Below are 72089 nucleotides of genomic sequence, written 5' to 3' on the forward strand. Positions count from 1 at the left end.
AGTACAGACAGGTCAGACAAGATACAGGAACGGGTCTAGGTAATCGGCCCCTAGAAGGCAGGAGGAACAGGCTAGGAGCGTGTTCAGACAGGACAGACAAGAGAACACAGAAAGGACTCAGTTCAGACACGGGAGCTGATACCGCAAAGCAGGAGACATACAGGACTCAGTTCAGACACGGGAACTGATACAAAAAGCAGGAGACAAGAGACGGGACCTGGCACCTTCAGAGTGCAAGCACACACTGAAGGAAACACTATGCTCAGGCAGGGATAGAAGGGAGCTGCTGAGCTATATACCAAGTGTCAGACAGCAATAGGCTGAGGACGCACAAGGGGTGTGACCCACAGCAGGTACAAAAAGCAGGAAGTGATCGGGCGCCGCCCTTAAGCAGCAGAGACAGACACAAACAGACAGCATGGAGGGAAGCCAGAGAGACATTCTGGACAGGAGATCAAGTGCGCGCTCCTGCACAGTGGGAGATGGACCACTATGCAAGGACGCCGCCAGGTATGTTACAGTACCTCCCCCCTTACGCCCCCTCTTCTTCAGGCCTGCCAGAATCTTCCGCAGGGAATTCGAGGACCAGTCGTTCACTGGGTTGGAGGGGGACAGAGACTTGAGGGTAATCTCTGCTTCGAGGTACATCTTGTCAAGCTCACAGGAAAAAATAGACGGGTTATCAGGTACATAATGAGGAAAAGTCACTGTCTCTTTGTTATCTGGTGGTACCCCGGAGGATTCAGGAAACAACTGGAGGTCCTCCGCCGGGTCAGAAGAGTGCAGAGGCTCAGAGAAAACAACTGCTTCAGAGTACACTAGGTCGGACTCACTGGAGGAAGCAGGCGAGATATCGGGTACCGAGTATAGGAAAGTCTCTGTCCATTCACCACCAGGTGGCACCCCGAAGGGTTCTGAACACAACTGGAGGTCCTCCGCCTGGTCGGAGGGGTGTAGAGACTCGGGAGTAACCTCTGCTTCGGAGTACACTAGGTTGGACTCACTGGAGGAAGCAGGCGAGGTATCGGGTACCGAGTATAGGAAAGTCTCTGTCCATTCACCACCAGGTGGCACCCCGAAGGGTTCTGAACACAACTGGAGGTCCTCTGCCTGGTCGGAGGGGTGTAGAGACTCGGGAGTAACTACCACTTTGGGGTACCCATTGTCAGGCTCACAGGACGAAGCGGACAAAGTATTGAGTACCTGGTGTAGAGAAGTCTCTCTCCATTTGTCATCGAGAGGTATCCCGGAGGATTCAGGAGGCAACAGGGGATCCTCCGCCAGGTAGTAGAGGTGCACAGACTCAGAGGTAACCACAGCTTTGGAGCATCCTTGGACATGCACACCGGTTAAAGAGAGAGAAGCATCTGATGCCGGGTGCAGGAAGTTCTCCTGTGTGGAGTCTGGATGGGCAGAAGTCTCTTCGGGCAGGAGAACTGGTGCACTACCCACGCACATTACCCATTGGGGTTTCTCCGGGATACAGGGAGATGAAGCTTCAGTAGGGACTTCAAGGTTGGGGTCAGGAGGTCTCAGGGAGGACAGACCCTGGCGTGACGGCTTGCCTCTAAGTCTAGCACGTCTGGACTGCCTCTTGAGGTTGAGAGAAGTATTCCGGAAAGCGTAGTCACCCTGTGAGGATTCTGGGTGGGCAGTAGTCTCATTGGGCTGGAGGACTATTGCGCTACCCACACACATTACCCATCGGGGCTGCTCCGGGATATTGGGAGGTGAAGCTTCAGCAGGAGCCTCCGGGTTAGGATCATCGAAGACCATTAGAAAGGCCACCAGGAAGGCCATTAGGTCCCGGAGGATCGGATCCTGTGTTTCATATAGGGGGTTGATCCATTCCAAGGCATCACCCGCCAGGTAAGACATAATAAAGGCCACTTTAGCCCAATCGGAAGGAAAATAGAGAGGGTAGGCCTTAAAGTGTAGCATGCATTGCTCCACAAATGCACGACACTGTCTTGGATCCCCATAGTAACGTGGCGGATGCGCAGGAACGAGAGCTGATAGATCCATCTGGACGGTGCGTAATTTCGCCTGGAACTCAGCTAAAGGGGGGAAAAAATTTATTTATTTATTTTAATGCATGTATTCGCTGGAAAAACTTCTCAAAGAGCGAAGGCCGTGGGGCTCAACGGGAACCATGGCCTGAGCATGCTGTTATGCACACGCCCGGGCTAAGCGGCGTGTGCGTGTGATTGGTAGTGATTCCACTGGACCGTGCCGGAGAGTGAATGCCTGGAGGGGCGTGACTAGGTATTCACCCGATCCGACCAGGGTCGCACGACGGCATACGACGCCAGTGCACCAAGGAGGAACCGAGCAGAGGGACCAGGTGCTACTCCAGGACAGACCCCGGACACGGCTGTTGACCCACACAGGGGAATACAGGAACAGGCTGGTAGGCTGGCACACAGACTGGTGGGTATAGGCAGGCACGACTGGTATGCAGGCAGGCGGGTATGCAGGCAGGGGGGTAAAGACAAGCACAGCTAGAGTGCAGACAGGGAGGCACTAGCAGGTAGGAACACAGGCGGGATAGGACCCAGTACACACCGGGACTCAGGAACAATACAGGCAGAGGGTTACAGGCAAGCACAGCTAGAGTGCAGACAAGGCTGAGCAGGGAGGACAGGGCTCCGTTCACACGGAACAGACAGGAAGGGAAAGACAGAGCCAGACACCCACACAGTACTTGCAGAGACAACAAGCAGGAGCTAGGCACGAGCCCAGACTCCGCAGAAAAAGGAAGGGAACGGACATAGAGGCAAAACAGGTAAAGGACAGGAGAGAGTTCAGACTGGAACTGAGTGTACGGAGGAGACCGACACTGCAGAGGGATACAGGAGCGGGTCTGGGAATACGGCCCCCAGAGAGGCGGAACGAACAGGCAAGGAGCGCGTTCAGACAGGACAGACCAGACACAGGAGCGGGTCTAGGAAATCGGCCACTAGAAGGCGGAACGAACAGGCAAGGAGCGTGTTCAGACAGGACAGACCAGACACAGGAGCGGGTCTAGGAAATCGGCCACTAGAAGGCGAGAGGAACAGGCTAGGAGCGAGTACAGACAGGTCAGACAAGATACAGGAACGGGTCTAGGTAATCGGCCCCTAGAAGGCAGGAGGAACAGGCTAGGAGCGTGTTCAGACAGGACAGACAAGAGAACACAGAAAGGACTCAGTTCAGACACGGGAGCTGATACCGCAAAGCAGGAGACATACAGGACTCAGTTCAGACACGGGAACTGATACAAAAAGCAGGAGACAAGAGACGGGACCTGGCACCTTCAGAGTGCAAGCACACACTGAAGGAAACACTATGCTCAGGCAGGGATAGAAGGGAGCTGCTGAGCTATATACCAAGTGTCAGACAGCAATAGGCTGAGGACGCACAAGGGGTGTGACCCACAGCAGGTACAAAAAGCAGGAAGTGATCGGGCGCCGCCCTTAAGCAGCAGAGACAGACACAAACAGACAGCATGGAGGGAAGCCAGAGAGACATTCTGGACAGGAGATCAAGTGCGCGCTCCTGCACAGTGGGAGATGGACCACTATGCAAGGACGCCGCCAGGTATGTTACAGACGCCACCGTCCTGTGCAGGGAGACGACACCACCATCCTGTGCAGGGAGAAGACACCACCATCCTGTGCAGGGAGAGGACACCACCGTCCTGTGCAAGGAGACGACACCGCCATCCTGTGCAGGGAGAAGACACCACCATCCTGTGCAGGGAGAGGACACCACCGTCCTGTGCAAGGAGACGACACCACCGTCCTGTGCAGGGAGAAGACACTACCGTCCTGTGCAGGGCGATGACGCCACTGTCTTGTGCGGGATGATGATACCACGTTCCTGTGCAGGGAGACGATACCACCGTCCTGTACAGGGAGATGACGACACCGTCCTGTGCAAGGAGACAATGCCACCATCCTGTACAGGGAGACGACACCACCGTCCTTTGCAGGGAGACGATGCCACCATCCTGTACAGGTAGACGACGCCACCGTCCTGTGCGGGGAAACGATGCCACCATCCTGTGCAAGGAGGCGATGTCACGGTTCTGTGCCGGGAGATGACACCACCGTCCTGTGCGAGGAGATGACGCCACCATCCTGTGTGGGGAAACAACACCACTGTCCTGTGCTGGGAGATGACGCCACGGTCCTGTGCAGGGAGACGACGTCACCGTCCTATGCGAGGAGACGACGGGGCCGCCCTGTGCCAGGAGACAACACCATTGTCCTGTACAGGGAGATGATGCCATCGTCCTGCGCAGGGAGACGATGCCACCGTCCTGTGCAGGTGTAAGGTGTCTCAGCGAGGTAGTCATGGGCAAACGGTAACCCTGCTTGCTCTGGCACCCTACAGACAATACGTGTCCTCCCTCTGATGTGTGGCTGTGTATGTCGTGCTCTCCACTTACTTCAGACCATCTGATCGCGGCTGTCTCCAGGCATTTCTCTTCTGGGACAAGGGCAGCAATAAATTCAGAGGACATGAGGTTCTTAACCATAACTGAGACTTTACTTGGGGAAGAGGAGTATATACAGTATTTACAGGCAGATATAATGGATAAGGCCCGACAGGTTGTCATCTCCCTCACAGGCACTAGAAACATATTCAGCCCTGGTTCCCTCTTTAAGTGAAGCATCTATATAACTCTATTCTCTAGCCCAAGAGAAACTTCCTCACCAGCGACAGTATATCCGGATCCTATATCTCCTTCGCGTCTTATCCTTGAGTCCTATCTTCCTCTGCTGCTTGCAGACTAAAAGTGCCCCGGGTCCTCAATACCTCCGTTGGGTTTCTCCGGCCGGCTAACAGGACTCTTGCATAGGGAGATCTTCATACTGATGATCCTACTGCCTGAGGGTACGGAGCTCCCGTCTACCCTAGCAGCCACTATATTAGGCTGTCCATAAGGTTCACTGTCCAAACTCTCACTGAATCTTTCTGGAAACTCACTACTGTTGCCTAGAGTGCCCACCCTCTATGGGCTGTCCTTTTACCCAACTATCTCTTCACTGTCACCCTGCTAGTAGACTCTCACTAACAGCTGTACCCGACAGTGGTATCTTGTGGCTGGTTACAAGTACTGCAGCTCACAAAGAATTATGTTAAACTAGGCTCCAGACACACTCACTGTCTGATCATGGCACTAAGTTCCCCCCCTTCTCTGCTGACTTGACTACTGCAGCTAACCCCTTAGCTTGGCCTAACAACAGTTCAGAGAGGTCTAACTCTGGGAACATTCTCTTTTAACTACATCAGTGCCAAAGAAAGGCTACGTTCTTCCCCACTATTACATTCCCCCACACTTTAATGATGGTTGTCTTCGACCATACCAGGCAACAAACCACATATTAACACTTATAGCATATATCAGTTTTGCATTTTAGTACACGACTGGTCCTGAAGTCTTCTTCTTGTGTGGAGACCGGCCCTTCTCGGTTAAGGGCCCCAGAACAGTATCTCAGACAGTCCATTTTTCATAACCTTCAACATTTCTCAAGAGTACCGGTCCTTCTTGGAAAGGACCCCGGAAACACAGTGTCCATGTCCATCTTGTTAAGACAGGTCAAACACACCAATAGCCCTCAATCTCCTTCAAGGGCTGCATTCTGAGGCACACGGTCACAGGGAACACCCCATGAGTCTCTTTCTTCTTGGCCCTAGCGGGGGTCACCAGTTCTTCCCGCTAGGTCGCAAGTCTCTTAGGATTAGAGGATATCCATCCTCAAGGTGTGCCTCAATGCTGCAAGTTCCAACAGAAAAAGGTGCGAACCAACCTTCAGCTGTCTGCTGCTACTACAGGGCCCCCTTGCCTCGAGGATATCTCAAACAGGCTCTCTGATTCATTTTCAGGAAAAAAAAAACACACAGGCCTTCCGGTCATGAAGGTATCAACAGTCCTTCCTAGAATAACAAAGGCGAGGCGTCTTAAACTTAATTTCCTGAGACTCGACTGCTCTTCAGCCTTTAAATAGGGGTTCCTCAGAACTCAACCCCTCAAAATAGCCTGCTGTACGATTGAGTAACTGCAACTGCGCAGAGTGTACCTTGGTCACTGCTCAGGTGTCTCCTGGAATTTCTCCATCTTATTCCAGACTCCTCTCAGGCAGAACCAAGCCACTTCCAGCTGAAGTTATCACTGGAACTACCTGCAGATCTGCATCAGGCTCCCAGAGAGAAGTCAAGGCCCAAAGTCCTTCCTGAAGCTCCTCTACCATCTTTCTCCCCTTGGAATACCACCACTCTATGCTTCTGAGGAATCCAGCGCAGCTTCTTTGGGTTGGCAACTGAGCAGCATGCAATAGTTGTTGGCCTGCCTCCGGGCCTTACTGATCGGTATGGAGCTGAGGCTTGCATACCTTCTGCAGTGGGCTCCACCTCTTCTTGGTATTCTAGAGTGGTCACGGACTCTCCAGTCCCTGGAGCGGTGTACACTGAGTGCCTCCCTTAAGGCTGAGCCACAATAACTGGGGATGGTAGTAACTCTGGAACTACTTGATCGCGGTGATCAGGTCACCAGGGCAAACAAAAGACTCCAAGTCCCCGCCAGTACTCGTCCACTGTATACGGGTCCCTATATTGACTCTCACCGCTCATGTCTTCCATCGCTTCGTCATCACCGCCAATGCTCATTCGCAATACAGGCTGGGCTCTTGCCTCGCGATCACGGTGTGTCATCACAACTGATATCTTCCTCAGCTCCTTACCTCTCATGTGCTGGGACAAAAATGGCGCCGGTCGCTCTCTGACTATGTGCTTCCTGCATGTCTGGCTCTGCCTCTTCCTAGGCCAAATGCCTGACTCGGCCACCGCGTCACACTTCACTCTCGGCGGCTCCACCTTCAGCCGCGCCTCCTTTTCTGACGAGCTGGTACTCACTGGGCCGGACTTTTCTCTGCGTCGCGCCCTCTTCTTCACTGGACGTGTCATCCTGGGATGCATCTTCACTGCTGGGCCAATCCTCCACTGAGCCGGAACTCGTAGGGGCAGGACATCTTTTCGCGCTCTCCGGCGCCGTCCACTCCCACGATAGGCGGTTCTTTTCCTATACTTTACAGCCATTGTCGCCATATTGGAATCCATGCTTCTGCCCGCCATCTTGAGCCACATGTCTTCCAACACTTTCTCCTCAGTGTTCTGGGTCGGCTCTTCCCCACTTTCTTCATGCGAGGAGCTCGCATCCTGCCGACTATGCCAAATGTAAGGTGCCTCAGCGAGGTAGTCGTGAGCAAGCTGTAACCCCTGCTCTCTCTGGCACCCTACAGACAATACGTGTCCTCCCTCTGATGTGTGGCTGTGTATGTGGTGCTCTCCACTTACTTCAGATCATCCGATCGCGGCTGTCTTCAGGCATTTCTCTTCTGGGACCAGGGCAGCAATAAATTCAGAGGACACGAGGTTCTTAACCATAACTGAGACTTTACTTGGGGAAGAGGAGTATATACAGTATTTACAGGCAGATATAATGGATAAGGCCCGACAGGTTGTCATCTCCCTCACAGGCGCTGGAAACATCTTCAGCCCTAGTTCCCTCTTTAAGTGAAGCATCTCTATGACTCTATTCTCTAGCCCAAGAGAATCTTCCTCACCAGTGACCTTATATCCGGATCCTATATCTCCCCCACGTCTTAGCCTGGAGTCCTATCTTCCTCTGCTACCTGCAGACTGAAAGTGCCCCGGGTCCTCAATACCTCCGTTGAGTTTCTCCGGCTGGCTAACAGGACTCTTGCGTTGGGAGATCTTCACATTGATGATCCTACTGCCTGAGGGTAAGGAGCTCCCGTCTACCCTAGCAGCCACTATATTAGGTTCACTGTCCAAACTCTCACTTAATCTTTCTGGAAACTCACTACTGTTGCCTAGAGTGCCCACACTCTATGGGCTATCCTTTTACCCAATTAACTCTTCACTGTCATCCTTCTAGTAGACTCTCACTAACAGCTGTACCCGACAGTCGCATCTTGTGGCTGGTTACAAGTACTGCAGCCCAAAAGGAATTATGTTAAACTAAGCTCCAGACACACACACTGTCTGATCATGGCACTAAGTTCCCCCCCTACTCTACTGACTGGACCACTGCAGCTAACCCCTTAGCTTGGCCTAATAACAGTTCAGAGAGGTCTAACTCCGGGAACATTCTCTTTTAACTACATCAGTGCCAAAGGATGGCTACGTCCTTCCCCATTATTACACATGGAGACGACGCCACCGTCCTGCGCAAGGAGACGACGCCACCATCCTGTGCGGTCAGATGATGCCACAGTCCTGTGCGATGACCCAAAAAAGGGCAATCCATACTCAATAACTGGTACATGGGCAGACATCTCATTTATTATAGACCCCAGAAGTCTTCCCAAATCCCAATGGATGAGGTTCATATTATTTTTGCCCTTTCACTAACAAGAAAAATGGACAAAAAACTAATTATCAGCCATTGCCAGTGGCCTGTTAATATGGAGCCATCCACACATTCAGGCACAGTTACAACTTGCAACAATTCTTTATGATGAAATCTAAAAGATAAACTAATAGTTTAAGCATGGCTTATTATTTACAGTCTGGAGCAGCACTCACCATTCTGTTGGATGTAATTGCCATCAACAGGTTTTCTCCTCATGCACATTACCAGCTTAGTAGGGAAGTATCTTACTCTGAAGCAAGGGTTTAACTTCCCAGGATGCAAAAAAGAAAGATTCTGTAAAGAAAGTAAACTTCGGATGACACTGATAAAGCAGGGAATGGTCAGAGATTTCAGCTCTGAAGTACAGGAAATACTATTAGCTTTTCTGGGCTGCTAGAATGAAAGCAAGACTGAAATGCAAAATGCTAACCCTAAATTTGTGCAGATGCAAATCAGACAGTGAATACAGGGTGAACGTAGCTTTAAAATCAATTAAATTGTGAATACAAAATAGGAGCTGAGCTAAATTATTAGGGAGGTATCTGCAGACAAGATGTAGACACATTGCAGAAACGACCAACTGTGAATGTAGCTCTGGAGTATAATACAGGATGTAACTCAGGATCAGTAATGTAATGTATGTACACAGTGACTGCACCAGCAGAATAGTGAGTGCAGCTCTGGAGTATAATACAGGTGGTAACTCAGGATCAGTAATGTAATGTATGTACACAGTGACTGCACCAGCAGAACAGTGAGTGCAGCTCTGGAATATACAATGTGTTTACAAAGTTGCTTAACTACTGGAGATGTTGAATGTCCAAACTATCAGATTGGCGCTGTCCATTTTATAGAGGAGGTTACTCTCCTTGATTTTTATGAATGATTGTTGCAGTTTTTGTCTGCACCTATTTTCATGCATGAGGCTCAAAAATCTCCAGACTTTTTCTTATACTACAAACTTCTCTTCAGAATGATAAAGGACACACAATGAACATTAGCTGCTCAGCCACATAATCATTATCCATTCCAATCTGACAGTAAAAAGACTGACATTCGTGGGAAAAGTAGATTTCAGAGATGTCCTTTTATGTTTTTGTAATAATGTAAGTCGCATACTGAGACAAGCTTTGGCATTTGGGCAGCCAGAGTGATTTTGACAGTGTTCTTGTACATACAGAACTGAAAAAGAATCATAAAGTTGCAAAAGTGAAGCAATATCCTCCACTGTGAAAGTATTACTTATCCTGTACTGGTCCTGAGTTACATCCTGCATTATACTCCGGAGCTGCACTCACTATTCTGCTGGTGCAGTCACTGTGTACATACATTACATTACTGATCCTGAGTTACATCCTGCATTATACTCCAGAGCTGCACTCACTATTCTGCTGCTGCAGTCACTGTGTACATACATTACATTACTGATCCTGAGTTACATCCTGTATTATACTCCAGAGCTGCACTCACTATTCTACTGGTGCAGTCACTGTGTACAGACATTACATTACTTATCCTGTACTGATCCTGAGTTGCATCCTGTATTATACTCCATAGCTGCACTCACTATTCTACTGGTGCAGTCACAGTGTGCATACATTACATTACTTATCCTGTACTGATCCTGAGTTACATCCTCTATTATACTCCAGAGCTGCACTCACTATTCCGCTGGTGCAGTCACTGTGTACATACATTACATTACTGATCCGGTACTGATCCTGAGTTACATCCTGTATTATACTCCAGAGCTGCACTCACTATTCTGCTGGTGCAGTCACTGTGTACATACATTACATTACTGATCCTGAGTTACATCCTGTATTATACTCCAGAGCTGCACTCACTATTCTGCTGATGTGGTCACTGTGTACATACATTACATTACTGATCCTGTACTGATCCTTAGTTACATCCTGCATTATACTCCAGAGCTGCACTCACTATTCTGCTGGTGCAGTCACTGTGTACATACATTACATTACTGATCCTGTACTGATCCTGAGTTACATCCTGCATTATACTCCAGAGCTGCACTCACTATTCTGCTGGTGCAGTCACTGTGTACATACATTACATTACTGATCCTGTACTGATCCTTAGTTACATCCTGCATTATACTCCAGAGCTGCACTCACTATTCTGCTGGTGCAGTCACTGTGTACATACATTACATTACTGATCCTGTACTGATCCTGAGTTACATCCTGCATTATACTCCAGAGCTGCACTCACTATTCTGCTGGTGCAGTCACTGTGTACATACATTACATTACTGATCCTGTACTGATCCTTAGTTACATCCTGTATTATACTCCAGAGCTGCACTCACTATTCTGCTGCTACAGTCACTGTGTACATACATTACATTACTGATCCTGTACTGATCCTGAGTTACATCCTGTATTATACTCCAGAGCTGCACTCACTATTCTGCTGGTGCAGTCACTGTGTACATACATTACATTACTTATCCTGTACTGATCCTGAGTTACATTCTGTATTATACTCCAGAGCTGCACTCACTATTCTGCTGGTGCAGTCAATATGTACATACATTACATTACTGATCCTGCACTGACCATGAGTTACCTCCTGTATTATACTCCAGAGCTGCACTCACTATTCTACTGGTGCAGTCACAGTGTACATACATTACGTTACTTATCCTGTACTGATTCTGAGTTACCTTCTGTATTATACTCCAGAGCTGCACTCACTATTCTGCTGGTGCAGTCACTATGTACATACATTACATTACTGATCCTGTACTGATCCTGAGTTACATTCTGTATTATACTCCAGAGCTGCACTCTCTATTTTGCTGGTGTAGTCACTGTGTACATACATTACATTACTGATCCTGAGTTACATCCTGTATTATACTCCAGAGCTGCACTCACTATTCTGCTGGTGCAGTCACTGTGCACATACATTACATTACTGATCCTGAGTTACATCCTGTATTATACTCCAGAGCTGAACTCACTATTCTGCTGGTGCAGTCACTGTGTACATACATTACATTACTGATCCTGAGTTACATCCTGTATTATACCCCACAGCTCTCACTATTCCGCTGGTGGAGTCACTGTGTACATACATTATATTACTGATCCTGAGTTACCTCCTGTATTTTACTCCAGAGCTGCACTCACTATTCTGCTGGTGCAGTCACTGTGTACATACATTACTGATCCTGAGTTACATCCTGTATTATACTTTTTACGCTCACGCCCAGACTGACTGGCGTGAGCGTGGTTAGTGATCCCAAGGTCGCACGGCGGCTCAGTCAACTCCGTGAGCCAGGGAGGAACCGAGCAGAGGGACCAGGTGCTACTCCAGGTCAGACCCCGTCACAGCTGTTGACCCACACCAGGGAATGCAGGAACAGGCAGGTTAGCTGGTATGCAGACAGGTGGGTACTGGCAGGCACGGCTGGTATGACAGCAAGTGGGTACTTAACAGGCACGGCTGGTATGAAGGCAGGCAGATACTGGCAGGTATGAATGCAGGCTGGATAGGGACCAGTACAGAGTTGGATACACCGCACACCTTCTCATTTAAAGATTTTTCTGTATTTTCATGACTATGAAAATTGTACATTCACACTGAAGGCATCAAAACTATGAATTAACACATGTGGAATTATATACTTAACAAAAAAGTGTGAAACAACTGAAAATATGTCTTATATTCTAGGTTCTTCAAAGTAGCCACCTTTTGCTTTGATGACTGCTTTGCACACTCTTGGCATTCTCTTGATGAGCTTCAAGAGGTAGTCACCTGAAATAGTTTTCACTTCACAGGTGTGCCCTGTCAGGTTTAATAAGTGGGATTTCTTGCCTTATTAATAAGTTTGGAACCATCAGTTGTGTTGTGCAGAAGTCAGGTGGATACACAGCTGATAGTCCTACTGAATAGACTGTTAGAATCTGTATTATGGCAAGAAAAAAGCAGCTAAGTAAAGAAAAACGAGTGGCCATCATTACTTTAAGAAATGAAGGTCAGTCAGTCCGAAAAATTGGGAAAACTTTGAAAGTGTCCCCAAGTGCAGTTGCAAAAACCATGAAGCTCTACAAAGAAACTGGCTCACATGAGGACCGCCCCAGGAAAGGAAGACCAAGAGTCACCTCTGCTTCTGAGGATAAGTTTATCCGAGTCACCAGCCTCAGAAATCGCAGGTTAACAGCAGCTCAGATTAGACACCAGGTCAATGCCACACAGAGTTCTAGCAGCAGACACATCTCTTCAACAACTGTTAAGAGGAGACTTTGTGCAGCAGGCCTTCATGGTAAAATAGCTGCTAGGAAACCACTGCTAAGGACAGGCAACAAGCAGAAGAGACTTGTTTGGGCTAAAGAACACAAGGAATGGACATTAGACCAGTGGAAATCTGTGCTTTGGTCTGATGAGTCCAAATTTGAGATCTTTGGTTCCAACCACCGTGTCTTCGTGCGACGCAGAAAAGGTGAACGGATGGACTCTACATGCCTGGTTCCCGCCGTGAAGCATGGAGGAGGAGGTGTGATGGTGTGGGGGTGCTTTGCTGGTGACACTGTTGGGGATTTATTCAAAATTGAAGGCATACTGAACCAGCATGGCTACCACAGCATCTTGCAGCGGCATGCTATTCCATCCGGTTTGCGTTTAGTTGGACCATCATTTATTTTTCAACAGGACAATGACCCCAAACACACCTCCAGGCTGTGTAAGGGCTATTTGACCAAGAAGGAGAGTGATGGGGTGCTACGCCAGATGACCTGGCCTCCACAGTCACCAGACCTGAGCCCAATCGAGATGGTTTGGGGTGAGCTGGACCGCAGAGTGAAGGCAAAAGGGCCAACAAGTGCTAAGCATCTCTGGGAACTCCTTCAAGATTGTTGGAAGACCATTTCCGGTGACTACCTCTTGAAGCTCATCAAGAGAATGCCAAGAGTGTGCAAAGCAGTCATCAAAGCAAAAGGTGGCTACTTTGAAGAACCTAGAATATAAGACATATTTTCAGTTGTTTCACACTTTTTTGTTAAGTATATAATTCCACATGTGTTAATTCATAGTTTTGATGCCTTCAGTGTGAATGTACAATTTTCATAGTCATGAAAATACAGAAAAATCTTTAAATGAGAAGGTGTGTCCAAACTTTTGGTCGCTACTGTATGTGTCACACAGGTGGCTAGCCTGTGTGAATTAGAACCAATAAACTTTCTGCAAGCATGTTATATGCTGGAGGTTAACTCTTTTAAAGGGTGTGGTTTTATGGGAATGACATAGAGATGGGAGGGACGTCATTCCCCATACCTCCACCTCAGGGTGTGGCTGAGCAACGTTTAAATGTTCAGTCCTGTTTTTTTTTCTCCGTTGTTGAGTTTTGAGTGGCAAAGACTCCAGACTGGAAGGCCACAGCTCAGAGAGGAGCTGAAAGCTTGGACTACAACCTGCATGGCTAATCCCACACTGCTATGGACTGTGCTATTGTTTATCTTTTGTTTTGTTGTTTTGTCAGTAAGGCCGTGTTTATTTTTGCCTGATCTGCAGGGCTTTATGCCACTAAATAAAGCCTGCAGAGAAAACACGGTTCCTGAGTCTACTTCCGGAAGTGGCCGAGTGAGGTGTCTTACCACAGTGCTCACTGGTCATGCATACGTGCCCACTGGTCATATATGTGCTCACTGGTCATGTATGTGCTCACTGGTTGTGTACGTAGGACGCTCCTGAACATGTTTTTACATTTAGTGCACAGATTTGGTTTAAATTGATTCAAATCTGTTGGATTTTGTGAATCCAATTATTGAACGTTGTTGCTTCGGGATTCGCCGCTGATCAGACATACATGTACATTGTTTCAGCCGCCTCTGATCTCTTGCACGGAGTGGTGCAAATCTGCAAGGTAATAAAACACATCGGATGATCCAATCTAACACATCTCCGCTTCCTCAAGGCTGTCGTCCTATTTACTGCTGCAATATCATCCCCTGACAAGGTGAAAAAATGAGAGACAAAACAGACGGTATCATGCCTACCATATGCTGCCGAGTCCCGAAAAATCAGAAAAGCAGTCACTTAAAGATTTCCCGGTCTTAACCCCTTTCCGACATCTGCCTAACATGTACTACGCATATTGGGCGCAGGTGTAAGGAGCAGGCTGAGGAGCTGAGTTCGCTTTATACATGATGGGCGCCAGCTGTGTTATACAGCCAGTACCTGCTGCTAATAACAGTGATCAGAGCTAGCTCCAATCTCTGCTGTTTATCCGCTTAAATTGTTTTGTGGATCCTGGGCGTCAATTGCAACCCCCCATAAAGTGTTAACAGAGTGCCAATGGGCTGCTATGGAAGCTGGGGGTCTATTGAAGGCCCCTTGCCGCTGCCATGTTTGTGCTCCTATGAAGCTCACACTGTGGTCCAGCTTAATAAGAAAATGCAAATTTTGCCAATGTAAACTGTAAATCCATTGCGCATCATGTGAGCCAGGGAAGGTGAGTAGCGTGTTTGGAAGGATGTTTTATGTGTTAGAGAACAGCGGCAGAATGGGGACATATATACCAGGATGAGAGATATATATATTGTAAGGTGGCTGCCGGACAGGTCGTGGACGGGAGGTATGTGTCCCCGAAGTGCCAAGCTTCGGTGATGTAGGACCCGGAGAAGCAGGCTCCAGCACACATAGTGCTGAGAGGAATTTAATTAGCCCGGATTACAGGGCCGGGTTTTACGAGCAGCTGGAAGAGCTGGGGGGGAACAGCTGCTCACTTACCTCCAGTCCAGGTCTTGGAAGGCTGATTTAAGACAGCTGTGCCTGTCTCAGTCTGTCTGTGTGTGTTGGGCAAGGTGAGCAGACCTTGCAGGTGCTTCTTAGACTCTGCAGGAGGCAGAGAAAAGCACCTTGTTTAAACGGCTGAGGCCGAGCTGCATGGACTTGTTATTTTGAGCTTTGTTCTGTTATTCCTTTTTGTGCCAGGAAAAGGCTGTTATTTTTGTTTCTTAACTGGTGTATGGACACTAAATAAACCACCAGTTTGTTTGAACCCGTGGACTGCATCACTGTGTGAACCCGTGCCTACCTCCAACGCGGCTCTGTGAGTACAAATCCCTACAATATATACCAAGATGAGAACATATATACCAGGATGGGAGATATATATACCAGGATGGGGCACATATAAGCCAGAATGGGGGCTACAGCCGGATGGGAGACATATATACCAGAATGGGGGATATACCAGGATGGGGGACATATATACCAGGAGGGGACATATAAACCAGGAAGGGACCCAGCATGGAGGACATATGTACTAGTATGGTGCCCAGGATGGGGGACCTATATACCAGGATGAAGGACATATATACTAGGATAGAGGACATATATACCAGGATGAAGGACATATATACTACGATGGGGGACATAAATACCAGGATTGGGGATATATAACATATATAGAGACATGTATACAAGGAAGGGGCCCAGAATGAAGGACATATATACCAGTATGGGGTCCAGGATGGGGGACATATAAACCAGGGTGGGAAATATATATACTAGAATGAAGGACATATATACTAGGATGGGGGACATAAATACCAGGATTGGGGATATATATATAGCAAATATACCAGGATGGGGGACATATATACCAGGAAAGAGCCCAGGACGGAGGACATATCTATCAGGATGGGGGACATACAGTATATACCAGGAAGGGGCCCTGGATGGGGGACATATATACCAGGAAGGGGCCCAGGATGGGGGACATTACTACATAAAGGGAGGACAACACATATATCCTTATAGAATTTAGAACTCACAAAGGCCTATACATCTGACCAACATGCGGGTGAGAGGGGGAAACCCAGGTCCATATTTTGCACAGGGCCCATCGGAAGCTAGTTACCGCACTGGTTGTTCCTTCTTGTAAATGGCCAGTGTGGCTAGTGAGGGACAAACCCTAGGTGTAATGATGGGCATTTTCTGCAAGACAGCAATGCTGGTGACCAATGCAAGAAAGTAACAGATGAGACTAATGTTTTAGAACATGATGACTTGGAGATTTCTATTTCTTGGCAAATTTCTCTTTTAAGGTGGACGTGCTATTTAAGGAGGCGCCGGACTGTTCAATGCTGTATACAGGGGAGGCTGTATACAGGGGGAGGCTGTATACAGGGGAGGCTGTATACAGGGCGAGGCTGTATACAGGGGGAGGTTGGATACATATCAGCAGAGAAATGGTTATGGAAATACAATGAGAATCCGCGGTTTGTTTTGCCAGTTTCCTGCTGCAATTACTGACAGCGGCGTGTATTACTAACAGCAAGTGACTGCCTGGGATCCGGTGAACCTCGAGGCAGGATTGTGCCATTATTCTTTAGCAAAGGAGAGGATAATGTCACAACAAGTAAATCACATAGGAAACGCTTTCCTGTCATTGTTGGAGGAGATCTTCACGTGTGGTTTCTGCAATGATTCTTCGCCCACTGTAAGTCTACAGGATACAGCGTATACTTATATGCATCCATCCGTGATGGGAAAACATCGACGCGGCTCCATCACATCTACAGTATCAGAGTGGGTAATGGACCTATCATTTCAGGAACTGTTCTTCAAACTAGACCCCATGGGGGATGCTGTGATTGTCAGTGTGATTACAGCTCTGGCAGTCACTGATATGGGGGCACTGTGACTGACTTGTGATTACAGCTCTTGCGGTCGCTGTTATGGGGGCACTGTGACTGTCCCTGTGATTACAGCTCTGACTGTCCTTGTTGTAGCACTGTGACACTCCCTGTGATTACAGCTCTGGTAGTCACTGTTATGGGGGCACTGTGACACTCCCTGTGATTACAGCTCTGACTGTCTCTGTGATTACAGCTCTTGCGGTCACTGTTATGGGGGCACTGTGACTGTCCCTGTGATTACAGCTCTTGCGGTCGCTGTTATGGGGGCACTGTCACTGTCCCTGTGATTACAGCTCTGGCTGTCCCTATTGGAGCACTGTGACTGTCCCTGTGATTACAGCTCTGGCTGTCACTGTTATGGGGGCACTGTGACTGTCCCTGTGATTACAGCTCTGCCTGTCCCTGATGTAGCATTGTGACTGTCCCTGTGATTACAGCTCTGCCTGTCCCTGATGTAGCACTGTGACTGTCCCTGTGATTACAGCTCTGGCAGTCACTGATATGGGGGCACTGTGACTGTCCCTGTGATTACAGCTCTGGCAGTCACTGATATGGGGGCACTGTGACTGTCCCTGTGATTACAGCTCTTGCGGTCGCTGTTATGGGGGCACTGTGACACTCCCTGTGATTACTGCTCTGACTGTCCCTGTGATTATGTAGCGCCCCGAGGGTTCGGCCCCTACAGGGGTATTGCACCTCTGCCAGAGGTGTGATATTCCACTCCCGGGTAAGGATGGAGTATGGACCAGGGCTCAGTTAGCTGCATACAGCACACTCACCCCATTTCCGAGGGACAGCTCAACGGTGCTCCCATTAGACAGTAATGCAGGCACGACAGCATCTGTCCCTGGCTGGAGTGGGGAGGGGGGAGGAATACCCAGTGATGTAGGAGCAGAAGGGGACGGTTTCTGGAGCATAGGAAGGAGCTCATTGGTTGCTGGTCACCTGAGCTCACACACTAGAGGAGGGTATAAAAGGTGGGCACCATCTTAGTTCTGGGTCAGTTCAGTCAGAGAAGGAGCAGAGTGGAGATGTGACAGGGAGCTGTGGCTCAGCCTCGGCCCAGCTCCACGAGACAGGTCTAGAGTGAAGGCCGGAGTAGAAGAAAGGAACAGCAAGGAACAGAAACAGAAAGAGAAGTATCCAAAGTGTGGAAAGGCTCAGAAACAAGAAGGTGGAAGGGACCCTAAGAACCCATGAGAATACCGGGTGAAGGGTCAGGCAGATTAAGGGTGCCGGATCCCAAGTTGGTGGAGGAGAAACAACCCTCAGCCAAAGACCGGAGGTCGTGATCATTTATTGGTGCGACACCTCACCAAACCTGCTAGGAAGGCACCATATAGGACAGCGGGGAACGGGGCCCACGTTTACCTGCGCAGGTCCGCGGCAGCGGGACAAAAGTGGGTCACTGGTGAGACAGGCCAGAGAAAGGACAAAAGGGGGTCCTGAGCCAGACTTCTGAACTGCCTGGGAGTTGACCAAGCCCCTCACCTGGTGGACGCAGCACGGCTTGGGTGGTCCTTGCTGACAGAAGTGACTTGGATAACAACTGTGAGTAAAAGACCCTGGACTGCATCATTGGACTCTGTGTGATTTCTGCTGCGCCTGCACCATCACCCCCAGCATTCACTTTCACTGCCCTGAAGCTACACTCTTCCCGTGCAGAGTTATCCTACCCCTGTGCCGCACACTAACACCAGCCTCAGCGGTCTGCCTCGCAGCGGCGGTCATCCCTGACTGCAATCCACGTGTGGCGTAGTCGGACATTCACAAATCTTTAAATAGACTGCCACAACATTGGTCTGACCGCCCTGAGCCACGGGACCGGGTTGCCACTACTACCCCCATCAGCACCGTACACCAGAAGGCCCAGTTCCGGGCACTGTGACACTCCCTGTGATTACAGCTCTGACTGTCTCTGTGATTACAGTTCTGGTAGTCACTGTCATGGGGGCACTGTGACTGTCCCTGTGATTACAGCTCTGCTTGTCCCTGTTGTAGCACTGTGACTGTCCCTATGATTACAGCTCTGGCAGTCACTGATATGGGGGCACTGTGACTGTCCCTGTGATTACAGCTCTGACTGTCCTTGTTGTAGCACAGAGACTGTCCCTGTGATTACAGCTCTGGTAGTCACTTTTATGGGGGCACTGTGACACTCCCTGTGATTACAGCTCTGACTGTCTCTGTGATTACAGCTATTGCGGTCACTGTTAGGGGGGCACTGTCACTGTCCCTGTGATTACAGCTCTTGCGGTCACTGTTATGGGCGCACTGTCACTGTCCCTGTGATTACAGCTCTGGCTGTCCCTATTGGAGCACTGTGACTGTCCCTGTGATTACAGTTCTGGATGTCTCTGTTATGGGGGCGCTGTGACTGTCTTTGATTACAGCTCTGACTGTCCCTGTGATTTCAGCTCTTGCGGTCACTGTTATGGGGGCACTGTCACTGTCCCTGTGATTACAGCTCTGGCTGTCCCTATTGGAGCACTGTGACTGTCCCTGTGATTACAGCTCTGAATGTCCCTGTTATGGGGGCGCTGTGACTGACTTTTGATTACAGCTCTGACTGTCTCTGTTATGGGGGCGCTGTGACTGTCCCTGTGATTACAGCTCTGACTGTCCCTGTGATTACAGCTCTGGGGCACTATGACTGGTGTCTGCATCATATTCTCAATTATACAGAACCATGTAGTGTGCCGCAATAATACACAGACAGCGTCTGGCGCCTGGTGCGGTGCCCTGATATTTTGGAGCTGAGGATGTTGGATATGCTAATGGCTTCTTTGAAGGTAATTTAGGACTGGCGCTTAGTCACACTCAGCATCACAAGTGCAGCCAAGACCCTGCGCAGAATACAAATGCCAGCTCTCCATTGTGACACCTTGTATCGCAGGACTCAGGACTCGTGATGACGGCTGTCAGGACAATAGATTTTACAAGACTGCTGAGCAATATAGGAGCTGGACAACAACCCCTATGCGAGCCCTCCTGGTGTCCATGTTGGGTGTTCTCCTGCAATCATAGAATGTAGAAATTATGATACAATATTTATTTATATTTGCCCCACAGTGCCATATTCAGGTGCATAAAAAAGGGTGGCAGCAGAATGAAGCCTGCAAAGAATGCTAGCAGAGTGCCTCCAGAAACAATGCTCAGAGTGCAAGCAGAGTGCCCACATAATAAGACCGAAAAAAGATTCCCCCATATACAGTGCCGGAAGAGTGCCTCCTCGTAAACAGTGACAGAAGAATGCCCACATATACTATGCCAGTATAGTGCCTAAATAAACATTGTCTGCTGAGGGCCATCCACATACCGCATGAACCAAACTAGAAAAGTGCCCATCATAAGCAGTGTCACCCACCAGAGTGTCCCCTGTAAACAGTGCCAGAAAAGTGCGCCATTATAACCAATGCCGGAAGAGTGCCCTCCATATACAATGCCTGCAGAGTACTGTCAATATACAGTATGAGCCGATAATGAGACCCAGAAAGGTTCCCCCATATACAGTGCCAGAAGAGTGCCTCCTCATAAACAGTGCCAGAAGAATGCCTCTATAAACTATACCAGCAGATGTGCCCCCATAAATATTGCAGAGAGCCACCCACACACTGCATGAGCAGAGTGGCCCCATAAACACAACTATCAAAGTGTCCCCTATAAACAGTGCCAGAAAAGTGCACCTTTATAAACAGTGCCTGCAGTCTTCCATAAATAGTGCCTTAGTAGAGTGAACCCTATAAACCGTATGAGCAGAGTGCCCCCTAAGCAGGGTCAGCATAGCAAAAATAAATTATCAAAATAATAAATAAATATAAGTAAATATACAAGATAGAGAGGTAGATAGATAGAGTTAGATCCAGAAATATTTGGACAGCTCTTTAATTTGTAGCTGCCTCTTTTTTAGGACCAAAAGTAATAGGACAATTATCTCAAAAGCTCTTTAATGGGCTCCATGTGATTTTCCTCATTAATCCATCATCAATTAGGCAGGTAAAAGGTCTGGCGATGATTCCAGGTGTGGCATTTGCATTTGGAAGCTGTTGCTGTGAACCCACAACATGCAGACAAAAGAGCTCTCAATGGAAGAAAAACAGACCATCATTTGGCTGAAAAAGAAGAAGAAATCCACCAGAGAGACACCAGAAATGTTAGGAGAGGCCAAATCAACAGTTTGGTACATTCTGCAAAAAAAGAGAGCATTGGCGATCTTGGGAACTCAGAAAGGCCTGGACGTTCATGGAAGACAACAGTGGTGGATCATTGCTGAATCCTTTCCATGGTGAATCCTTTCCTTCACAACATCCACCAAAGTGAGGAACATTCTCCAGGAAGTCGGTGTCTCCGTTTCTAAGTCTACCATAAAGAGAAGACTTCTTGGGGGCAAATACAGAGGGGTCACCATAAGGTGTAAACCATGAATCAGCCTGGAAATATAAAGGCCAGATTAGACTTTGCCAAAAATCATTTAAAGAAGTAGCCTAGTTCTCGAAAAGCAAAACTAAGATCAACCTGTACCAGAATGATGGAAAGAAGAAAGTCTGGAGAAGGCTTGGAACAGCCCCTGATTCTCGGCACAGCACATCCTCTATAACACATGGTGGAGGCCGTGTGATGGCGCGGGCATGCAAGGCTTCCAATGGCACCGAGTCATTAGTGGTTATTGATGATGTGACTGAAGACAGAAGCAGCCGGATGAATTCTGAAGTGTGTAGGGTGAGACTTTCTGCTCAGATTCAACCAAATGCAGCAAGGTTGATTGGACGGTGCTTCACAGGAATGGACAATGACCCAAAACATCCTGCGAAAGCAAAGAAGTGGAATATTCGGCAATGGCCAAGTCATCACCAGATCTCAGCCCATCGAGCTGCATTTCACAGGCTGTAGAAAAAGCTTAAGGCAGAAATAGCCACAAACAAGTGAGAACTGAAGTCACTGCAGTAAAGGTGGCAAAGCCTCACAAAGGAGGAAACCAGCGATGGTGATGTCCGTGGCCTCCAGACTTCAGGCCGCCATTGCTGCAGAGGATTCTCTACAAAGTATTAAAAATGAACATTTTATGTATGGTAAAGTTCATTTGTCCAATTACTTTAGAGCCCCTGTAATGAGGAGGCTTTATAGAAAAATGGTTGCAATTCCTAAACTAAATTTTGGCCAATCCCTTTAAACCTGAAAGTCTCCATTTCGATGGCATCTCAGTTGTTTCATTTTAAATGAAAAATAGTGGCCTGCAGAGCTGAAATCAGGAAGATTCCGTCACTGTCCAAATATTTCTGGACCCAACTGTAGATGGTAAAAGAATGTGAGATGATTGGACGGATATTAGATAGAATTTTGCATTCTCTGAAGTTTCCTTCCTCTTTTATCCCCGGTCCAAAGGGCTGAACGGCACACAGACCTCCACAGCCGCTTCCACATATAACAATCCTTTCCTTCGTGTGAACCTGACAAATTAACATTGACATTCGCTTGACAAATTATATGTTTGGCAGACAAAACATCAAATTAGAAAAAAAAAAGATAAAGGAAATTTTACGACATAAATATATGTACATGTCTGTGGTGTTATTTTCACGGTGTAAGGTGTCAATTACACTCCAGCTCTACAGGATCCCTGCTGCGGCTGCGGTTATAATTAATGAAATGTTAATTAGATCCTATGTTTATAAAGCGAGCTCAGCACATTATTAATGTATCGCTCCGCACAGCAATTACATGTTTAGGCAGAATTATGTGATACTATAGCGCTCGGGTCACTGTTTTATCTGTGTAATACGGGTGCAGAGGCGAAAGGCACAATTGGGTCCTGGTGATTCAGGGTTCTAGAGATAGTTCCCTCACTGTGGGAATCAATGTATTAGGAAATATTTAGGGATAGATTTATTGATACTAGATTAGGGGACAGGACTGGCATGCTGAAAAATCAGGGATGGCATGTTCCCTATTAATGGAGGCATTTGTATGTATACTATGGTTGGAACATATGGGGAAGGAAGGAAGGATGGATGGAAAGGGAGGGAAAGATGTGGGAAGGGAGAGAAGAAGGAAGGAAGGGGGAGGGAGGGAGGAGGGAAGGGAGTAGGGAAGGGAGGAGAGAAGGAAGGAAAGGTAGCGGGAAGGGAAAGAGGAAGGGAGGAAGGAAGGGAATTGTGGAAAGGAAGGGAATTGAAGGAAGCAAGGGAAGGGAGAAGGGAAGGGAGGAGAGGAGGAAGGAAAGGAAGAGGGAAGGGAGAGAGGATGGGAGGAAGGAAGCGAATTGAAGGAAAGAGGGGAGGGACGAGGGAAAGAGAAGGGAAGGGAGGAGAGAAGAAAGGAAAGGAGGAGGGAAGGGATTAAGAAGGGATGAGAGGAGATAAAGGAGAGAGAAGGGAAGGAAGGGAGAATGGGAGGGACGGGGAACAGCCGGGGAAGGGAGGGAGGAGGAAAGGGAGAGAGGAGAGAAGGGATGGAGGAGTAAGGAAGGGAGAAAAGAAGGGAAGGGAGGGAGGGAGAAGGTAAGGAGGAAAATGAAGGAGGAAGGGTAAATGGAGGGAGAAGCGAAGGGAGGAGGGAAGAAAAGGAAGAAGGGAAAAAGGAAGGGGAGGGAAGAAGGAAAGGAGGGGAAAGTGAGGGAAGGTAGGGAGGGAATGTAAGGGACAGAGGGAGGTTGGAAGAAAGGAAGGAAGGTCATTCCAATCCATATATTTAGACCTTGACAGGAAAGGCCACCTGGAAAATAATTTATTTCCTGGCTGATTCTCCTCAAGATTTTCACATAGTAAACTTCCAGTAGAAACTAAGTAGAAAATCTTGAAAGAAGGGTAACATTGGTCTACTGGAAAGAAACTTTTAAAGAACATACCATAATGTGAAAAAGCTAAAGTGGCTCTTAACTAATGTCAGGTTGTAGATTTCCACTTCACATATGTCCTAAATATCCGCCTGAGCGCTGCCTGTTCCTACAGAAATCTTGTCCTCCACAATGTCCTTTAGCGACCTCTTCTCCAAAGACGGAGGCAATGCAGAATAAAAAAAGGATTAATGAATCCTCGTTCATGCTTCTTGCAAGGCAAATGAGATTACAAAACCAAATTGTGTCTGATAATAATATCTCTCTTTTTTCTCATGATTTCTGATGGCTTGCAGGGGTAGGATACGAGATAGGATTCTACTTTTATTTCACGTGCATCCCCTGGTAGATAGAAGGATGAAATTATTTTAAACAAAGAGTTAACTGACCAGGCACATTATAAAAAGTGAGATTTTTAGAGGGATTGGTCAACTACCCAATGTCTGAGGCTGTTTTCTAACTATCCTTTAATTGCAGTTGTTAAGGAAATGAAAGATATGATTACCTGCAAAAAAAATAAAGTCCTTCCATAGAGTAATAAAAATAAAAGTGTCACGACTCTATTGTCAGATTACTGGTGGCCAGGGGCTCCTTCCCTGTCCCTAACGCTAGGGGTGCCCTAGCTATCCCTACTCTCCAGATTACTTCTGATGGTAAAGACGCCAGGGTCACGTACCTTGCTGTTATCCTAAATCAACCTTATATCTGTTCCTCTCCCCCACCCAGGGAAGGAGGGGGTAATAGTGTATGAATGAATATACACAAACCAAAATAACAAGGGAGGACGTACAGGAATGAATGAAAATACCAAACATACAAATATGCACACACAGACAACAGAGAGGAACACCCAGGAGAAAAGGAAGGGTAAGCCAAATAGGAGAAGATGAGGATTTGCACAAAGCCGAAACACCAAGCAACAGTCCTTAGAACACTCCAAATGCCTCTACTAACAACCGACACCTCCACTCCACACCAGACAGTATAAGACTAACACTGGCAATCCAGATTGCCAGAGGCGAGTATATATAGCAGAGGGGAGTGGTCAATATTGAACGGCTGAGATCATCCAAGCTGGGAAGCTGCAGAGACTTTAAGCTGAACAGTTTAACACCTGCACAGCTAACAGAAACCTGCACCGCTTAATATGAAGGAGAAGTGCTTCTGATCAGTGCAAGAGTACGTGAAATCAGACGCTGCAGTTTTCTGGCCCCTCTCTGTCGCAGTAAACCTGTGACAAAAAGTTATGCAAATCAAAAAAAATTGCTGCATACTTAACGGGGTTGTCTGGTGAACACATAATGTGTGGGCAGTGGGCACGCAATATGGAAATGACCTGACTCCTTGAACAAGTTGGGTATACAATTTCTCTCCAGCAGATGCAATAACTCTGAAGCAAAACATGGGGGAGAGACTTACTGGAAAGTACGCAACTTTGCATCCAAAGGTATAGCCAAGAGGGCTATCAAGATGGCATTCACAATCGGGATTTGTAGGTCTGATGGCCCTCTCTGTCATAGGAAATGTGCATCAATAGACAGTGTGGTGGTCTTGTATTGTTGGGATTGTCATATTACAAGCTCCACTTGTGGAAATGTTTTTCTTTACTGGGGTTTTAAGCCTTTTTGTGAATTAAAGAAGGATAATCTCAGCACTGAAGGGGATGAAGACTATGATGCTTGCTCAAAAGTAAACACATTTTTTGGGATCAGGCAAAAGAAGCACAGATATCGTCCAACGTTTCGACCTGAAGAACGGTCTTTTTCAAGGACATCTGTAAGTGAAGAGAAAAGCAAACCCAATAAATGTATTCATTCTTGAGTAAGCATCAGTGCTGAGGTTATTTTTCCATGATGAATAGGACTAGTGTCCTTTCCTAAAAAGCGCGGACCTTTCAAAGCGGTGATACAGCACGATACACTCTATTGATCCCGAGTAAAATTATAGTATTTTGTGTTGTAGACCAACACATCTTTTGGTTTACTGTGACTTAAGCCATGGGTACACCAGGTGCCCTCTGAAGGCCATGTGGGGGACAATGACTGACCACCAGGTAATGGTGGTCTGGCATCGGGTTGGTACATGAATTATCCTTTTTTTTAACTTTATCATCCCAGGCATAGTATTGTTAAATCGTTTAATAGTAGTAGACAAACCTTAAAGGACATTTAACTGCAACTTTGGACAAGCAATTTAATCTTTAGTGATGGAGGTGGGAGACTCCACCTAGAACAAGTCTCCTGTAAAGCAGATAGAACTTCGTGTGACTGTAAGGAGATGGATGTATTATCCAAGTTCCCCCTTGAAAAATATATAAATTGTTGTGATGTATAATGTGAATTGTAACTTGTGTTAATGATGGTGATAATGTGTTGTGCATTGACAGTAGGTAGGGATAGTGAGAGTTAATGTTTGGGACTAGCCCAGAGTGGGAGGGGATAAGTTGAAATATCTAGTTATAATATAGTTGGAACATCTATAACAAGATACCCATACATTTAAATTTAGGCAAATAACAGGGCAAAAAACTCAGATAATTGACACCAAAAAGAAGGGCAGAAATAACCCAGAGAATATATTGAATGATGATTTATTTGAACAATTTAAAATGACAAAAATTTAACAAATCCAGAGGCTGAAGGGCTTAGAGAAAGGACCTAAGGTCCAATGTGAGCAGTGCCGAATTCTCAGGTGTCCAGAGTGAGAGGAGACCAAGAGGAAAGGGATAGCGAGATCCAGAGCAGAAGTGACTGAGAGACATAATGAATTATCGGAGGCGGGACCTGGTCGAGGACGCCTAGCAGTAAGACTCAGAGTTTATAACTCCAAGAGGTATCGGGCCTAAACAGGATGGAGTACTCGAGACATACAGAGTGCCCCAGGCGGGAGTTCCAGAGCGTCAGCATTAGAGAAGATAAGTACCAGCCATACTGGCACCACAGCTGCCCTAAGGGGAAAGAAGATGCAGAACCACGGGTCAAGTAAAGGACTCTTACTAAACAAGACTGTAATGTCGAACTGGATTGTGATGACGTAATGAAAAACAGTGATTACAGAGGACAAGTAAAGAGAGCAAAGAGGAATGAATTGAAATTGTGTGGAAAATGCCCCATTTCGTTCATAAGATTGTGTATCCGCTATCTCCTGTATATATTTCCTACCAAAGTTTCGTTCAGTAAAGAGTTTATTTTGGAATGGTGGTCTCCTTGCTTGGGCTGTAAAACATCTGGTCCTAGCCCGCCCACAACACCGGCTACATTCGGCCTGGACGGGTATAGCACCCTCACAGCACAAGTCCACACACCCAGCCTGGACCCACACCTTCATGTAACATGCTGGGGCTCAAGAGACGAGTACCTCGCCCACGGCTACCACCCCGAGCCACGTTATATGACTACTTTAGCACATACAGTACAGACCAAAAGTTTGGACACACCTTCTCATTTAAAGATTTTTCTGTATTTTCATGACTATGAAAATTGTACATTCACGCTGAAGGCATCAAAACTATGAATTAACACATGTGGAATTATATACTTAACAAAAAAGTGTGAAACAGCTGAAAATATGTCTTATATTCTAGGTTCTTCAAAGTAGCCACCTTTTGCTTTGATGTCTGCTTTGCACACTCTTGGCATTCTCTTGATGAGCTTCAAGAGGTAGTCACCGGAAATGGTCTTCCAACAATCTTGAAGGAGTTCCCAGAGATGCTTAGCACTTGTTGACCCTTTTGCCTTCACTCTGCGGTCCAGCTCACCCCAAACCATCTCGATTGGGTTCAGGTCTGGTGACTGTGGAGGCCAGGTCATCTGGCGTAGCACCCCATCACTCTCCTTCTTGGTCAAATAACCCTTACACAGCCTGGAGGTGTGTTTGGGGTCATTGTCCTGTTGAAAAATAAATGATGGTCCAACTAAACGCGAACAGGATGGAATAGCATGCCGCTGCAAGATGCTGTGGTAGCCATGCTGGTTCAGTATGCCTTCAATTTTAAATAAATCCCCAACAGTGTCACCAGCAAAGCACCCCCGCACCATCACACCTCCTCCTCCATGCTTCACGGTGGGAACCAGGCATGTAGAGTCCATCCGTTCACCTTTTCTGCGTCACACAAAGACACGGTGGTTGGAACCAAAGATCTCAAATTTGGACTCATCAGACCAAAGCACAGATTTCCACTGGTATAATGTCCATTCCTTGTGTTCTTTAGCCCAAACAAGTCTCTTCTGCTTGTTGCCTGTCCTTAGCAGTGGTTTCCTAGCAGCTATTTTACCATGAAGGCCTGCTGCACAAAGTCTCCTCTTAACAGTTGTTGTAGAGATGTGTCTGCTGCTAGAACTCTGTGTGGCATTGACCTGGTCTCTAATCTGAACAGCTGTTAACCTGCGATTTCTGAGGCTGGTGACTCGGATAAACTTATCCTCAGAAGCAGAGGTGACTCTTGGTCTTCCTTTCCTGGGGCGGTCCTCATGTGAGCCAATTTCTTTGTAGCACTTGATGGTTTTTGCAACTGCACTTGGGGACACTTTCAAAGTTTGCCCAATTTTTTGGACTGACTGACCTTCATTTCTTAAAGTAATGATGGCCACTCGTTTTTCTTTACTTAGCTGCTTTTTTCTTGCCATAATACAAATTCTAACAGTCTATTCAGTAGGACTATCAACTGTGTATCCACCAGACTTCTGCACAACACAACTGATGGTCCCAACCCCAATTATAAGGCAAGAAATCCCACTTATTAAACCTGACAGGGCACACCTGTGAAGTAAAAACCATTTCCGGTGACTACCTCTTGAAGCTCATCAAGAGAATGCCAAGAGTGTGCAAAGCAGTCATCAAAGCAAAATGTGGCTACTTTGAAGAACCTAGAATATAAGACATATATTCAATTGTTTTACACTTTTTTATTAAGTATATAATTCCACATGTGTTAATTTATAGTTTTGATGCCTTCAGTGTGAATGTACAATTTTCATAGTCATGAAAATACAGAAAAATGTTTAAATGAGAAGGTGTGTCCAAACTTTTGGTCTGTACTGTACATCTACATGCACTCAAAGCTAGTCACCCAGACAGTGTTTGCTAGAGAAAAAAAATATAATAATAATAACTTGGATAAAAACCGATCACAGAAAACCATTACCGAGAAAATAACAAAAGGATGGATAAAATTAGATTCTGCAAAAGTTTGAAATGTTATTTAAATCACAATTATTTATCACTGTAGTGGAGTTTTATTTTAATTTTGTAGTTCTTTGTTATGAACAAAAAAAAATAATAAACTTTTATTTTATTAGATAATTGCCTAGACTTTTTGCAAGGTGTCTACGGGTCATCATAAGGTTCAATCCTCGTAATTTACTTGACTAAAGAGTCACGTAGTTCATTTTTATTTCGAGTAGATGGCACTTGCCAGCATTAGTGTCACAGTGAACCTTATAAAGGAACGAGAGAACATTGCCCTCAGGTGGATACATATCCGGGCCACATGTACGACACTCCATGTACTGCTTGATTTCAGTCATTCTTTTGGTGCGTTCTTCTGAGAATTCCTCTCCTCCCGTGAACTTTCTTCTCTACATCAGACAGTGCCGTGAATTTAATGCACTTGAGCTGTTGATCGTTCGTTTGTATCTTGGGTCGGATGATTTACAATTCACAAAAAGAGGGGACTAAGGTCTCAAAGAGGACAGAAGCAGAACACAAAGAAATGCACATAGACGTCATTATATTTAGGTCTCTTTCTCTCTGTTCCTGACCCATGAATTTATTTAGCTCTGTCCTTTAATGGACTGCAGAAAGCTGCCATTACAACAAACTTTGTATAAATCAATAGTCCAACCAAATATAAGAAACTTTGTAATACATATTCTCAAAGAAATCTGCTTCTTTCTCCACTTATGAGCCACTTCTACTTCTCCTACAGCCTTCTGAACTCATCATTTACTCTCATTTTATCACAAAAACAGAAAAATCCATCTTGCCCAAAACAGACTGGACTGTCAGATCACTGAGAGATTAGATTACAGCTACCTATTGAAGTTATCAAGAGAGGATTGAGGAGCAACATAAAAAAAAACACACAGATAGATTGAGATGCTGCTTCCTAGTAAGAGATTGAGCTGCTGCTTTCTAGTAAGAGGTTGAACTGCTGCTTCCTAGTAAGAGATTGAGCTGCTGCTTTCTAGTAAGAGGTTGAACTGCTGCTTCCTAGTAAGAGATTGAGCTGCTGCTTCATAGTAAGAGATTGAGCTGCTGCTTTCTAGTACGAGGTTGAACTGCTGCTTTCTAGTAAGAGGTTGAACTGCTGCTTCCTAGTAAGAGATTGAGCTGCTGCTTTCTAGTAAGAGGTTGAACTGCTGCTTCCTAGTAAGAGATTGAGCTGCTGCTTCCTAGTAAGAGATTGAGCTGCTGCTTCCTAGTAAGAGATTGAGCTGCTGCTTTCTAGTAAGAGGTTGAAATGCTGCTTCCTAGCAAGAGATTGAGCTGCTGCTTTCTAGTAAGAAATTGAGCTGCTGCTTTCTAGTAAGAGATTGAGCTGCCACTTTTTAGTAAGATATTGAGCTGCTGCTTTCTAGTAACACATTGAGCTGCTGCTGTCTAGTAAGAGATTGAGCTGCTGCTTTCTAGTAAGATATTGGGCTGCCGCTTTCCATCAATAGGTTGAGCGGCTGTTTTCTAGTTAAAGATTGAGTTTATGCTTTCTAGTAAAAGGTTGAACTGCTGCTTCCTAGTAAGGGATTGTACTGCTGCTTTCGAGGAAGAGATTGAGCTGCTGCTTTCTAGTAAGAGGTTGAGCTGCGGCTTTCTAGTAAGATATTGAGCTGCCGCTTTCCATCAATAGGTTGAGCGGCTGTTTTCTAGTTAAAGATTGAGCTTCTGCTTTCCATCAATAGGTTGAGCTGCTGCTTTCTAGTTTAAGATTGAGCTTGTGCTTTCTAGTTAAAGATTGAGCTTCTGCTTTCCATCAATAGGTTGAGCTGCTGCTTTCTAGTTTAAGATTGAGCTTGTGCTTTCTAGTAAGAGATTGAGCTGCTGCTTTCTAGTAACAGATTGAGCTGCTGCTTTCTAGTTAGAGGTTGAGCTGCTGCTTTCTTGTAAGAGGTAGAGCTGCTGAACTGCTGCTTTCTAGTAAGATGTTGAGCTGCTGCTTTCTAGTAAGAGGTTGAGCTGCTGCTTTCTATTAAGAGGTACAGCTGCTGAGCCGCTGATTTCTAGTAAGAGGTTGAGCTGCTGCTTTCTAGTAAGAGGTTGAGCTGCTGCTTTCTATTAAAAGGTAGAGCTGCTGAGCTGCTGATTTCTAGTAAGATGATGAGCTGCTGCTTTCTAGTAAGAGGTTGAGCTGCTGCTTTCTATTAAGAGGTAGAGCTGCTGAGCTGCTGATTTCTAGTAATATGTTGAGCTGCTGCTTTCTAGTAAGATGTTGAGCTGCTGATTTCAAATAAGAGATTGAGCTGCTGATTTCTAGTAACAGATTGAGCTGCTGCTTTCAATTAAGAGGTTGAGCTGCTGCTTTCTAGTAACAGATTGAGTTGCTGCTTTCTAGTTAGAGGTTAAGCTGCTGCTTTCTTGTAAGAGGTAGAGCTGCTGAGCTGTGGCTTTCTAGTAAGATGTTGAGCTGCTGCTTTCTAGTAAGAGATTGAACTGCTGCTTTCTAGTAAGAAGTTGAGCTCCTGCTTTCTTGTAAGAGGTTGAGCTGCTGCTTTCTAGTAAGAGATTGAGCAGCTGCTTTCTAGTAAAAGATTGAGCTGCGGCTTTCTAGTAAATGTTCTATGTAACCCCAGAGCTGGATTCACAGTTACACAGTGCTTAGTACTTCAACATAGTGTTCTTCATGCTGCCACTGCTTTTGAAGATGAGCAAAATAGAGATAGGAGAGCAGAAATCATGTGTGTGCCATGAATGTCATCTGAAACTATAAGTATGCTCTAAGTGGGCTCTGTTACTTAGCAGGCCCCTGTGCACCTGTACAGAATGCACATATGGTATGTACAACCAAAGTATGCTCATAGTAGCATTAAAGGGTTTTTCTCACTTACAACTCACTGAAGACTTTTAAAGATCAAGTGCAGTCATCTGTTTTTGCAATGTTCATAGACTTCAAGACTTGTTTCATGTTTGATATTTTCTTGCACTATGGAAATGCATGCAAAAATGACAAGGCTTGAGGATTTCACATTGTTTCTATTAAACATTTCAGCAATCATGAACATGTGCAATCACCTCTCCATCAAATCACCTCCTGGATGGAACTACCATTAGCTGCCTTGGTTTTAGGTGTTGGTCTGGTGCTGGGTTTGAAATGGGTCTAGGACCTTCCTGTGGTCTCCCATTTCAGTCCAGCTGGGGCTGATGCTGCTCAGCATCACCATCAGCCTCAACGCCTAGCTGGTCCTTGAGCCGTACAGATTGTCTCCCAGGTAGTTGTGCCTAGCAATGTTAAGCCTGGGTTGCAGAGGGAGACAGGGCTTGTGGAGTCTAAGTCAAGGATTCGCCACACTGAGCATGTCCGTGACCTGGCAGATCATGATTGGTGGTTTGGCAACCGCCTGATCCGGTGACCTGGCACCGTCTGATTGGTCCATGGGTGGCGTCACCAATGGCGCGTCGGTGGGCAGGGCTTAGTCTTTAAAAGGCCCGCCCACAAACATGTCGGCGCGTTCGGATCATTGAGCATGATGCGGTTGTGTGGACGACTGTGCTCCACGTGTAGTTTCCTCAGGCAGGTCTAGTGAAAGTAGGCAGGCTAGTGAAAGTAGGCAGGTAGCTTCGCCTTGCAGTCTGGCTCTGTCAGAGGGGGTCGCCTTACACCCCGAGCAGCCTGCAGACGTCCTACTCCCTGTAGACACCTGTGGATCTGACTCGCCCCCTGGGCCGTAGGAAACCCGGAACCGGGCTTCTGTACGATGCTGGGGGTAGTAGTGGCAACCCGATCTCATGGCTCAGGGTGGTCAGACCAAAGTTGTGGCAGTCTATTTATCAGTGTTTTGAATGTCCGACTACGCCACCCGTGGATTGCGGTCAGGGATAACCGCCGCTGCAAGGGAGACCGCTGAGGCTGGTGTTGGTGTGCAGCACAGGGGTAGGATAACTCCCCACAGGAAGAATGTAGTCTCAGGGCAGTGTAGGTGGATGCTGGGGGTGATAGTGCAGGCCGCAATAGTAAGAGTTCAGAGTCCACTTCAAACAGCCCAGGGTCTTTATTGTAGGTATTATTAATGACCCAACAGTGGTACCGGTTAGGAATGGGCCTGGGTGTCTGAGAGCATTTGGGCGAGCCCCACTGGTCAGGGTGAGTGTGTAGGCCTACCGTTCTCTCTATGCTCTTTCTGACTATCCCCCTCTTCGTGGTATAATAGCCCACGTCCCTGAGCTGGCCGTGTACTTCTCGCCCATATGGCTTGCAACCTGGGTTCCTTTTACCTTTGGCCTCTCTTGGCCTTGCTGGTCCCTTCTGTTGTGGCGGAGCCTCCGGGCTTCTTAGGCCAAAGGACATGAAATCCCTTGCAGATTGGTTCTCTGCTGCTGGGCTTATAACCCTGACAGCCTCGGACCCCAATGTCCGGTAGATTGGTTCTCTGCCAGGACCGGCTCTCGTTGCCTCTGTCACTGGCTTGCAGTTTCTCCTCTGCCTCACGGACTCCTCAGCTACAGCTGAACTGTCCCTCCTTCTCCGGGACTAGTCTTACTCCTGAGCTAGGTCGTCCAGTTCTCCCTAACCCTGCCCCCAGTTCCAGCTTTTATAGGGGCAGCCAGCTCCCCCTACTGGCCTGGGACAGGAGGTGCTGTATGCTAATTGTCCCTAACCAGGGAACCTCCCTCCTGCTCTCAGACACAGCCTTTAATATTTGTGGCATCCAGACCTGGGGTGACACATTCCCCCCTAGTAAAATTTAGTACTCCGGACTAAACAGGAAACACAAATACAGGGCATAAATGATAACATAACATATTTACAAGCACACTTTGTCCTTAAGGTCACGGCGCTTCCGTGACCGGGTGTCCATATCACCCAACTAGGTGAAGTTTTCCACAATGTGGGGACCTGTCCCTATAAACCCCAAGTTCCTGGCCTTGGGCGTGGCGGCAAGGTAAAAGCTAACTACTTTGGACCACAAGGAGGCCACGCCGGACAGGTTTTTCTTCTGTGGCCATCTTCGCAAGAGGGCACCAAGTGCAACTATCTACAAGACAGTTCCGGCCATTCATTGTCTATGACCTGACAGTCCATTGTATCTAAGAAAACTGTGAAAACAGTATTAATAACCAGGTAACAAGTATAAAACATTTGCAATATACAGCATTTAGATCTTCCAGCGAGCTGGTATTTGAACCCTAGTGCTCCCGGTTGACCTGCGTAACCCACTGTCTGGTGGTGGTCTAACCTGGTTTTCCCCACTAGCATTTAGGGTACAGCTACTAGCTGGGTTTACAGGCATGGCAGGCAGCTGTCTGCGGGTCCTTTGGCTAACCGCAGGCATGGCAGGCTTACTGTCAGCAGAGGGTTGACTCTCCTGGGCTGCTGGCATGGGTTCTTCTGCCTCTGGGGCTGCTTGTTCTTTTGATTCTTCCTGCTCTCCTGTAGGCTCCTGCTGGGTAGGTTGAAGGAAGTGTAGGACGGGTACCACTATTGCGTCGTTTATCCGAGTCCAGGACCGGGGGAACTCTCCGAGAACGGTGCTGACCATTTCTTCCTTGTCCACTGCGGGTTCAAGGTCATCTTGATCTTCTCCTGCACTCTGTAGTCGCTCGGGGCACCTTTTTAGGTGGTCTCTGGAGGCAGTGCTAGTGGTTTCTCCTCCATCCTTGGCAATTACACATACCTTCGGGTTGTCGTGGTTGGACGGCAGTACTGTGTACGGGTCTCTCTCCCACTGGTCATCTAGCTTGTGAAGCTTTCTCTTCCGCTTCAGGACCTGCTCACCAGGTTCCAGGGGTCCAGCAGGGGCGTGTTGGTTGAAGAGCCTCTCTTACTTTTCTCTCGCTTGAGCCAGACTCCTCTCCACACTCTCCTGTACCTTCTTGTACTGTAGCCACCGTTCCATATCCCAGTCCGCGTCTGGGGAGGTGTCCTCGGGTGTCAGGACTCCCATCTCCAGGTCCATAGGCAGCTTACCTGGTCTTGCTCACATCAGGTAAGCCTGGGTAGCATTCACCGGGATATGGTTGTATAAGTCTATCAGGTCTGGCAGCTTCTCCGGCCACAGGCTGCGTTCTTCCAGGGGCAACGTCTTGAGGAGATCAATGACGATATTATTCATTTTCTCACACAGCCCGTTGGTTTGCGGGTGGTAAGGCGTTGTCCGAATCTTCTTACAGCCGTAGAGGTTGCAGAACTCCTGGAAGATTTCCGCCTCGAACGCTGGACCTTGATCTGTCAAGACCTGTTCCGGATACCCGCGTGGACGGCAGAAGTGTTGTTGGAAGGCTCTGGCCGCAGTTTGGGCTGTCAAGTCTTTAACGATGAACCACCACCAGGAACCGGGAATAGTGGTCCACTATTGTCAGGGCATAGACGTAGCCCGACCGGCTTGGAGCCAATTTCACATGGTCCAGAGCTACCAGCTCAAGAGGCTGCCTGGTGACGATGGGCCTCAAGGGTGTCTTCTGGCTGGTACCGTCCTTCCTTCTGAGGTTACATGGGCCGCAGTCCCTGCACCACTTCTCTATGGCCCCTCTTATACCGACCCAGTAGAACCGCTCTCTCAGTAGGAACTCCAGTTACTTCCACCCGAAGTGCCCCGCTCTGTCATGGTAGGCCTCCAGGACCATTGCTGCATCTTGTCTTGGGACCACTACCTGCCAGGTCAGCTCGTGCGTCCGGTGGTTGACAAGCCTTCTGCACAGCTTACCTTCGTAGAGGAATAGCCTGCTTTTCTCCTTCCATAACTGCTTGGCTTCCTCTGGAGCGTCCGGGCCAGGGCTAGCGTCTGCCTGGGTCAGCAGGTCTTTCACCAGGCAAATTGCAGAGTCACTATCTTGCGTTTCAGCCCAGCCGTGGTGGGGTAAGGGGTTGAACATGACGGTGGTTAGGTCTTTGTCTCTTATCCGGTGAGAATACTGAGTGGCCCCATACCGGTGGAACGCAGGGAGCTCTACTTCCTCCAGCTCTTCTGAGTCCTCTTCTCCTTCGGATAGGTGGGGCATTCTTGATAGGGCGTCTGCGTTGGCGTTGGTTCTGCCTGCCCGGTATTTGAATGTGAAGTCATAATTTGATAGCCGGGCCATCCTCCGCTGTTCTAGGGCACCTAGTCTTGCATTGTCCAGGTGTGTCAACGGGTTGTTGTCCGTGTACACGGTGAACTTTGTGGAGGCCAGGTAATGTTTAAACTGTTCTGTGACTGCCCACACCACTGCCAAGAATTCTAGCTTGAAGGAGCTGTAATTCTCCAGGTTTCTTTCAGTGGGCCTCAGCTTCCGGCTGGCATACGCTATCACCCTTTCTCTGCCCTGTTGGTTTTGTGACAGTACGGCTCCCAGCCCCACATTACTGGCGTCTGTGTGGAGGATAAAAGGCTGGCCATAATCGGGGTAGGCCAGGATCTCATCCAACGTGAGGGCCATCTTCAGCTGGCCGAAGGACTCCTCTTCCGGCTTGTCCCACTTAAAGGGTGGCTTGTGACTTCTGGATTTAGACTGACCTATCAGGAGGTCCTGCATTGGAGCTGCCATCTTAGTGAACCCAGGGATGAACCTTAGGTAGTAGCCTACCAACCCGAGGAATTGCCTCACTTCTTTGATGTTAGAGGGGCTTGGCCAGCTCTTGATGGCTGTAACCTTGTCGGGGTCGGGGGCTACTCCCTCTGCACTCACCACGTGTCCTAGGTACTGTACCTTCGGTTTCAACAGGTGACACTTTGAGGGCTTCACCTTCAGGCCATAGCCTGCCAGGGCTTCGAACACCTCTGCCAGGTGTTTTAGATGGTCCTCGTAGGTCTTCGAATATACAATCATGTCGTCTAAGTAAAGTAGGACCGTCTCAAAGTTTCGGTGCCCTAGACAGCATTCCATCAGCCTCTGGAAGGTCCCGGGTGCGTTGCAGAGCCCGAAGGGCATACAGTTGAATTCACTTAATCCCATCGGGGTGGTGAAGGCATTTTTCTCCTTGTCAGCCTCTGCCACAGGAACCTGCCGGTACCCGCTAGTAAGGTCCAAAGTGGAGAAGAAATTAGCTGATTTTAGTGCTGCCAAAGACTCCTCTATCCTAGGTAACGGGTACGTGTCTTTATGGGTGATATGATTGACCTTTCTATAGTCCACGCACATTTTCATGGTACCGTCTTTCTTTTTTACCAAAACTAAGGGAGCTGCCCAGGGGCTACAGCTATCTCTAATGACCCCAGCTTCTTTCATTTCTCTCAGCATGACCTTTGCGTTCTGATAATGTGCAGGGGGTACAGGTCTGTGTCTCTCTTTTATTGGTGGGTGGCTCCCCGTGGGGATGTGGTGTTCTACCCCTTTCACTCTGCCGAAGTCTAGCGGGTGCTTACTAAAGATTCTCTCGTACTCCTGAACCACCCGGTAGACTCCTTGTTTTTGGTGCAAGGGAGTGGAGTCAGCACCCACGTGGAGTTTCTGGCACCAGTCCTCCTTGGGTTTCTGGGAGCCATTACCCTCCGCCTGGGGAGATGGAGGCAAGGGTTCCACGGCCCTGACAGCATTGTGTTCAACAGTATACAATTTGGCTAGTGTAGCGTACCGGGGCAAGTGTACTTCCCTTTCCCCAATGTTTAAGATCCGGACGGGCACCCTCCCATGACGGACATCAACCACCCCCCGGGCTGTCAAAATGGTGGGCCTGCTGTCTGAGTACACGGGTTCTACCATGGCTTGGTAGTCTCTCCCTCTTAACCCGATTGCAGTCTGACACCAGATCATCATTTCACTTTTGGGAGGCATGGCAATGGGGAACGGGTCGCTCATCCTCACGCTACCGATCTCACCACCAGACAGTTCTACCTGTTGCCGTCTCATCAGGGCTGTTATCTCTTTCTGGAGGACCCTCTGTTGGCTGGAGCTCGCATTCATCGCCACCTGCTGCAAAATTACAATTACTTCTGAAAGACAATTTTCAATCACATTAGTACCCAAGGTTATTTTAGGGTGACTTTCTCGACGGTCAATGTCCACAATGATCACTCCCTGTGCCGGCAGTTCAACTTTACCAATCTTAATGGTCATCTCTCTGAACCCCACCTGCGGCACGGGCTGGCCATTGCTGGCGATGATGCTCAACTCATTGTCTGGATAGCGGGTTATGTCAGTGTCACTCCAATACTGCTTAAAAAGTACATAGGGGATGGTAGTTACTAGTGACCCGGTATCCAACAGTGCACTCATGGGGATACCGTCCTGCTCTACGAGTAAAACTGGGCGTCCCCCCACGTACTTATCGCGCCAATTAGACGGGCCTGATGACCTTATGCCTGGGGGTTGGCCCTCCGCCCCAGGTCGGACCCATTTAAAGTACAGTGCCTGGCTACGTGTCCCGGCTGGCTGCAACGGCGGCAAATCGGCTGTCCATCCTCAGTGTAACGATCGGCGGGCCTCCCTCTGAACGACGGGATCCTCCTCTGTCGACGCCACGGGACATCCTCTGGACTGGAAGCCAGCTTGATTGGTCCTGACGGGTCCATCTGTAACGACTGTACGGTCCTGGTCAATGCAGCAACACTCTTTGTTAGTTCTTGGACCTGATGGTGCAGGTTTGCAGGTGGGGATGGGTTTAGGGCCTGCGCATCAGCCCCCACAAGGCCTGCAGGGTAGGGCGCTGCCTCCTGGTGGTAAGTAATGGCAGGGCGCCGGGAAACTACAGCGCCACCTAGTGCGGGTACTCGGAGCACCCGGAGGGCCCTATCTTTGAACTGTGCAAAAGTCAAATCGGGGTTCTGTAGGGCCATGAGGCGCAGCTGGGTTCTGTGGGCGCTGGACAGCAGACCTTCTATGAACTGATCAGTCAACAGTTTATCTGCATCCTGCACGCTGCCAGGGTCAGCTTGCTTAATTGCCCCAAGGCTTCCTGTAAATTTAGGGCATAATCTCTGATTCTATCTTGAGCTCGCTGCTTACATCCATAGAACCGCATTTTGATTTCTGCTGAGGTACGGGTATCAAAGGTGTACCGTAGACGGGTCAGAACCCCCCTTACAGTCCTTTTCTCCTCAGCTGTCCAAGACTTTACCTCCCGCTGGGCCGCACCAGTTAACTGCCCTATCAGTATGCTTATTTTCTGTTCTTCTGTCAGGGGATAAACTTTGAACAGGCTATACAGCCTTTCTTTAAAGTCGCCCAAGGTATGCGACTCGCCGGCATACTGTGGCAGCCAGGCCGCTCCGGAGATATAGGGCATGGAAAACGGCATCAAAGCTGCAGCGGCTATGCTGGTGGTAGGGGGTCCCTCCGCGTCCGACATCTTCCTCCCCCCCTAGTTAACCGTGGCCTACCTTCTGGCGATCCTCTTCTGTAGGCCGCGGCTCCGCTCGCGATGCTCTGGGCGAGGACCTTGCGTCGCTCGGTGATGGCGTCGGCGTCCGCTGGATCTCCTTCCAGGACCTTGCGCAGCGTCTCAGCGTAGGGCGGGGCTTCAGGTCTCGCGCGTTTTTGACGTCCACGCCCCTCTTCTTCCCGCGCGGCGTCCCGAAAATGGCGCCCGATGGCGGGAAACGGCTCCAATTGGCGGGAAATGGCCCCGAATGGCGGGAAACTTCACTCAGGTAAGTATAAAGTCTTTTTCATGCACGCAATAGCTGTTTGTGGCGGGTTGGTCACAATCCTGCCGACTACGCCAAAGCTGACTCGCCCCGTGGGCCGTGGGGTACCCGAAACCGGGCTTCTGTACGATGCTGGGGGTAGTAGTGGCAACCCGATCCCGTGGCTTAGGGTGGTCAGACCAAAGTTGTGGCAGTCTATTTATCAGTGTTTTGAATGTCCGACTACGCCACCCGTGGATTGCTTTCAGGATAACAGCCGCTGCAAGGCAGACCGCTGATGCTGGTGTTGGTGTGCAGCACAGGGGTAGGATAACTCCCCACGGGAAGAGTGTAGCCTCAGGGCAGTGTAGGTGGATGCTGGGGGTGATAGTGCAGGCCGCAATAGTAAGAGTTCAGAGTCCATTTCAAACAGTCCAGGGTCTTTATTGTAGGTATTATTAATGACCCAACAGTGGTACCGGTTATGAATGGGCCTGGGTGTCTGAGAGCATTCGGGCGAGCCCCACTGGTCAGGGTGAGTGTGTAGGCCTACCGTTCTTTCTATGCTCTTTCTGACTATCCCCCTCTTTGTGGTGTAATCGCCCACGTCCCTGAGCTGGCCATGTACTTCTACCCCGTATGGCTTGCAACTTGGGTTCCTTTTACCTTTGGCCTCTCTTGGCCTTGCTGGTCCCTTCTGTTGTGAAGGAGCCTCCGTGCTTCTTAGGCCAAAGGACATGAAATCCCTTGCAGATTGGTTCTCTGCTGCTGGGCTTATAACCCTGACAGCCTCGGACCCCAATGTCCGGTAGATTGGTTCTCTGCCAGGACCGGCTCTCGTCGCCTCTGTCCCTGGCTTGCAGTTTCTCCTCTGCCTCATGGACTCCTCAGCTACAGCTGAACTGTCCCTCCTTCTCCAGGACTAGTCTCAGTCCTGAGCTAGGTCGTCCAGTTCTCCCTAACCCTGCCCCCAGTTCCAGCTTTTATAGGGGCAGCCAGCTCCCCCTACTGGCCTGGGACAGGAGGTGCTGTATGCTAATTGTCCCTAACCAGGGAACCTTCCTCCTGCTCTCAGACACCGCCTTTAATATTTGTGGCATCCAGACCTGGGGTGACACAGATCACGTGGAGAAATACTCCTCTGTCCGGTAGTACGCCGGCAGAGGGCACGTACCCGTCAGCGTGAGTCACACACGCATCTTAGCGCCAACTCCTACTGCGTAGCGCCTGTATCGGAGACAGGGCTACTGCTTTCCCCCGGTCGCACGTCTCCCTGCGGTTCTTGGAGATTGTGTGAACCGCTGAAACCCGCTCCGTGTGCTTTAACACGGAGTGGTTTATCAGTTAAGTAGGTGCTATCCCGGACGCTCTTCTCCCGTGCAGTTAACGGAGATAGAGCGAACCGCTATACCCGTTCCTGTGTGCAGAAACACGGAAGGGTTTAACATTTAAGTTTGTCGCTTTCCTTTCCACCCGGAAAGTGTTCGGCAGCAGTCCACCAGGCTGCATTGCAGACCCCGGGGTCGGTTGCGTTCCATTATATTAAAGTTGTTTGCAACCGCCCTCCTAACAGTATCCGAGCGCCAGGGTCTTGCCGAACATGGCCAACAATCAACAACTGCAGCGTTATGTACAGCAACTGGAGACCAGACTTAGAACTCTGGAACAAACTGCTCTGGTCGCTGATATCACTGCAGTAGCTTCCCAGGCGGCTACTCTAGCCGCCAATATTATTAACTCCGCTGCGGTGAATACTGCAACCACTGCAAGTGCCCCATTACCCCGGTTTTCTCTCCCGGAAACATTTTCTGGGGATAGTAAACTCTGCAGGGGTTTTATTAATGTATACTCCATTCATTTGGAGATGATGGAGGCACGGTTCCCCTCCGAAAGAGGCAAAGTGGAATATATCATCTCATTGCTTTCTCACAGGGCTCTGGAGTGGGCTACTCCTCTATGGGAGCGGATCGACCCGGTTGTAGTAAATGTGGGTCTTTTCCTTAAGACCCTAAAAAGTGTTTTCCTTGGTCCTCAGGTCACGCATGATACGGCTCTTAAGCTCCCTGTGTTGGTCCAGGGTTCGGCCACCGCCAGTCACTATGCCATCCAGTTCAGAACCTTAGCGGCTGAACTGGATTTGTCTGAGCGGTCGCTTATCCCGGTGTTCTGGAAGGGTCTGGCCGTGCATATTAAAGATGCTTTATCTACCAGAGAGATTCCAACCTCTCTGGAGGAGTTAATATCTCTCGCTGACCGTATAGACTTGCGTCATGCAGAACACAAGTTAGAGCTAGAGGTTGGCAGACCTCAGTATCTGTTGGCACCAGGCGTCTTTGGATCCAAACCCAAGACTCTCGACCCGGAGCCTGAGGCTATGGATATATCCCGGACTGAGTCTAGTCCCTCTCGTTCCCGACCTGCACATCTCTTGGAGCACCCCGTAAATAAGGGTTCCAAGCAGTCGGTAAAACGAGTAGGTCTTACCACCGTTGGTGGAGGTATATTAAATTCCGGGACTTCTTCCTCCAAGTTATCATATAATGTGACATTGTCCTTTGGTAAATCAGCAGTTACTGCCAAGGCGTGGGTGGACTCTGGTGCTGAGGGCAATTTTTTATCATCTACGTTTGCCCATAGGCTTGCCATCCCTATTGGGCTACTCTCTAGTCCAATGAACATTAGTGTTGCCAATGGTTCACTCCTGGATGTGCAAATCACCCATCAGTCGATCCCTCTCACCATGTCATTTCCTCAGGGCCACCGGGAGGTTATCTCTTTTCTTATTATTCCCGGTGGATTAGACGAGGTGTTATTGGGTCTCCCCTGGTTACGTTGTCATACTCCACACATTGACTGGAATACGGGGAGAATTTCTTCCTGGAGTGAGAATTGTGCATCTCAGTGTTTGGTCAAAGTCACCCGGAGGGTAGTCTCTGATCCTCCTATCTTTGCGACATCCGGTACAGATTCCTTGTCTGTTTCCAGGATCCGGGTCTTATCAGATTATGTCGCAAAGACCTCTCAGGAAGCGAGGGTGGCTGCCGTGTCCTCCAACCCGGTTCCGTCGGGGAGGACGTTTGTTTCTCCTAATCTACGGAGTATGATGCTCTCCTGGGCTCATGCCCCTAAAACCGGAGCTCACCTGGGGGTTAAACGTACCACTAAGTCCCTTCAACGGTCCTATTGGTGGCCCCGGTGGCGCCAGGACGTTAAGGACTTTGTTCTCGCGTGTCCCGTCTGTGCGAGAGATAAATCTTTCCGCCAGAGACCGGCGAGTCCTTTCCCTCTGTCACCCGTGCAGGATCCCACACATAGAGAAACAGTTGTCACTTCTTGCCATCCTGCTTCCCGCCCTAAAAAAGGGTACCCTGTACACCGGAGGGGTCACAGTTTCATGAATCCTCTCTGTGACCCGATGGACCACATCCTTGCCCCCCGGCTCATGGAGGAAAATGAGTATCAAGTGGAGGGGGATGTTAGAAGGGGGGATAATGTTAGGCGTCAGTCTGGTGCTGGATTTGAAATGGGTCCAGGACCTTCTGTGGTCTCCCATTTCAGTCCAGCTGGGGCTGATGCTACTCAGCATCGCCATCAGCCTCAACGCCTAGCTGGTCCTCAAGCCATACAGATTGTCTCCCAGGTAGTTGTGCCTAGCAATGTTAAGCCTGGGTTGCAGAGGGAGACAGGGCTTGTGGAGTCTAAGTCCAGGATTCGCCACACTGAGCATGTCCGTGACCTGGCAGATCATGATTGGTGGTTTGGCAACCGCCTGATCCGGTGACCTGGCACCGTCTGATTGGTCCACGGGTGGCTTCACCAATGGCGCGTCGGTGGGCAGGGCTTAGTCTTTAAAAGGCCCGCCCCCAAACATGGTGGCGCGCTCGGATCATTGAGCAAGATGCGGTTATGTGGACGACTGTGCTCCACGTGTAGTTTCCTCAGGCAGGTCTAGTGGAAGTAGGCAGGTAGCTTCGCCTTGCAGTCTGGCTCTGTCAGAGGGGGTCACCTTACACCCCGAGCAGCCTGCAGACGTCCTACTCCCTGTAGACACCTGTGGACCACGTGGAGAAATACTCCTCTGTCTGGTAGCACGCTGGTCGAGGGCACGTACCCGTCGGCGTGAGTCACACACGCATCTTAGCGCCAACTCCTACTGCGTAGCACCTGTATCGAAGACAGGGCTACTGCTTTTCCCCCGTCGCACGTCTCCCTGCGGTCCTTGGAGATTGTGTGAACCGCTGAAACCCGCTCCGTGTGCTTTAACAAGGAGTGGTTTATCAGTTAAGTAGGTGCTATCCCAGACGCTCTTCTCCCGTGCAGTTAACGGAGATAGAGCGAACCGCTATACCCGTTCCTGTGTGCAGAAACACGGAAGGGTTTAACATTTAAGTTTGTCGCTTTCCTTTCCACCCGGAAAGTGTTCGGCAGCAGTCCACCAGGCTGCATTGTGAACCCCGGGGTCGATTGCGCTCCATTATATTAAAGTTGTTTGCAACCGCCCTCCTAACACTTGGTTTGTAGAGTGTGTACTTTGCCATATCTATAAATGTCTGAAAGAGGTGGGTCCTAGAGGCGTTATCCATGTCTCTCTCCAGAACTAAGGTTCCCAGACCCCTATTATGGCTGGAGTCCGGCCACCAGTGACTACAAGAGGTGATGGGGCATGCACTGACTCTCTCCATTCATTGCCATGGGAGTTCCGAATATAGCTGAGCAAATGCGCTATCATGAGACAAACCCTTAAACCATTCCTGATGGAGTGGTTTTTCATTTTTGAGCTTTTGTTTTTTCTTACCCTTGTTCCAAGAGCCATAACTTTTTTTTTCAAAAATAGGAACAAAAATTCTAAGTGGGATGAAACTGAATAAAATCACAATAGCTCCAATGTTTTTTGACTTTTGTTTTTACTGTGTTCATTCTCCGCTCATTGTGCATTTATGAATCTTCAGGTCAGTACGATTACGATAATCCGAAACGTATATATTTTTTTTATTTTTTAGTGGCTAAAAAAAAATTAGAACTATCGTAACAAAAAATAGTTTGAGACGCAGTTTTCTGAGTAATATTTTTTTTTATTGTCTGCTGATGGACCTTGTTTTTTGCATGGTGAGCTATAATTTTTATTACTACCACTTTGGGGTACATACATTTTAATAGCTTTTTATTGCTTTTTTTAGGGAACTGTGGCAACCAAAAATTGGTGATATTCAGCATTCCGATATTATTTTTTTAAAGGAGGTTACTTAATGTGTTAATAAACTTAATATTTTGATCGGACTTTTACGGATACCAAATATGTACAATACAGACCAAAAGTTTGGACACACCTTCTCATTTAAAGATTTTTCTGTATTTTCTTGACTATGAAAATTGTACATTCACACTGAAGGCATCAAAACTATGAATTAACACATGTGGAATTATATACTTAACAAAAAAGTGTGAAACAACTGAAAATATGTCTTATATTCTAGGTTCTTCAAAGTAGCCACCTTTTGCTTTGATGACTGCTTTGCACACTCTTGGCATTCTCTTGATGAGCTTCAAGAGGTAGTCACCGGAAATGGTCTTCCAACAATCTTGAAGGAGTTCCCAGAGATGCTTAGCACTTGTTGGCCCTTTTGCCTTCACTCTGCGGTCCAGCTCACCCCAAACCATCTCGATTGGGTTCAGGCCTGGTGACTGTGGAGGCCAGGTCATCTGGCGTAGCACCCCATCACTCTCCTTCTTGCTCAAATAGCCCTTACACAGCCTGGAGGTGTGTTTGGGGTCATTGTCTTGTTGAAAAATAAATGCAAACCGGATGGAATAGCATGCCGCTGCAAGATGCTGTGGTAGCCATGCTGGTTCAGTATGCCTTCAATTTTGAATAAATCCCCAACAGTGTCACCAGCAAAGCACCCCCACACCATCACACCTCCTCCTCCATGCTTCACGGTGGGAACCAGGCATGTAGAGTCCATCCGTTCACCTTTTCTGCGTCGCACAAAGACACGGTGGTTGGAACCAAAGATCTCAAATTTGGACTCATCAGACCAAAGCACAGATTTCCACTGGTCTAATGTCCATTCCCTGTGTTCTTTAGCCCAAACAAGTCTCTTCTGCTTGTTGCCTGTGTAGCACCCTGAGGATTCGGCTGCTACAGGGGTATTGCACCTCAACCCAGAGGTGTGATATTCCACTCCCGGGTAAGGATGGAGTGTGGATCTGAGCTCGGTAGGCTGCATGCACTACATACATCCCATTTCCGAGGAGCAGGCCGACGGTACTCCCACTTAGAAATGTGCAGGTACGACCGAGTCTGTTCCTGGCTGGAGTGGGAGGGGGGTGGAACATCCCAAGTAGTGTAGGGGCAGATAGGGGGAGCAGCCTGGGTAAAGATAGGAGCTCATTGGGTGCTGGTCACCTGAGCTCACACATAGAGGGTGTATATAAGGTGGGCACCATCAAAGAACAGGGTCAGTCTGTCAGCCTTTTGCAGAGAAGTCAGAGGAGGAAGAGGAGCAGAGCAGTCCCAGAGAGAGAGAGAGAGGAGAAAGCCAGAAAGACCCAGAGGGGGAAACAGAAAAGGAACTCTGAGAACCCAAAGTCCATCAGCGGGTGAAGAGTTGGCATCAGGGTACCGGAACCCAAGCTGGTGGGGGCAAAAACACACCCTAGCCAGAGACCGGAGGCCGTGGGCAGCGTCTGCCACGGCCACCCACCACATCCACCCCGAAGACATACCACGTGGAGGGTCAGGGAACCCAAGGCCAAGGGTCTCCCAACAGAAGGCCCGAGGGAGCTGGACCTGGGTGGATCACTAGTGGGGACGGCCAGAGAAAGGACAGAAGGAGAGCTCAGGGTCACGCTCCGGACTCGCTTGGGGGTTGGCTGGATCCAGGACCTGGTGGACGCAGCACGGCTCGGGTGGTCACTTGAAGCTGGAGTGACCGGAACATCAGCAGTGAGTAAATACCATAAACTGCACAACCCGACTCTGTCTTCATTTAACACCTATGCTGCACCACCACAACCCCCATCCTCTGCACCTGACCCCCTGAGGCTATACCCCACCCGTTGGGGGTTATACCACCAAAAGCTGCACCTACACCATCAGCCTCAGCGGACCCTGCTGCAGCGGCGGCCATAGTGACCGCAATACAACGGGTGGCGTAGTCGACAATAAAGAACTTAATAACATCTGTAGGACTGCCACATACAACTGAGTTTGACACCCTGGGCACGGACCGGGTCACAGCCACTCGGAAGACTACAACTCCCATCTGATCCGGCTCCGGATATTCCCCCTAAAGAATATGGCCCAGGGGGCGCGTCAACTTTGGCGTAGTCGGCAGGATTACGTGCCCACAACAACCGGGTACTGCGTGCCTGAAGAAAAGTGCAAGTTTACCTCAAAAAGAAGTCTCCTGCCGGTTCCGGAGGGTCCCCGCCATCGGACTCCATCACAGGTCGATTCCCGCCGGTTGTCCGCCATTAACAGCGTTTTCCCGCCATCTGCAGAGTTTCCCGCCACTGGGAAGCGATTCCCGCCATTTCCAAAGGTTTCCCGCCTTGTCAGAGCGGACGCCATTATGGGCGTGCCAGAGGGTGGCAGGAAGCCACCTCCCATCGTGGGCCAGGACCGAAAATGGCGCCAAAAGTGGAAACCGCCCCCACCAACAGAGACTGTGATGCTAGAGGTGTCTGTCAGCGTGAAAGAACAGCCCCTGGAGCTGACAGTCACCAAGTGGCCCCGGGACCGCCCTCGAAGGGGGAGGAGACGAAAGAAGAGAACAAAGATGGGTGTCGCTTGGAGCAGTCTAGAGCGAGCGCACCCGGAGGCAAGAAGCCTGGAGAAGAATATCGGAGGAGCTTACCCGGAGATGGCGAGAAAGCAGAGCAGCACCGGCCCGCTGGCCAGGAGCCTGCTGGAGACAACAGAAGAGGGAGAGCAGAGCAGCACCGGCCCGCTGGCCAGGAGCCTGCTGGAGACGACTGTAGGAGAGCAGAGCAGCACCGACCCGTTGGTCAGGAGCCTGCTGGAAACAACGACCCCACTAGGCCTAGTGGAGGTCCTAGCACAGCTTCCCCGAGACCGGGAGTGTGCACAGACCGCTCTGGAGGGCCTCGCAAGGAGGATGGCCCGGGTGCAGCGAGAGACGTTGGCGGAGTGGAGCCGTGAGATGGCCCAGCAGACCGAGACCTGTCAGCGGAGCACGCCACCCGAGACGAGGAGACAGACCGCCTCTGAGGATGGCGCAGGAGGACTGAAGGTCGGAGACGGCGCCGAGAAGGGAGCCGAACGAGTGGAGGCAGGTAAAGGGGACGTCTATACCCCAAACCGGGAAACCGCGCACCTGCCCCAGCTCCCCGTCGCAGAGCCCGAAGTCTATCCTGCCGTGCCCGTCGCTGCAACGTCATCGCCGCAGACTAGGCCTCAAACGGGAGCCGCGACCCCTGTGACGTCACACGCCTCGACCCCGAGCGTGACCAAGCAGGAAGTACCACCAGCCTGGTCGCAAGGCCTAGTACCCCCGGGCGCCGCAATACCAACAGCGCCCCCTACCTCCGCGGAGCCCCCGGCCTGGTCGCAGGGCCAAGTAGCCCAGGGCGCCGCCGTCCTTACGGTGCCCTTTACCTTCCAGATACCCCAGGCCTGGCCGCAAGGCCCGGGCAACCCGGGCGCTAACACCACCGCGCCCATAAGACCAAGAGTGCCGCATCTGGGAGAGGACCTGTTCGCCCAGCATACGTGCCCGGACGGGTCTGAAGCCAAAGGTAACCATAAAGCAAGAGCAGGAGGACGCCGTCGTTAAGTACAGCGAAGCAGAAGCTGTATATAGTTGCCCGTCGGGGCACCGTGAACTGAAACTGTTACTGTTGCTAATGTAGTCCCCGTTGGGACCAGAGAATTGAACTGTTTACCCGTTTAACCCCTAAATCCCACTGACCGAGGACTGAGAACGGTCATTCCTCCCCAATACCTGGCCGAGGACTGAGAGCGGCCACCTTCCCTTTTTGTATATAGTTGCGCGTCCTAAAGCGCCCCTACCGGTTTTATAGGAAAACCATTTTTCTAAGAAAGACTGTCGCGCTTTACCCGGTCACACGTTGCACAGTGACCGGAGGAGGAGCCAGAGGCGACGAGAATGTTTTATAAGGAAGAAAGTTTTATGCTAATATATGTTGTTTTATATGTTATGCAAAAATTTTTATGTTTTTGGTGTTTATGTCTTACAGCCCGAGGACGTGCTGTGATTTACCAGGGAGGATTCGGCTGCTACAGGGGTATTGCACCTCAACCCAGAGGTGTGATATTCCACTCCCGGGTAAGGATGGAGTGTGGATCTGAGCTCGGTAGGCTGCATGCACTACATACATCCCATTTCCGAGGAGCAGGCCGACGGTACTCCCACTTAGAAATGTGCAGGTACGACCGAGTCTGTTCCTGGCTGGAGTGGGAGGGGGGTGGAACATCCCAAGTAGTGTAGGGGCAGATAGGGGGAGCAGCCTGGGTAAAGATAGGAGCTCATTGGGTGCTGGTCACCTGAGCTCACACATAGAGGGTGTATATAAGGTGGGCACCATCAAAGAACAGGGTCAGTCTGTCAGCCTTTTGCAGAGAAGTCAGAGGAGGAAGAGGAGCAGAGCAGTCCCAGAGAGAGAGAGAGAGGAGAAAGCCAGAAAGACCCAGAGGGGGAAACAGAAAAGGAACTCTGAGAACCCAAAGTCCATCAGCGGGTGAAGAGTTGGCATCAGGGTACCGGAACCCAAGCTGGTGGGGGCAAAAACACACCCTAGCCAGAGACCGGAGGCCGTGGGCAGCGTCTGCCACGGCCACCCACCACATCCACCCCGAAGGCATACCACGTGGAGGGTCAGGGAACCCAAGGCCAAGGGTCTCCCAACAGAAGGCCCGAGGGAGCTGGACCTGGGTGGATCACTAGTGGGGACGGCCAGAGAAAGGACAGAAGGAGAGCTCAGGGTCACGCTCCGGACTCGCTTGGGGGTTGGCTGGATCCAGGACCTGGTGGACGCAGCACGGCTCGGGTGGTCACTTGAAGCTGGAGTGACCGGAACATCAGCAGTGAGTAAATACCCTAAACTGCACAACCCGACTCTGTCTTCATTTAACACCTATGCTGCACCACCACAACCCCCATCCTCTGCACCTGACCCCCTGAGGCTATACCCCACCCGTTGGGGGTTATACCACCAAAAGCTGCACCTACACCATCAGCCTCAGCGGACCCTGCTGCAGCGGCGGCCATAGTGACCGCAATACAACGGGTGGCGTAGTCGACAATAAAGAACTTAATAACATCTGTAGGACTGCCACATACAACTGAGTTTGACACCCTGGGCACGGACCGGGTCACAGCCACTCGGAAGACTACAACTCCCATCTGATCCGGCTCCGGATATTCCCCCTAAAGAATATGGCCCAGGGGGCGCGTCACCTGTCCTTAGCGGTGGTTTCCTAGCAGCTATTTTACCATGAAGGCCTGCTGCACAAAGTCTCCTCTTAACAGTTGTTGTAGAGATGTGTCTGCTGCTAGAACTCTGTGTGGCATTGACCTGGTCTCTAATCTGAGCTGCTGTTAACCTGCGATTTCTGAGGCTGGTGACTCAGATAAACTTATCCTCAGAAGCAGAGGTGACTCTTGGTCTTCCTTTCCTGGGGCGGTCCTCATGTGAGCCAGTTTCTTTGTAGCGCTTGATGGTTTTTGCAACTGCACTTGGGGACAATTTCAAAGTTTGCCCAATTTTTCGCACTGACTGACCTTCATTTCTTAAAGTAATGATGACCACTCGTTTTTCTTTACTTAGCTGCTTTTTTCTTGCCATAATACAAATTCTAACAGTCTATTCAGTAGGACTATCAGCTGTGTATCCACCAGACTTCTGCACAACACAACTGATGGTCCCAACCCCATTTATAAGGCAAGAAATCCCACTTATTAAACCTGACAGGGCACACATGTGAAGTGAAAACTATTTCCGGTGACTACCTCTTGAAGCTCATCAAGAGAATGCCAAGAGTGTGCAAAGCAGTCATCAAAGCAAAAGGTGGCTACTTTGCAGAACCTAGAATATAAGACATATTTTCAGTTGTTTCACACTTTTTTATTAAGTATATAATTCCACATGTGTTAATTCATAGTTTTGATGCCTTCAGTGTGAATGTACAATTTTCATAGTCAAGAAAATATAGAAAAATCTTTAAATGAGAAGGTGTGTCCAAACTTTTGGTCTGTACTGTATATTTTTAAAAAATATATATTTTTGAATTGGGAAAAGGGGGATGATTTAAACTTTTACATATTTAATTTTATTGTATTTTTAAAAACTTTTTTACTTTACAGTGTATCTTTTAGTTTCTGTAGGGTACTTGAACCTGCAATTGTTTGATCGCTTGTGCTGTGTACTGAAATACTTAAAGCAACCTGTCGACTTATGCATGCTGAGACAAGGCAAGTCTCTGATGGCTTGTTTCCACCCATATCCATTTGAATGACAGGCACACATAGGGAAAGACCTGTCAGTCATGGAGTCATGGAGAGTGAGGCACGGTTGATGCCAGCAGGAATCAGAATACTTCTTTCTTTTAAGTAATGTTTGTACAGTATATAGCAGTGGTAACAGTATATAGCAACGAATCAACAGTGGGGAACTACTGCTTGTGCTTGTGACAGTCGGCTGGCAAGTACCTCAGCAGCACTTCCTTCACACTTCTACTTGGTGCACACACACTTGGCGCTGCTGCAGTGACATCCCACATGGGTTAATTATGGGTAAGAGCTTTTGTACTGCTGTCTGCATGAGCACAAATAGCTTTAGATGTTTATAATTACCTAAAACATTTTACTACTGGCATGTGGACTAACGATATGAATTGCAGACATAGCAGTTGGTGTGATTGCACACTGTGAGCACTAGCACTTTAGGTATAATATATCGGGGTATAGGCTCTTCCCGTCCCAGACTATAATGAATCGTGGTTGTCATATTTTTTAACGCAAGTATAGTGGTACTACAGAAAGTTAAAACTTAACATTTATTACAAATGAATAAAAAGTGATAAACAAGTCGCAAGGACCTAAAAACAAGTGAATGCCTGCCTGTTGTGGTGAGTAACCATACTAATCAGTAACTCATTATGTCCAGGAATACGAAAATATGTTATACAGACATAGTCTACTCGTAACATAACACAGATAAAATGGCAAAAAGTAGTGGAGCTCTCAAGACAATGTCTCAGCATATAATGTCTCAGCATATAAGAACCTTAGTACATTTAAACTGGTTATGGTGAGCATTTAGACCTTATATATACTAATGGAATGACCTCACCAAATAAAATGTCGGTTCTTGCTCTCTGGCTTTAAGACAGCTCCATGTGATGGGGCATCCAAACCTTTTCAGCCTCCAGCAACACACAGCACACCGCTCCCAACGCGTTTCATTGCCTCAGCTAATCATCAGGGGAGAAGAGGGTGTCACACAGTATAGAAGCTGGCATCAATCGCTCAGCCTATCCATTAGACAGCGCAAATAACAAACAAATAAGTCCTCCTTTTGAATATGCCCGCGCTGACACGCGAGCGCGTCACTTCTGGCGAACTCACGTTCGGTATGTGGAACTCAAGTGCCGGCCGTGACGCGCAAACGTCACATCCGGTGCGCGCGTCCTAAAGGAAGGTGACGCGCTGACCAGATGACGACGAGTAGGGGGAGTGAACGCAATGTGCCCACGCGTAACACACTGCAGTGGGTGGGAACAAACTCCCATCCAAAATCACCCCAGCCAGGAGGAGTGTCCAAAAAGAAACAGTATAGGACACTGCTCCGGCTACATACCATATGCCGCGCAGTATACAATAACCACGCGCAGCACACCCCAATGGTCAATAGACCGGAAAAACTTCACAGGTCAAGTCAAACCAGTGGTATTGGGGCAAAGGCAAAGAGAGCACACACAATACCCAAAAAGAAGCAAAAGTGCAAAATATTAAGGCAAAACAATATTTTGAAGTACAAAACTGGGGAGGAAACTGGGGAGGACCGCACCTCCAAAGAAGGGGAAAGAAGAGGGGGAGGAGAATAGATGATAAGGCGTATATTGCAGGAATTGATATTAATCATAAACAAATATATGACAAATATATACAGGGGAGGAGAAATACAGCAGGGGACTACAGAGCCCTATTAATGGACTAATTAGAACTATCCCTACCTGTCAGTGGAGGTTGGCACCCTAAAACCTGCGCAAGTGGTGCCCCCACTCCGCGGCGGCTGTCCCTAATCTCCTCACCCTAACTCACCCTGCGCTCATAGAAAGGACCTATAAGACAGCTGTTCATTAAGGCCGTGAGGGACCATTGTCTGCAACCTAAAAATCCACTTTGTCTCCCTTTGGAGAATCAACTTATCCCAATCCCCCCCTCTTGGCGGGGCAGTCACTTTATCGATTCCCATAAATCTTATCACATCCGTGCCATTAGGATGCACGTTGTTCACATGCCTCGCCAGGGGGGTGTCCCTTTTCAGGGCAATATCACGTTGATGTTCCCCCACTCTTCTTCTTAGTTCTCTTTTAGTTTTCCCCACATACTCCACCCCGCACACACATATGGCCATATAGATTATCCCCTTGGATCTGCAATTGATGAAATGCTTTACGACGAAGGTTTCTCTGGTGACATTACTTTTAAAGTCCTTTCCTTGTACCATTACTTTGCATGATACACATCCACTACATCTGAAACTGCCATTGATGGAACTTTTTAACCAATTGTTTCCCAGATGACCCGTGTAGTGACTGTGGACCAATCTGTCCCTAAGGGATCTATCCCTTTTATAAGTAATCAGGGGTCTTAAGTCAACCAAATCACCAATGTCCTCATCCATTTGGAGGATCGGCCAATGTTTTTGTAGTATCTCACGCACTGTGTGTGCCTGATTGGAAAAAGTGGTAATAAGCCTAAATGGAGCACTATCCTTGCTTGGTTTAGGAGGTGGGTGTAGTAAGGAGGTGCGGTCACTAGCCAGAATCTCACCATAAGCCTCTGCCACCACCTTCCTCGGATAACCCCTCTCATGGAAGCGCCGACAAAGGTAAGTTTCCTCCCCAGTTTTGTACTTCAAAATATTGCATTGTCTTGAGAGCTCCACTACTTTTTGCCATTTTATCTGTGTTATGTTACGAGTAGACTATGTCTGTATAACATATTTTCGTATTCCTGGACATAATGAGTAGAGATGAGCGTTGTTCTACTCGAACTGTTCGCCAATCTCAAATTCGAGCTGTTTTGGGCGGTGTTCGAGCCGGTCGGCGAACACGAACAATTTGAGAAAAATTCGGCTGTTCGAGGTTATGTTCGATAACTGTTCGTGCACCAAAATCATAACTGGATTTTTTCTCAGTAATGATGAAAATTAATGTTAATACGCAGTTTGAGTGTACAGCGGGGCGGGGGGAGGGGCAGGGGATGGATCTCTGCAGGAACAATGAAGATCTCCATTTTTTTTTCTCTTTCCCGCATTTGCAGTGGGGAGGTGCAATCTGTCAGCCTATCAGCAGCGCACACACGGAGCGAAGTGCTTTTTTTCACACAAGCAAGGGCATGTGTGATTGGCAGTGTATGTCACATGTCCTTGCCCTATAAGACCAAGCCATTTTCCCCGTCGCCACCATTTTCTCACTGCTGCAGCTGCGTGTTAGACGGCACCGCTGTTGCTGTGTGCGCTATACCTTGTTAATTTCAAGCCAATTTTCGCACAAATATACAGATAGCTTGGGAGTAGGGAATAGTTGTGATTGCAGTCCTTTTAAGGACTAGGTTACAGCATTTCCTACGACTTTTATCAGGGAGGTCTGTGCTCTTAAATAGATAGGTTGTGGGAGTAAAGACTAATTGTAATTGGAGTCCTTTTCAGGACTAGGTTACATCAGTTCCTATCAGTTTTTGCCAGGCAGGTCTGTGCCAGTGCTGTGCAAGTTTTTTTCACAGCATTTGGCTGAATCTAGCAAAGCTAATCCTTTTTGGCCTATTGCAGAGTGTGTTAGTCAGTGGAGTAGCCTATCTGTGTTGCAAGATATAACACCTGTGTATAGAATACCAATTTTTTTACTGCACCTAGTGAAGTAAAATCTTTTGGGCATAGCATCATTCTATTAGTCCATCTATACTGACCTCCATCAGGTTGCAAACTGAATATAATTTTTTTCTGCATCTAGCTCTGAAAAAATATTTGGGCTTCTAGCGGTGTGTGGGACTTGGTCTATTAGTCCATCTATACTGACCTCCATCAGGTTGCAAATTAAAAATAATTTTTTTCTGCATCTAGCTCTGAAAAAATATTTGGGCTTCTAGCAGTGTGTGGGACTTGGTCTATTAGTCCATCTATACTGACCTCCATCAGGTTGCAAATTAAAAATAATTTTTTTCTGCATCTAGCTCTGAAAAAATATTTGGGCTTCTAGCAGTGTGTGGGACTTGGTCTATTAGTCCATCTATACTGACCTACATCAGGTTGCAAATTAAAAATAATTTTTTTCTGCATCTAGCTCTGAAAAAATATTTGGGCTTCTAGCGGTATGTGGGACTTGGTCTATTAGTCCATCTATACTGACCTCCATCAGGTTGCAAATTAAAAATAATTTTTTTCTGCATCTAGCTCTGAAAAAATATTTGGGCTTCTAGCAGTGTGTGGGACTTGGTCTATTAGTCCATCTATACTGACCTCCATCAGGTTGCAAATTAAAAATAATTTTTTTCTGCATCTAGCTCTGAAAAAATATTTGGGCTTCTAGCGGTGTGTGGGACTTGGTCTATTAGTCCATCTATACTGACCTCCATCAGGTTGCAAATTAAAAATAATTTTTTTCTGCATCTAGCTCTGAAAAAATATTTGGGCTTCTAGCAGTGTGTGGGACTTGGTCTATTAGTCCATCTATACTGACCTACATCAGGTTGCAAATTAAAAATAATTTTTTTCTGCATCTAGCTCTGAAAAAATATTTGGGCTTCTAGCGGTGTGTGGGACTTGGTCTATTAGTCCATCTATACTGACCTCCATCAGGTTGCAAATTAAAAATAATTTTTTTCTGCATCTAGCTCTGAAAAAATATTTGGGCTTCTAGCAGTGTGTGGGACTTGGTCTATTAGTCCATCTATACTGACCTCCATCAGGTTGCAAATTAAAAATAATTTTTTTCTGCATCTAGCTCTGAAAAAATATTTGGGCTTCTAGCAGTGTGTGGGACTTGGTCTATTAGTCCATCTATACTGACCTCCATCAGGTTGCAAATTGAATAAAAAAAATTTCTGCATCTAGCTCTGAAAAAATATTTGGGCTTCTAGCGGTGTGTGGGACTTGGTCTATTAGTCCATCTATACTGACCTCCATCAGGTTGCAAATTAAAAATAATTTTTTTCTGCATCTAGCTGTGAAAAAATATTTGGGCTTCTAACAGTGTGTGGGACTTGGTCTATTAGTCCATCTATACTGACCTCCATCAGGTTGCAAATTAAAAATAATTTTTTTCTGCATCTAGCTCTGAAAAAATATTTGGGCTTCTAGCAGTGTGTGGGACTTGGTCTATTAGTCCATCTATACTGACCTACATCAGGTTGCAAATTAAAAATAATTTTTTTCTGCATCTAGCTCTGAAAAAATATTTGGGCTTCTAGCGGTGTGTGGGACTTGGTCTATTAGTCCATCTATACTGACCTCCATCAGGTTGCAAATTAAAAATAATTTTTTTCTGCATCTAGCTCTGAAAAAATATTTGGGCTTCTAGCAGTGTGTGGGACTTGGTCTATTAGTCCATCTATACTGACCTACATCAGGTTGCAAATTAAAAATAATTTTTTTCTGCATCTAGCTCTGAAAAAATATTTGGGCTTCTAGCGGTGTGTGGGACTTGGTCTATTAGTCCATCTATACTGACCTCCATCAGGTTGCAAATTAAAAATATTTTTTTTCTGCATCTAGCTCTGAAAAAATATTTGGGCTTCTAGCAGTGTGTGGGACTTGGTCTATTAGTCCATCTATACTGACCTACATCAGGTTGCAAATTAAAAATAATTTTTTTCTGCATCTAGCTCTGAAAAAATATTTGGGCTTCTAGCAGTGTGTGGGACTTGGTCTATTAGTCCATCTATACTGACCTCCATCAGGTTGCAAATTAAAAATAATTTTTTTCTGCATCTAGCTCTGAAAAAATATTTGGGCTTCTAGCAGTGTGTGGGACTTGGTCTATTAGTCCATCTATACTGACCTCCATCAGGTTGCAAATTGAATAAAAAAAATTTCTGCATCTAGCTCTGAAAAAATATTTGGGCTTCTAGCGGTGTGTGGGACTTGGTCTATTAGTCCATCTATACTGACCTCCATCAGGTTGCAAATTAAAAATAATTTTTTTCTGCATCTAGCTCTGAAAAAATATTTGGGCTTCTAACAGTGTGTGGGACTTGGTCTATTAGTCCATCTATACTGACCTCCATCAGGTTGCAAATTAAAAATAATTTTTTTCTGCATCTAGCTCTGAAAAAATATTTGGGCTTCTAGCGGTGTGTGGGACTTGGTCTATTAGTCCATCTATACTGACCTCCATCAGGTTGCAAATTAAAAATAATTTTTTTCTGCATCTAGCTCTGAAAAAATATTTGGGCTTCTAGCGGTGTGTGGGACTTGGTCTATTAGTCCATCTATACTGACCTCCATCAGGTTGCAAATTAAAAATAATTTTTTTCTGCATCTAGCTCTGAAAAAATATTTGGGCTTCTAGCAGTGTGTGGGACTTGGTCTATTAGTCCATCTATACTGACCTCCATCAGGTTGCAAATTAAAAATAATTTTTTTCTGCATCTAGCTCTGAAAAAATATTTGGGCTTCTAGCAGTGTGTGGGACTTGGTCTATTAGTCCATCTATACTGACCTCCATCAGGTTGCAAATTAAAAATAATTTTTTTCTGCAACTAGCTCTGAAAAAATATTTGGGCTTCTAGCAGTGTGTGGGACTTGGTCTATTAGTCCATCTATACTGACCTCCATCAGGTTGCAAATTGAATAAAAAAAATTTCTGCATCTAGCTCTGAAAAAATATTTGGGCTTCTAGCGGTGTGTGGGACTTGGTCTATTAGTCCATCTATACTGACCTCCATCAGGTTGCAAATTAAAAATAATTTTTTTCTGCATCTAGCTCTGAAAAAATATTTGGGCTTCTAGCAGTGTGTGGGACTTGGTCTATTAGTCCATCTATACTGACCTACATCAGGTTGCAAATTAAAAATAATTTTTTTCTGCATCTAGCTCTGAAAAAATATTTGGGCTTCTAGCAGTGTGTGGGACTTGGTCTATTAGTCCATCTATACTGACCTCCATCAGGTTGCAAATTAAAAATAATTTTTTTCTGCATCTAGCTCTGAAAAAATATTTGGGCTTCTAGCAGTGTGTGGGACTTGGTCTATTAGTCCATCTATACTGACCTCCATCAGGTTGCAAATTGAATAAAAAAATTTTCTGCATCTAGCTCTGAAAAAATATTTGGGCTTCTAGCGGTGTGTGGGACTTGGTCTATTAGTCCATCTATACTGACCTCCATCAGGTTGCAAATTAAAAATAATTTTTTTCTGCATCTAACCCAGCCAATAGTTTTGGCCTAATACCACAGTTTGGCCACTCAGCTCTGCTCGGTTACCATCCATTGTTTTTTTGTGCAAACAACTCCAGAGTTGTGAATTAGTTAACCACCAAAATGAGTGGAAAAAGGCCTGCTGCTGGTGGAAAGGGGAATAGGCGTGTTGGGAAGGGGAAAAAAGGTTGTGTCCGTGGGGTAGGTGCAGAAGAAAGACCATCTTCCAGCCAAACTAAAATGTCTACTTCTTTTAGCGGACAATGTGATAAGATCCCTTTCTTACGGCCACGCCAATCGCTACAAATTCCAGATGAGGCACAAAAACAGCAGGTGCTTCAACGGATATCAAGTGCTCCTTTAAGTGGGCTCTCCTCCACATCAACTTCAACATCACAAATACTCCAGTCCTCAAAGGTGTCACCCAAATCGCACTTGCTTCCTCACAGCTCCCAAATCTCCAGCTGCCCGTCTGAGTGTGAGGTAGAACAGATGGTTGAGTCTGCAGAGCTGTTTACTCATACTATAGCCTGGGAATCAGAGGTCGACTCCAGCGCTTCTGTGAATCCAGACGAGGAAATGATCTGCACTGATGCCCAGAATCTTTATGAGTCGGATCCAGGACCAGACGCAGAAGGTTCTGACCATAATGTAGACCCTCATTCCCAAACTGTAACTCCTGTTGGTGGAGACAATGAGGAAGACGATGATAAGACTCAAATACCTGATTGGAGCGACAACTTTAGTTTTTTGTCAGGGCAGGAACAGGTTGGCTCTGAGGACGACGGGTGTGATAACGCACAGGGTGATGATGATGAGGTCGGAGATCCCACTTACTGTCAACCCACAGTCAGCCAAGAGATGAGGTCAGCAGAGGAGGTGGAGGAAGATGCTAGTGACGACGAGGTCAGGTTGCGCCTTCCTGGACAGAGACGTAGTACTGGAAGCACGTCAACAACTGCATCCTCAAACACAACTCTGCCTCTCACCACAAGTCGTGGTGGCTCTTCAGGTCGCATGGGTGCTAAGCCTTGCATAGCCTGGGCATTTTTTCAGATCGATAAAGATGACCCAACTCGTGTTATCTGTAACATTTGTCAGCAAAAGCTAAGTAGAGGCCAAAAAATACATAGTTTGAGTACTTCATGCATGAACCGGCACATGGACATGAAGCATAAGTTGCAGTGGGAAGCTCAGTGTGCTACAATGCGGCCTAGCCGGCCGGGCCAATCACCGTCTGCCATATCTTGTGCATCCGCGGCCTCTTCATCCTCTGTGACTGGGGGGACAGCAGTCACACCTGTTTTGGGGCGCAGACCTGCCACCTCTTTACCCGCAACAGCCAGCGTGATTGGCAGGTCATCATTTTCTTTGGAGGTGGTAACACCAGCTGGTGTTGAGCGCTGTCCGACATCGATAGCACCACCTTTGGATCAAGGCAACCTAACATGTCCGCCTGCATCTTCCTCACAGACCGGCAGTTTGCCGGGGACACCCTTATCAACCCCGTCTAAGCACAATAGCCAGCCCTCGGTCCCTCAGATGTGGACAAGTAAAAGACCATTTCCTCCTAGCCATGAGAAAGCTAAGAGGTTGAATTTCACCATCTGCAAGCTCTTGGCTACAGAAATGCTGCCTTTCCGCCTGGTGGACACAGAGGATTTTCGAGACCTTATGTCCGTCGCAGTGCCCCAGTACCAGATGCCCAGTCGGCACTACTTCTCAAAGAAAGGTGTGCCTGCGCTCCACCAGCATGTCGCACACAACATCACCGCTTCTTTGAGAAACTCTGTGTGTGACAGGGTGCATTTCACCACAGACACTTGGACGAGTAGGCATGGACAGGGGCGTTACATGTCGCTGACTGGGCACTGGGTAACTATGGTGACAGCAGGACAAGGGGCTGCTGTCCAAGTCTTGCCGTCCCCACGAGTTGTGCGTCAATCCTCTTTATGTCAAAGTTCCTCCACTGCTTCTGCCTCCTCAACCTCCTCTCGGTCTTCCACCTGCACCCAAAGCCTGTCTGGTCATGCCACAAGCTTTCTAACTGCGCAGAAGGGATCCTGCACACCTCCTTACTATGCTGGCAGTAGGGCTCAACGTCATCAGGCGGTTTTTACATTGAAATGTCTGGGAAATGTGAGTCACACAGCTGAGGAGTTGTGGTCAGCTCTGGAGAACCAATTTCATGAATGGTTGTCTCCACTGGACCTGAAACCAGGGAAGGCCGTGTGCGACAATGCTGCAAACCTGGGTGCGGCCCTTCGCCGGGGCAATGTCACACACGTGCCTTGTATGGCTCACGTGTTGAACCTGGTTGTCCAGCAATTTTTAGCCCACTATCCCAGACTAGATGGCCTTCTGCAGAGGGCACGGTCGCTGTGTGCTCACTTCCGCCGTTCGCATCCCGCAGCTCAGCGACTTACATCTCTACAGAAGTCGTTGGGCCTGCCACTTCACCGGCTAAAATGCGATGTGCCTACCCGGTGGAATTCAACTCTGCACATGTTGCAGCGACTGTGGCAGCACCGACAAGCCCTGGTGCAATACGTTCTGACGTATAGCCTGGGCCAACGAGATTCAGAGGTGGGGCAAATCACGCTGGAGGAGTGGTCTCAGATCAGGGACCTATGCACCCTTCTGCACAGTTTTGAAATGGCGATGAAGATGTTTAGTGCTGACGATGCCATTATCAGCATGACTATTCCAGTGATTTACATGCTGGAGCACATGTTAAACAGAATTCGGAGTCAGGTGGTGGCACAAGAGGAGGTGGAGGAAGTAGAGGAGGAGGAGTTGTATGCGGAAGGGCTAACATCTGCAAGGTCCAGACGGTCGGCAGCACCAAGGCGGCAGGCATGTGAGGGTGGGGGAGATGGTTTTACCAGGGCGCATGGTAGCAGCCAAACTAGTGAGGAAGGTGCAGGAGCCCAGGAAGAAGTGGAGGACGAACTGATGGAAGACTCATCAGATGAGGGAGACCTTGATCACATTTCTGTTGTGCGAGGTTGGGGGGAGAGGACAGAGGAAGGAAGCATGATTGTTACCTCGCCACCAACACAACAGGGACTTGGTGCTCCTGGATGCGCAACACACATGAGTGCCTTCTTGCTGCACTACCTGAAACATGACCCTCGAATTGTGAGAATTAGAAATAATCCTGACTACTGGGTTGCCACACTGTTAGATCCCCGGTACAAAAGTAAATTTGCAGAAATTATTCCTGCCATAGAAAGGGATGCACGCATGCAGGAGTATCAGCAGAGACTGTTGCAGAATCTTACATGTGCTTTTCCACAAAATACCAGTGGTGCACGTAGTGAATCTCACAGTTCCAACTTGCCAACCGTGGGACCGTCAAGTGTTCAGCACTCAAACCGTAACAGAACCACAGTATCTGCTGGTAACATCAATTTTGCGGAATCATTTCACCACTTTTTTAGCCCATCCTTTGCAAGGCCACAGGAGACAAGAAGTCTGACACATAGTCAACACCTAGAGACGATGGTACAGGAGTATCTCCAAGTAAACATTGAAGCCACGACTGTGTCACTGGACCCTTGCTCTTTTTGGGCTTCCAATCTGGATAAATGGCCGGAGCTAGCCACTTACGCCTTGGAGATCTTGTCATGCCCCGCAGCCAGCGTTCTGTCTGAACGTGTGTTCAGCGCTGCTGGTGGTGTGCTGACAGATAAGCGCACGCGGCTCTCCACTGATAATGTAGACAGACTCACGTTCATAAAGATGAACAAATCATGGATCCGAAACGACTTTTCTACCCCTGTGTCATCCTGAGGAGAGTAAAAGCTTGATGATTGGTTAAAATCACCCTACCAACCGTTTTAAGCTTTCAAATTACTAATCATGTTTATCTGTATCTTGACTGGAAAATAATTTGGGCTTTGTAGCAGTGTGCAGCACTGATCCTATTAGGCCATCTATACTAAAGCTTCACCAGATTTAAAATTAAAAATAATTTTTAGCTGCATCTAGCCCGGAAAATAATTTTGGGGCTCCGAGATGCGCAAGGCACATAAGTGCCTTCTTGCTGCACTACCTGCAGCATGACCCTCATATTGTCAGAATTCGAAGTAATCATGACTACTGGGTTGCCACACTCTTAGATCCCCCAAACTTTTCGATCAACCTTTTCATTTTAATAAAGACCAAAAAAATGGTCATTTTTGAAATTATAAGCATTAGCAGGTTGTTAGAAACTGAAATCAAACAGTTTTCAACTCAAAACTTTATTCTAGGTGATGTTACATTTTCACATAGGACCCCTTGTTCGAAAGGAGCTTCTGAACTCTCTCATCCATTGAATTTGTCAGGTTTTGGATGGTTTCTGCTTCAATTGTTTTGCATGAGGACAGAATACCCTCCCAGAGCTGTTGCTTAGATGTGAACTGCCTCCCGCCATCATAGACTCTCCTTTTAATGATGCTCCAAAGGTTCTGAATGGGGTAGAGGTCAGGGGAGCATGGGGGTCACACCATAAGTTTGTCCCCTTTTATGCCCATATCAGCCAGAGATGCAGATGTTTTATGTGCAGCATGAGATGGTGCATTATCATGCAGAAAAATGATCTTGCTGTGAAATATACGGTTCTTCTTCTTGAACCATGGCAGGAAGTGCTGTTTGAGAAAATCCACATACATTATGGAGTTCATCTTTAGCGCCTTCAGGGATCCTAAAGGGGCCGACAATCTCTCTCCCCATGATTCCAGCCCAAAACATTACTCCACCTCCTCCTTGTTGGCGCTGTAGCCGTGTTTGCGTGGGGTGTCCATCAACCAGCCATCCTCCACTCCATCCATCTGGACCATTGAGCGCTGCACGGCACTCATCCGTGAACAAAACAGTTTTGAAATCAGTCTTCATGTAATGTTTGGCCCACTGGAGCCGTTTCTGCTTGTGTGAAGTGGATAGAGGAGGTCGACAGGATGGTGCATGCACAGCTGCAAACCTCTGAAGGACCCTGCATCTTGTTGTTCGGGGGACGTTGGAGGCACAAGCAGCTTCAAAAACTTGTCTGCTGCTATGACAAGGCTTTTTTGCCGCTGCTCTTTCAACCTGACGTAATTGCCTGTAGGAAAGAGTCCTCAATTTGCCCTTATCAGCACGCACACGTGTGTACTGTGAATCAGCTACATACTTCTTGATTGCCAGGACACTTCATCCTGATCATCGCACAATGTTGATTGTAGTCATGCCTTGACCTAAACACTCCACAATTTGTTGCTTCTCAGCAGCCGACACATCCTTTTTCTTTCCCATTTTGGCAGAAAATGTAGGCTGCTTAATAATGTGAGAGAGCCTTTTTAAGTAGTCTTGCCTTTCATTGGACACACCTGCCAAACTAATTAGCACAGGTGTCTGCAATTGCTTACAGTGATATAAAGAGCCCTGACACACATCACCATCAATGAGTTTAACTGACAAACAAACAAATTCTTCCCTTATCACTCCTAAACACTTTTTGTATAATAATTTGGAACGCAGTGTACATGTGCTTTTCCACAAAACACCAGTGGTTCACGTAGTGAATCTTACAGTTCTAACTTGCCAACCGTGGTCTGTATGGAGTTGTTCAATAAAGGGCCCAAAATTAAGATAACATAGATGGGAGAGGTCTCTATGAATAGGAATTCCTAAGTATTTGATACCCTGTGAGGGCCAGGCAAAGGGAAAGTTGGACTGGATGGAATCCTATATGGATTTGGGGAGGGAGACATCGAGGGCCTCAGACTTCGCTGCATTGATTTTAAAATTTTACCATGTAACAAAGTGATCTATTTCAGCCATAACAGCATGGATGGATATATGTGATTGAGTGATATATACTAGGACATCATCAGCAAATAGAGAGCACTTGTACTCGGTGCCTCCCACCTCAATCCACCTAATATTGGGGTTATGGCGAATTGATGAGAGCAGGTGCTCCGTCACTAGGATGTATAAGAGAGGGGACAGAGGACATCACTGCCTTGTCCCATTGGTGATTGTGAAAGGTGATGAAAATGTTCTGACGCACCCCCTGGGCCTTGGGACACCCGGAGCCGGACCCTTTTTGGTGGATGCTGGTGGTTGTAGTCTTCGTGGCGGCGACCCAGTTCCGTGGCTCAGGGCGGTCAAACCAGTGGCGGAACTATTTATGTGGTTTTCATGTTTAAATGTCCGACTACGCCACCCGTGGATTGCGGTCAGAGTGAACCGCCGCTACAGGGCAGACCACTGAGGCTGGTGTTGTGGGTGCAGCAGAGCGTAGCATAACTCCCCACGGGAGGAGTATAGCCTCAGGGCAGTGTATGCGGAGGATGGGGGTGATGGTGCAGGGCAGCAGCAGTAACGACACGGAGTCAGTGATGCAGTTCAGGGCCTTTACTCACAGTTCTTATTATCCAGACCACGTCTGCAGGTAACGGCTGCCCACGTCGTACTGTGCTCACCAGGTGAGGGGCTCAGACAACTCCCAGATAACTTTGGAGCACTTCACAGGACCCCCTTTGTGTGTCTTTTGTCTGGCCTTTCTTACCAACACTTCTGTCCGGCTGCCTCGGGCCTCCTCTTGGTAAACTTGGCGCCAGTTTCCCTGACCCTATGTGGTGCCTTCCTAGCGGGTGTAGCGAGGGGCTGCGCCACATAAAATGTCAGAGCCTCTGGTTTCTAGCTGAGGGTCGTTTCCTGCCTCCACTAGTTCGGGGACCGGTCTCCCCCTTTGGCCTGACCCCTCCACGCAGGTGGATTCGGGCGTGCGGTGGCGACTCGCCCGTCCGCACCCCTGGGATCCCTTCATTCCTCGTTCCTGGAGCCTTCTCCGCTCCTCTTCCTTCCTTCTCCCTCTTCCAGGCCTGGGCCTCTGTTACTAGGCCCGCCTCCGGAGCAGAGCTCATGCAGAGCCCCTGCTCCCTGCCACTTCTGCTCAGACTTCTCTGCACTGAACTAAGATGGTGCCCACCTTTTATACTCCCTTCTCAATGCACCCAGGAACTGCTTCCTCCCTGCTCCTGCACTACAGGGTTCCCCTTCCTCAGTGTTCCCTCCCCCCACTCCAGCCAGGGACAGGGACTGTCGTGCCCATCTCAGGGGCATATTGGTCGCCCTGCCCCACGGCAATGTGGTGTAATGCATGCAGGTGTCGGGTCCTGATCCACACTCCATCCTTACCTGAGAGTGAGATATCACACCTCTGGGTGAGGTGCAATACGTCTTTAGCAACCGAGCCCTCAGGGTGCTACAGTTCCATTTATCTTCAGCCTAGGTGACGTATTGCGATACAGGGCCGTGATTTTGGCTATAAAAGGGTCCCCTAGACCCCTACCCCAAGCTTTTTAAGAGAATCATATATGGCGTGCCAGGAGACTCTATGGAATGCTTTCTCAGCATCCAACGAGAGTATCTAATTACAAATTTTTAACTGCATCTAGCCCAGGAAATACTTTGTGCCTAGTAGCAGTGTCTGCTAGTAAGCGGATTATCCCGGCTGTTAAGCAAGCTGCACCACCTGTAGTTTAGACACTTAATTTTTTCAAAGGAAATGCTTCGGGACCATGGGATACTTAGTGAAGAGCATCAGGAGGCACCCCAAGGCATAGGGGCTGGGACTGGCAGTAGGATGCCTTGCGGTGGACAGCCGAGCTCGATCCTTATAAAAGCTTTTTAACTGCAGCAGCTTTAGTGGACGCTACTGGAGCTGGAATTACCGCGGCTGCTGGCATGAGACTTGCCCTCCAATAGATCCTTGTAAATGGATTTAAAGTGTATTCATTCAAATTAGAGAGACAATTTAAATTAAAAAGCTTAGAGCTGCCTCCACCACAGGGGGGCTCGCTCGACCCACCAGCGGACAGGCACCAGTATTGGGAGAGGGGGGCTGGCCGTCAGGGTTCACCGCGGCTCTGGCACAAACCCGGCGACACGGAGGTGGCACGGGCAGGAGCGGACTGGCCGTGTCGGCTTCTCACTTTTTGGATTTTAGAAGGGCATGACATGCCTATATCTGTGTCTCCCCCTCCTTTTACTCCTCCACCTCTTTTATTTTCGCATGACTATATGTACTTGTCACTTTTCCATGTGTTAGTTATGTCTTCTGAGCAGTTTGTCAGCTTTTGGACACCTTTGAAGGTGTTTTCTATGTGTTTCTATGTGTTTTTGTTTGCCTGCCATTGGTTTTAACGGTGTTCGAAGGTGTTCGACGAACAGTTCGACGAACAGTTCGGCGAACACACAGGTGTTCGACGAACCGAACCGAACTCGAACACTACGGGGGTGGCTCAACACTAATAATGAGTTACTGATTAGTATGGTTACTCACCACCACAGGCAGGCATTTACTTGTTTTTAGGTCCTTGCGACTTGTTTATCACTTTTTATTCATTAGTAATAAATGTTAAGTTTTAACTTTCAGTAGTACCACTATACTTGCTTTAATACCTACTCTATTGTGTGGTTATCTTGGAAACCCCATTGCTGTATTTTGTTATTTGGACTAGAAGTGGTATGGCTGGATTTCTGTCAGCAGGAATAGACACCAGCCAGTCGGCCACTGAGGCTAATGAGGTTTTTTCTGAGCGCACTTTTGCCCAAAAAAAGTATACCCCTACCTTCTCGGCTGCCTTCAAGGAACTGACAAAAATCTATAAACAGCAGATTACGTCTTGGTGGGAAGTGCGAACACTTGATAACTATCTTAGGGCGGGAATCGTCCCTAGAAATCTACGGATAACATTGCTACCTTCATTTCGGTACAAAAGTCAGGCCCTATTAAATCTTTGGGAAAAGGAAGCGACTGCGAGCTCCCTAAGGCTCATGAAATTGCTCCTAGATGAGGAAAAAATAACATTGGCCACTTTGAATGAATCACTGAAAACACAAGTGGAACTAACAAAAAAATTCTCTCTTGAACCTGAATTTAGTACTAAAGAAACGTTACTTCAGAATACAATAGAAAGAGTCCAATATCACCTGAAGGAACGTAAGCACAAATTCTTTATTAAGGACTTACAGGATTTCAAGGAGAATAAGGCTTACAACTTTCTTACTAGTAGGGGTCCGAGGCACCCAGACACAGACCTCTCGTCTACCGACACGGATTTATCCGAGTCGGAGGGTAGATCCAAATCACATCGAGGTAGACAGAAGGGGAGAGGGGCTGGAAGGGGTCACGGTAGTAACAATAGTAATAGGAGATCCCCCCCTAGGACTCATTTTTTAGAGGAGGGTTATCCACTGCGCAACCGCCTCAATTTGGGCAACCCCCCACTGGCACAATGAGTCCCCAGATCATTAACTTATCCTCTAGGAGCCTTAGTCCTCCAGAATTGGAGGTCCTGGGTAAGGGCCTGACTTTTGTACCGACAACGGACTATAACCCTTTTGATGCCATCAAGGACGTAAATCTGTTCGTGTGTAAGCTGAAGTGGCGAAAACACTTCATTAGGAACGATAAACAGGCCTGTGCTGAGCTTGGGGTACGTGAGGAACTTTTGCCTGATATTAGGACCCTTTTTCACCTTGGTGATTCGGATCCTAATTGGGAAGGCAAAGGCCCGTTTACCAATCTAAAATTGAAGAGTACCAAAATGCCACCCCCACAAAATGATTTGAGTCCAATTGATGTGTTTTTGAGCATGGTAACTAAGGATCTGAGAGACCTCGAGAGCCATTCAGGATGAGCTCAATATAATCTTACACATCATGAGATGCAGGCACTGAGGTCCTTGGAAAATGATCATTCTATCACTATTAAACCGTCGGACAAAGGCGGTAATGTGGTGATCATGGACACCAGTGAGTATCACTCGATGTGTACTGTAATACTGAATGTTACCATATATTGAATGCGGATCCCACTAAGGGATTTTCTCAACAGCTGGAGGAACTGGCTAATGGGGCCCTAAATAATGGCGTTTTGAACAAACAGGAGAGGGACTTCATTTGCCCAGTTCACCCAGTAATGGCAACCTTTTACAGCTTGCCAAAGGTGCACAAGGGTTTGAGTCCACTTAAGGGACGCCCAATTGTATCGGGGGTTAATAACTTAACTCAAAACTTGGGAGTATACCTTGAGAAGGTACTCAGACCTTTTGTATTAAGCCTTAACTCATTCATTGGCGACACCAACGACCTGCTCCGTAAATTGGAAAGTATGACGGTGGACAAAGATGTGACATTAGCTAGTATCGATGTCGAGTCATTGTACTCTTCAATACCTCATGATAGGGGTTTGGAAGCGATTCGTTTTTTTCTCAGCGGGAGGGGCAAGCAATTTGAGAGACATAATCTCTTTGTCATGGAGGCCCTTCCGTTCTGCCTGACGAAAAATGTCTTCCTCTTCGGCGGTAAGTACTTCCACCAGCTCAGGGGCACCGCGATGGGGAGTCCCTGTGCCCCATCGTATGCTAATCTTTACCTGGGCTGGTGGGAGGAAACTGTCGTTTTTGGGGATATCCCCGTGGTGGATGGCTAAAAAATCCTGTTGTGGGTTCGGTACATCGACGACGTCCTGGTATTGTGGAAGGGGGACAAAATATCCTTCGGGGATCTCGTTGATAGACTGAACCACAACTATCTCAATTTACACTTTACCTTCGAGTTTGGTCCTCATGAACTGCCTTTCCTTGATATCCTCATTCAGATAGGGATGGATGGTGAGATAGGGCCAAGAACCTATAGAAAAATGACTGCCTCGAATTCCCTTCTCAGGTGGGAGAGCAACCATCCGGTCCTCCTCAAGAAGGGAATTCCTAAGGGGCAGTTCATGAGGATCCGAAAAAACTGTTCCGACGACGTCATCTTCAGAGCTCAGGCCAGTGACCTTTGTCGGCGCTTCCATGAGAGGGGTTATCCGAGGAAGGTGGTGGCTGAGGCTTATGGTGAGATTCTGGCTAGTGACCGCACCTCCTTACTACACCCACCTCCTAAACCAAGCAAGGATAGTGCTCCATGTAGGCTTATTACCACTTTTTCCAATCAGGCACACACAGTTCGTGAGATACTACAAAAACATTGGCCGATCCTCCAAATGGATGAGGACATTGGTGATTTGGTTGACTTAAGACCCCTGATTACTTATAAAAGGGATAGATCCCTTAGGGACAGATTGGTCCACAGTCACTACACGGGTCATCTGGGAAACAATTGGTTAAAAAGTTCCATCAATGGCAGTTTCAGATGTAGTGGATGTGTATCATGCAAAGTAATGGTACAAGGAAAGGACTTTAAAAGTAATGTCACCAGAGAAACCTTCGTCGTAAAGCATTTCATCAATTGCAGATCCAAGGGGATAATCTATATGGCCACATGTGTGTGCGGGGTGGAGTATGTGGGGAAAACTAAAAGAGAACTAAGAAGAAGAGTGGGGGAACATCAACGTGATATTGCCCTGAAAAGGGACACCCCCCTGGCGAGGCATGTGAACAACGTGCATCCTAATGGCACGGATGTGATACGATTTATGGGAATCGATAAAGTGACTGCCCCGCCAAGAGGGGGGATTGGGATAAGTTGATTCTCCAAAGGGAGACAAAGTGGATTTTTAGGTTGCAGACAATGGTCCCTCACGGCTTTAATGAACAGCTGTCTTATAGGTCCTTTCTATGAGCGCAGGGTGAGTTAGGGTGAGGAGATTAGGGACAGCCGCCGCGGAGTGGGGGCACCACTTGCGCAGGTTTTAGGGTGCCAACCTCCACTGACAGGTAGGGATAGTTCTAATTAGTCCATTAATAGGGCTCTGTAGTCCCCTGCTGTATTTCTCCTCCCCTGTATATATTTGTCATATATTTGTTTATGATTAATATCAATTCCTGCAATATACGCCTTATCATCTATTCTCCTCCCCCTCTTCTTTCCCCTTCTTTGGAGGTGCGGTCCTCCCCAGTTTCCTCCCCAGTTTTGTACTTCAAAATATTGTTTTGCCTTAATATTTTGCACTTTTGCTTCTTTTTGGGTATTGTGTGTGCTCTCTTTGCCTTTGCCCCAGTACCACTGGTTTGACTTGACCTGTGAAGTTTTTCCGGTCTATTGACCATTGGGGTGTGCTGCGTGTGGTTATTGTATACTGCGCGGCATATGGTATGTAGCCGGAGCAGTGTCCTATACTGTTTCTTTTTGGACAGTCCTCCTGGCTGGGGTGATTTTGGGTGGGAGTTTGTTACCACCCACTGCAGTGTGTTACGCGTGGGCACATTGCGTTCACTCCCCCTACTCGTCGTCATCTGGTCAGCGCGTCACCTTCCTTTAGGACGCGCGCACCAGATGTGACGTTTGTGTGGCACCCCAGGGGTCTGGTTCCCACAGTGATAGCAATATTACGTCTGTGAGCAGGTGGGAGGTTTCCTGGTCAGACATCCTATGCATGCCACACCTCCTGCCCAGTCCTGGGAGGGGAAGAACTTCCCCTATATAAAGCTGGGGCTGAGGCAGGGTTAGTGAGTAGAGAAAGAGCAGAGAACACAGACAGAGACACAGTCTGGTCTGTAGTGGAGCAGCTATAGGAAAGAAAGATCAGGAGCTCAGTGGGAGCAGTGCTAAAAGAGGTCAGGGCTGGAAGCTGTAGAGCTCGCCCTGATTGAAGAATTCTTACCGGACCCGGAGTCCGAGGCTGTGGGGACTAATCCTTACCCAGCAGCAGAAACCGCCCGGCAGGGGATTTCAGGTCCTCTGGCCAAGAAACCCGAAGGCACGGTCACACGCAAGGGACCAGCACCGCGACGTGGAGCGGAAGCTACCAAAAGGCCCCGAGTCACCAGCCATACGGGTGAGCACCACACGGTACACTCAGGGACGTGGGCTACTTTTATCAGCCTCTAGCAAGGTAGCCAGAAGAGTACGATTAGTTGGGGAGGCCTACAACTCCGCCTGGCCAGGGGAGATCCCATCTGCTCGCGGACTGACCAGGCCCCGATCGCTAGCCAGTACTCCGGGAGGGTCTACTTTGTCACCAGTAAAGACCCAGAACTACACCGCACCGTCTCTGAGTGGTTCCTGCTACCCCCTTCAAACACGTCGGTTGCCCTGAGGCCATACCCCTCCCATTGGGGGTTCTACCAGCTACGCTGCACGACCTTACCACCGGCCTCAGAGGTCTGCCCTGCAGCGGCGGCTTCATAGCCGCATTCAACGGGTGGCGTAGTCGAACACCGTACCATCTTCTGCTAAACTCTGCCGCTCAGTTTGACTCCCTGGGCACGGACCGGGTCACCGCCACGAGACTACTACTCCTATCTGATCCGGCTCCGGGTAGGCTCCCGCGTGCGCAACGCTGCGCGACTCAGGCCCAGGGGCGCGTCAACTTTTGGCGTAGTCAGCAGGATTTCGTGCCCGCAACCACCGGGTACTGCGTGCCTGAAAAAAGAGTCTTTTCAACTTACCTGTGGTGAAGATTCCCGCCATCCGACGCCATCTTCTACCTTCTTCCCGCCATCCGTGGAGTTTTCCCGCCGTTGGACGCCATCTTCTGCCTTCTTCCCGCCATCCGTGGAGTTTTCCCGCCGTTGGACGCCATCTTGAAGACGCCGCGCGGGAAGAAGAGGGGCGTGGACTCCGAAAAGCCCGCGAGAACTGAAGCCCCGCCTCACGTCCGGACGTTGCGTAAGGTCCTGGAAGGAGCCCAGCAGACGCCGACGTCACAGGAGCGCGACGGAAGGTCCTCGACCCTGACGATCCACTGCGGAGCCGCGGCCTACGGAAGAGGATCATCGCAAGGTAGGCCACGGTCCACTAGGGGGGAGGAAGATGTCGGATACAGAGGAGAGCTTCACTGCTGCAGCCACCGCCAGCGCCACCGCTGCTGCGGTCATGCCTTTCACGATGCCCTATATCCCGGGGGCAGCCTGGCTACCCCAGTACT

This window comes from Phyllobates terribilis, unplaced genomic scaffold, assembly GCF_046119375.1.
Source record: "Phyllobates terribilis strain yellow unplaced genomic scaffold, ASM4611937v1 Scaffold_14__1_contigs__length_39327217, whole genome shotgun sequence".
Taxonomy (NCBI): domain Eukaryota; kingdom Metazoa; phylum Chordata; class Amphibia; order Anura; family Dendrobatidae; genus Phyllobates; species Phyllobates terribilis.